Here is a 70,961-nt window from a genome sequence, read left to right on the forward strand (position 1 = left end):
TGAGTCGCTGCTGCACAACATTAAAGAGCACCTACAGCAGCCGCACGTACCTACAATTAACCCTTAAAGAATCCCCGAAATATAATCAAATGAATTTAGGTCCAGAAAGCCTTGACCACACAATTTAAATAGCATTTGTCTCTGTTATCAGAGGAAAAGTGGCTGCAGCAAATCAATAATTATACTAAATGCCCCAAAAGTCTTGACACCTCCCACTTGGCCGACTGATCAAAGATCCAAGGAGGCCACAATTAACACTTGAGTCTCTCAGTAGGTATCACAAACTTAAAAGTCCTGCATTTATAAGTATTCAAAAATGGAAACTAAAGCGCCTTTCGAAATTAAAGTGTCCTTCAAGGTTAAACTAGGCATTCAGAGTTCACTCAGAGTCTCTTGGGTCCCCCTAGCGAGGACTTATCTTACTCCAGTTGGTCCTCAACTGGAATCAAGACCACCAGCCTCCGCACATCCCTGCGAAGGACGATGGTCGCGGGCAAGTCAGAGTCTTTTCTCTGGGCCCTGGACACAAGGGGGGCGGGAATACCCACACAGGTTGTAACGTCCGCATCCCGCACCACCCCTTTCTTGTCGGGATATGTAGCGATGACCCGGCCGAGCCGGAACTGCCCTCTCAGAGCATTTTGGTCTGCGATCCAGACCACATCTCCAACCTCGACACTTCTCCCCGCTCGGTGCCACTTGTGCCGTATGAACAAGTTTGGGCCGGCCAGCTCACTCCACTTTGACCAGAACCTGTCCACTCCAGCCTGGACAGCCCTCAGCCTGTGCCACGAGTGGGTTTCCACGTCGATTCCGTGCATGTCTCCTCCCGGTCCGGTGCGCCCCAGGATAAGGGAGTTTGGAGTCAAGTACTCCACTGCGTCCTCTTGCTCCTGTGCCTTGGCGTCGATGGGTCGCTCGTTGGTCAAGTTAGCTGCTGAGTAAAGAAGGGTCTGGAACTCCCCCCAGGTGTAGCAGCCGGTTGTTCCGCCGAGGCTGTTAAGAGCTCTCTTAATGAGCTTAACCGCTGCCTCGGCTGCTCCGTTCCTGTGGGGCGCGTCCGCAGGATGGAAGTCCCACTGCCACTCGGTGCCATTCCTGGCAGCCACGTTCTCAACAGATGCCTTCTGCAAACAGGCCAGGTGTCTGTGTAGCTCTCTCAGTGCAGGCCTAGCACCCACGAAGTTTGAGCCTCTGTCAGACCATAGCTTCTTCGGATGCCCCCTCAGAGCAGTGAATCGAGAGTAGGCCTGAAGAAAGCTTTCAGAAGACTGGTCATCGACGAGGTCGGCGTGGACGGCTCTGGAAGCCATGCAGCAATACACTACTCCCCAGACCTTTTGCTTGACTCTCTTCTTAACAGCGTCCCTCACCTCGAAGGGGCCACAGAGGTCCAGTGTGGTGTATTCGAATGGGTTTGCTCTGCTAGTCCGTTCCTGAGGGAGATCGCTCATCACTTGTTGGCACAGTCTGGCTCTTTGCTTCTTGCAAGTGATGCACTCGTTGATCACTTTCTTGGCTATCCTCCGACCTTGCACCACCCAGGCCTTTTTCCTTGTGCGCAGCAATGTGGCAGCAACGCCTTCATGATTTGACTCATGAGCTTCCCTTGCCAGCAACGTCCCCAGCCACGACTGGAAAGGGATCAACGGTACAGCCGTACCGTCTTCGTTCCAAGATTGGACTCTACCGCCACACAGCAATAGTCCTGTTTTGTCATCCTTGGTCACGACCAGGCGGTCCAAAGTCGTGTTGTGAAATTCTGCGCCGTCTTGGGCCGCAAGGGCCAGGTCTTGGAAGGCTGTTGTTCTTTCTTCTGCCGACAGCTTAGAGCCCTTTGCCTCCCACTTTGCTGGACCCGCGCCTTGCTGTTGTCTATTCAGCCAGGATTCCGCAGCTCGTCGAGTCCAGGCGACAGCCCCACACAGTTTTGACAAGGTACTGAACCGCTTGGTCTCGACAAGCCGCACGAGATCTCCACCCCAGGGTTTCCTGGTTGGCCTCTCTGCTGCTGGAGTTGGACCCTGACCTTTTGGCGGTGGCTGCGGCGCGGGACGACCCTCTTCATCCGTGGAGTCTCCCAAGCCCAGGCCAACGTCAGTTTTGCTGGGGCCAGATGTTTTCTGCGACTGAGCCCTGGTGACCGCAGCTGAGAAAGCTTTTCTCTTGAGCCTCTTCACGTCATCAGCAACGGTGGTCACGATGTCGCTAGCCATCTTCACCGGCCACTCACCTTCCGGCAATCTTAGGAACCCAGGGCCTCTTTGCCACTCCGACTCTTCATCGAGCTCCTCAGGCGATGCTCCCCTTGTAATGATGTCTGATATGTTGAGGTTGCCCTCAACCCACCTCCAGTCTTCTATTGGACCAGCCTTCTGGATTTCTCCGATACGGTTTGCAAAGAAAGTCTGATAGCCATAGCTATCCTTCTGGATTGCTCCCAGGATCGTTTGGCTGTCTACGAAGTGGATCCAGTGCGCAACCTCGATGCGGCAGTGCTTCTCAAAGTAGCTTCTCAGTCGGCTTGCGAAGACTGCGCCGCACAACTCTGCCTTAATCACGTCCCCTTTTTGGTCAAGGGGAGTAAGTTTGGCCTTTGACTCAACCAACCTCACAACGACCCCGTTCTGCGTCTCCCACCGGAGGTAGAGCACGGCGCCGTAGGAAGCCTCACTCCCATCTGAAAACGAGACTCCCACTGGGCGGCCTATGGCTCCTGGTGGCGTGAGGCTTCTCTCGAACCTGATCTGGCCAAGTCTCACATACTCCTCGAAGAGTCTTATGGATGCCTCTCGGAGTTTTGGCGAGAGAGGGTCATCCCAAGTATCTTTGGTCGGGTTGTCTTTCCCCGCTTCTTGGTAGGATTCCCTCACAAGCATCACCCCTTTTTGCTTAGCAGGCGTGGCTAGACCACTGGGGTCGTAGAATGCAGCAACCTGGCTTAGCAGTACTCGACGCGTCAAGGGGTTTGGAGTGTTGCTTCTCACTTCCTCTTCGCGCAAGTCCAGTCCTGTCCTCATTTTTCCTCGCTTCTTCGAGAAGTTGATGGACGTCAACACACGAAGTTTGTCGGTCTCTGGTTCATAGCCGACTCCCAGTGCCTTGCTCTCTTCGTCCCGCATTTGGTTGGGTAACACCAGAGTTTTGGGCGCAGGCGTAACAGTCTCACTAGTACTGGAGCTGGCTGTGGCTCTTGACCTCCCACTGTGGCCAGACAAGACCCATGGTTTCAGGAAGAAGCCCCCAGCTTCTAAGATCTTTTCCACCCCTTTGGTGATGCTTTCCAGTGTCTCGAGGTCATCGTGAGATGTCAAGATGTCGTCGACATAGCTGTCTTCTATCAGAACCCGGCGCTCTTCAACCATGGCAGTGAACTGGGGCAGGTTTGCCGTTTCCCTCATGGCGACCTGAGCAATGCAGCCCGCAGGCTTATCGCCGATGTTGACCCTGACGACCACGAAGACTTCAATCTCATCCTCTGGGTTGTCCCTCCAGAGGAAGCGGTGAAGCTGGACTTCTTCGTCTTTCAGCCAAACGGAGTTGTACATTTTTTTCACATCACCTAAAGCAGCGTACAACCCACTCCTGAACCTCAAAAGGACTCCTCTGATCTGATTGAGTACGTCGGGACCCTTGTGCAGGAGGTCGTTCAGACTTACTCCCCGGAACTCTTGGCTACTATTCCAAACAATTCTTACAGGGGTAGTAGTTGAGTGAGGATTTGGTGCAACTAGATGACTGATGTACCACTTCGGTCCCTTCCAACTGTCGATCTCCTCTTTAGTGAGTTTAGCAGCAGCTCCCCTTGAGACCATTTCGTGGATTTGTTCTCTGTACGCAGCCTTCCACTCTGGCTCCCTCGCGAGACGTTTCTCCGTGTTTAGGAAGGTTGCCTCCACTGCACGACGATTGTCTGGCAGCGTCGCAGGGTCTCCTTTCCATGGGTAAGCTGCGTCCCAGTGAGGGGTTTCGCTGTGCTTGTCTGATTGCACGTAGGTGAGGCATTCTTTGATTTTTTCTAGGTCCCTTTCTTCTCCTAGGGTCATTTCTTTGCCTCCAGGAGGGCACCTACCGCACTTGCAGCCACCACATTGAGGATCACAGGCCGCGCCGACACTGTCCCACTTGAACCACTCGAAGACTTCTTTGTTAGTAGTCGCAGTACTCCGGGTGATTGTTTCTCCATTTCTCACCTGGGCTTCGCTAGGTCCTGCTGGGTCCACAAGGATCTCTCTGTACGCTTTTGAAGTTGTTCTCATTGACCTCGCAAAGTGAGTTTCGGACCTATGCACTGCGAGGTCTACCACTTCGAAAAGGTCAGGATGAGTTCCGCCGACAGTCTTACCCAGGGGACCGTCCCAGAGGACGAGGTCTCCCACAACTTTGGTTGGCTGTGGGACCAGGCGACCTTCCCTGTGACTAATTAACAGGTCAATCTTCTCGGGGCGGACCAAATCCTTGGCTGCAACATCAGGGAAGAACTTCAGTAGTTGCTGTGGTGTGACTGCTTGGTTCACCTTAGCGATGCTTTCCAAGCCGTAACAGAGGAGTTTGTGCTCCGTTACTGTACCCTTGGGGGTCTTTACCCTCAGCCTCAGGGTATACCTTCTAGTAGCAACTGTCTTCTCCATCCCTCCGACTCCTTGAACAATCATCTTGATGTTCTCACCATTCAGCTTGAGACGCTCGGCGGCTTCATTCGAGATGTAATTTGTATCTGACGCAAGGTCAATCAAAGCGCCGATTAGCTGGCCTGAGTTTGTCGTCACTTCCAGTAGCATCATTACGACCGGGTACTCTTGCACTCTTGCAAGCACTTGAAGCATGCTCCTGCTTTCTTCAGCTGAGCCTTCTTACTCGACAGGTTGAGCTTCTTGAAGACTTTGCAGGCAAACAGTCTGCCCGCGTGCATCTCGTCTCCACACGCGATGCATGAATTCGGTTGAGAGTTCTTTTGAGTGTTCCCCGATGTGGCTCTGGTGAACGCCTTCTTTTCCTTCCACCTCTCTGGTTTGTCCGCTGGGCTGGGCTGCAGCTGCAGCTGATCTAACTCCTCAAGAATGTCTTCTTGCTTTTTTAGGTACTGCAATAGACAATCAAAGTGGTTGCGCGATGAAAAGCCGCTTGCAGGTTCATTCTTGTACGTGAGCCACTTTTCTTTTAGGGAGTCAGGAAGCTTACTCTCAATTGACTGTGCAACCACCCGATTTTTCACAGCATCTTCCTCACCCAGGACTTGGAGATCACGAAGTGCTCTCTCCACAGCCTGAATCAGTTTGATTGTCTTTCTAGGGTGGTTTCCCTTCACAGGGGGAAGTCCTTGCACTTCCTTCGAGATTAGAAGCACTATCCTTGGCTTGTTTCCATACTTATTGTCCAGGAGTCTGAATACGTCGTCTGCAGATCCACAGCTGGATAGCACGAAGTCCCTCTTGACTTTGTCGTCTAGGCTGCCTAGAAGGTGGAATTTCTTCACATTCTCCAATCCGTGTGGGTTTCCCAGGCGCTGCAGGTCTTCCCACTCAGCTTTCCAACGGTAGTACTCCCTCATGTCACCGGAAAATATGGGCAGGCGTGCCCGCTCCAGACTGATCAGGGGCCTGACATTGTAGGTCCCGGAGTTCATGCCGGAACCACCTTGCAGTGCGTTGAAGGTCCCACGTGGCGTGCTTGCGGCATTTGGAAGTACACCATAGCTGAGATTGGGGGGCACGCTGGGCAAACTAGGCTGGATGCCGCCTAAGGGGGGTTGTATGCTCCCAGGGTCGAACAGGTCAGAGTCAGGTTGAACAGGCTCTGCCTCCTCACCGGTCTTGCTCTGCTGTTCGTCTTGGTTTTGCTCTACTGGTTCATCAGCCTCCTCCTCTTTGCCACCATCCCAGCCTTGAGCACTGCCTTGCCACGACCACTCATCCCACAGTTTCTCTCGTTGTTTCCTCAGCTTCCTAATCCGGTCTCTCGACTCCGTTATCTTGGGTCTAGGAATCAAGTTTAACCACGCAGTTAACCCTCTGTCAAGCTCGAAGACCTCCCGTTCCAGGCTCCTATTCATCAGCTCGCGCTGCTTCCCGGTCATCTGCCGGTAGTCAGTTTTCTCAGCCTGGTCCATGGCTGATTCAGCCTCATCTCCGAGGGTGCGAATTGCCTCCTCAGCGAACCTGGTCCAGAAGCTCTTTTGGATGATTTGTTCAGTCTCATCAAACTTGCAGTCGCAATCCGCTGTTTTCTGATCGATATGCTCCGCATTCTCTTCTGCCTGTTCATCATCTGCTTCTCTCAGGGCCGTGGCATACTCAAAGCCAGCATCTCTGACTCTGGTGTGCTCCATTTTAAAGTTCATCCAATCGTCTCTCATTTCACTTTCTCCCAGTGCGTTAGCCCTGGAGGCGAGATGGTTGGCTTTTCTGGTGAACGATGTCTGGACTGCTGAACGCTTCTGCTTAAGCTTCTCCAGCTCATCCTTTGTTGTTGCCATCTTGCTACTTTGTCTTGCGTTTACCGATGGTTTCAGCTTTCAATGCCACCTGGGCTCAATAGTCGTTTTCCTCTATTGGGTTTGTAGACTGTCCCTTCTTCTTGGCTTTAGCTTCTTTATTCCTCGGCTAGCAGGTTAGCAGATGAGCAGACAGCGTTTATGGATGGGCTGTTAGCTCACAGTCAGATTGGTTAAACAGTCCTTTAATTATTATTCTTTATTTGTCCTTGCTTCAAGGTTGTCCGGCCTAGTTTTCTCCAGAACCGGGGCCTTGGTTTATGACTGTTCGGATCTTTCAAAGTTTAGCCCTCCGAATAAGCTTGGCAGGCAGCACACTAGAAGATATGACTCGTGTTTGTCTTTTGGTTTGTTTATTTTTTAGTTCCAAATGACCACAGGTCATAAACCTGAAATAATCAGATACAAAGAAGCAAATGTTACATGTATGTATGTTCAATAAACTGCAACTCCTAAGAGCTGTCTTCATTTTTCAATACACAGAACATAGATTTCCTTAAGCTTGTCAATTATTTCTTCCATTATTAATTATCATTCTACATCTCTTTAAACCCACATAAATGTAAGTAATATATTCTCTAAATATACACAAGCAACATTGTACATATACCAGTAATGTAGTCCAACACATAAAGCTTCTGGCATACTCTTCGCGCCCAGCCAAGCGCATAGGGCGCACGGCGATTATGACGACATCGCACGGGGCGTGTCGGGGGTTGAGGCCTGAGCGCAGCGCGGCGCGTCCATGGAGATTTTTCTATCAGCGCGTCGGTTTTGCTGCCTGTGCCTGAGATCTCCGTGGTAGGCTATCAGCGGATATCTGCTGTGATTGAGTCCTCACCGTCGTAAAGTCGCCTTCAAAGCATGCTGTTCGATTATAACGAACTAGTTGTGTGGCTTAGCCTTCCCAAATGTGGAGGGGTCGTTTTTTATAATTTAATACATAGAATTGGGAACGTTACATTCAATTTCATTCAGACTGCCTGGAGCCTGGAGCTGCGCACTGAGTATGTTCTGTTTTGGCCTGCGCAGAGTGCGCGCGCCCTCCTCTGAGCCCCGCCTCCAGCGCGTGCGCGAAGAGTATGCCAGAAGCTTAACACAGCCATAGATTGTACACAGCAGACCCCAAACAACTACAGTGACTCCACTTCCCAGAAAGCTTAGCGCCATAGGCGCATGCGCAAAGCAGTACCTAAACCGGCATGCGATGTTACCAAAATAGTCCGGGGTCTAGCCACTCACACATGTTGCCGGCAAGACACAAACACCATGACATTCAACATGACACGTTAATGCAACGGAGCAAACAGCAACGGATTATGGAGTTACAGTCAACGTTTACCACGCTATCATTTCCGTCAGCCGACGAAGCATTTTAATTGACGCTAATGTCTCGGCTAATATTGGACTGAGAATGCTACTCAGCTAGCCGAGAACTATCTGAGGGCGCTACGTTAATCTCACATTAGACTGAACGTTTATAATCCCCAAATTATAAATTTAACTAAAACACATCGGGATAACGTGGTAAACGTGACACACGTTATTTATTTATGATTGAACCATTGACAGCAGGCTATTTTACAACTAGCAGCTTATACATACCAACGGTCTGTGTGCTCCTGTCAACGGTCTGATCACAAATGAGTCGCTGCTGCACAACATTAAAGAGCACCTACAGCAGCCGCACGTACCTACAATTAACCCTTAAAGAATCCCCGAAATATAATCAAATGAATTTAGGTCCAGAAAGCCTTGACCACACAATTTAAATAGCATTTGTCTCTGTTATCAGAGGAAAAGTGGCTGCAGCAAATCAATAATTATACTAAATGCCCCAAAAGTCTTGACACCCATATCTACCTGCAACGCTGGCACAGATGTTGTCTTAAAGGCCCCACTACATATCCTTAACACTTGTGCTTGTATAACATCCAAGTTTTCTTAACACAGATTTACACGCTGACCCATATGCTACACACCCATAATCCAGAGCTGATCTTATTAAACCTACATAGTTTGCAAAGCAGTCCTATCAGATCCCCACTCTGATCCCACTAAACACATTTAATACCTTTTTAGACTGAATCCACTTTGATGACTTGATCTAAGATCCCTCACTTCCAGATAATCAGTAATAATCAGTGTAATCATACGCTCCATCATTTTACACATGTGGGATGTTAAAGCAATTGGTCTATAGTTGGATGCATTAGTGGGATCTTTTCCTGATTTCCTAATGGGAACAATAACTGCTTGTTTCCAACTATGTGGTAACTTTCCTTACTGACAAACCTTGTTATACAAGTGTAATATGAGCTCTAATGCAGCATCTGACAAATGCTTCAACATGATATAGCATATTTGATCTTTCCCCGGTGAAGTTATTCCTGATTTCCATATAGCCCTTTTCATTTCCTCTAATGTGAAGGGAGCATTAATAGCATCATCCCTCTCTTCCTCTCTTTCCAACAATTTGTTTATTTTCTTCACTTGTTTTTTGTCTTCCTCTTACCCCCTCTCGGAGCGCCACGCAGTGGACCAATATGTTACTGCAACCCAAAAATGTTCCCAAAACAGAGGATGTATTGTAGGCATTTGTGACTGTTACCTGGGTTTGACTCGGGTCTGACTAGGAGTCGGGATGGGGGGGTTGGGGTTGAGTTAGGACGCGGAATTCGCCAGGGTTCTGGAGCCTAACTGGAAAAATCCAGGCAAAGGTAAACATACTTGGCCAATAAAGCTGATTTTGATTCCATCAATAGTGTCCAGATGGGCTCTGTCATGAAAGGGGCCTTTCTGTTTGGAATGTGTTCTCCCCGTGCTTACCTAGGGTTTCTTCCATGTAGAACCCCCATTAAAGACAAATCAAGTTGATTTGTATAGCCCTAATTCACAAACATGTCTCACAGTCTCAGAGGGCTTGACAGAGAATATGTCTAGCTAAGTCTAGCTAAGCACTATCAATAAACAGGATTGAACAAGCTTAAGAAGATCATTGCCTGACCAGCAATGACTACAGGAAGTAGGTCCCCCGGGCGCTGCAGGCTGCCCACCACTCCTGGCCTGACCCATGGAGGAAGGACGAGCCAGGACGGGTCAAAAGTGGAGGACACATTTCAGGGAGCCTCTGAAGTGTGCATGCATTTACATGTCTGTGACAAGAAGATGGTGTCCGTCTGTCCTGCTTAATGAAGCCACACTCATTTAACATGAAAGCCATTGTAAAGCAGAAAAAAGCTCAAAGTCACTTCTTCTGATTCATAATTAATAGTTAAAGCAACATTTTGTATTGGCCTCTATTGTGTATTATAGCCCATTAAAACAGGCATAACATACACAGTTGTAGGTTGTTTCCAAGGGTCACTTCAACTGCATTTCTCAGAATAAGTATGAGGCATATTGAAAACAAGACTTAGTGACACTGAGTAAACATTATGTGGAGACTTTATTATCAATAGCAGACACTACATTAACACATAACACAGTGGTAAAAAAAGAATCGTTAAATCCAATTGAGCTGAATGGTAATATTAAGGAATACTGATTATGTGAAACATCAGAGAACATTAATTTGGCATACACAATCATAGTCCAATAAGAAGCACACATTCCAAATTAAAATGTTTTTCCGGTGATTCCCACAGTGCTCTACCCGCAAAACACACAGTGGAGGGCAGTTGTAGTACAGCAGCAGAGCGAACCAGTTCCAAACATGAGATTTTACATTCACAAAGTGCTTCTTGGGAGATAATACAGTATGTATGCCGAGTTGGAGAGTGGCATCTAACGATTAATTTAAGGTTTGTAAATTATGTTCTGGCGGTATTCAATTTACCCATAGGCAGGGCCACATTTAGTTGCCACATGAATGGAGTTTGGTGTGGCTGCCTGTCCACATAAGAAAACGAGACATGCTAACGTTTAACTGATCTTTTGGTCATTTTCCAAAGGTTTTCATGTAAACAAGGCAGACAGTGTGTACATAATCACAGTCATTTCACTCTTAAAGTTCCAAAACAGCCGGTAATGATGCATGGTGTTCCAGGCTGAATCAGTACGCTATAGGTTGCAACATAGACATACTTTTCACATTTCATATCGGACTCCAATTGACTGAAATCCGTCTAGCGACTGAGAACTTTAATCCATGTGCGTTGATGTGTGTTTGTCGTCGCGGTGTTCACAAAACTACTAGCCTAGCCGTCATGTCAATACTGGACCACAATGCATTGCACTGGCAAGCGCAGCTCATCCACGCTTATGTCACGCGCCCCAGCCCTATTAACAGAGTTCCCACACATTTTCATGGATACAATTTCAAAACTTTTCCATGACTTTCAGGAATCGATAATATAATTTCCATGTAATGTGAGGCGGTGCCTCTGAATCAATACCAGAACTTATTACCTAGGACAATTAGGACACAGCTGCTATGGTGTTTTAGTGTCACTGCATCATATAAGCTATTGAACTAAAACAGGAAAATCATATTAAAAATTACTATAAGCACTAAAGTTGACAGATATTAGAGCTACCTCATGTCAACAGCTACAGAGAATACATTAGCTGTTGTTACATTATATGAAAGATTTCTCCAACAATTGCATTACACACAACATTTCATGACTGTTCCTAAACTTTCATGGATTTTACTCATTCCATGACTTTTCCAGGTTTTCCATGGTCGTGGGAACCCTTAATTAAATGTTTACTCTCCTGTGTGGATTTCCATGTGTAACTTCAAGTTTGATTTATGACCAAAACCTTTACCACAGACTGAGCAATTAAATTGTTCATCGACTCCTGTGTGGACTGTCATGTGTGTCTTCAAGGCTCCTTTATGACCAAAACCTTTACCACAGACTGAGCAAATAAATTGTTTATCTCCTGTGTGTACTATCATGTGTGTCTTCAAGGTTGATTTATAACCAAAACCTGTACCACAGACTGAGCAATTAAATTGTTTATCTCCCGTGTGTACTCATGTGTGTCTTCAAGTGTTCTTTACGACCAAAACCTTTACCACAGACTGAGCAAATAAATTGTTTATCTCCTGTGTGGACTATCATGTGTTCCTTCAAGCTGTCATTACGAGTAAAACCTTTACCACAGACTGAGCAAATAAATTGTTTATCTCCTGTGTGTACTATCATGTGTGTCTTCAAGGTTGATTTATAACCAAAACCTGTACCACAGACTGAGCAATTAAATTGTTTATCTCCCGTGTGGACTATCATGTGTTCCTTCAAGCTGTCATTACGACCAAAACCTTTACCACAGACTGAGCAAATAAATTGTTTATCTCCTGTGTGTACTATCATGTGTGTCTTCAAGGTTGATTTATAACCAAAACCTGTACCACAGACTGAGCAATTAAATTGTTTATCTCCTGTGTGGACTATCATGTGTTCCTTCAAGCTGTCATTACGACCAAAACCTTTACCACAGACTGAGCAAATAAATTGTTTATCTCCTGTGTGTACTATCATGTGTGTCTTCAAGGTTGATTTATAACCAAAACCTGTACCACAGACTGAGCAATTAAATTGTTTATCTCCCGTGTGTACTCATGTGTGTCTCCAAGTTTCCTTTACGACCAAAACCTTTACCACAGACTGAGCAAATAAATTGTTTATCTCCTGTGTGGACTATCATGTGTTCCTTCAAGGTTGATTTATAACGAAAACCTTTACCACAGACTGAGCAATTCAATTGTTTATCGACTCCTGTGTGGACTGTCATGTGTTTCTTCAAGGCTCCTTTATTACCAAAACCTTTACCACAGACTGAGCAAATAAATTGTTTATCTCCTGTGTGGACTATCATGTGTGTCTTCAAGGTTGATTTATAACGAAAACCTTTACCACAGACTGAGCAATTCAATTGTTTATCGACTCCTGTGTGGACTGTCATGTGTTTCTTCAAGGCTCCTTTATGACCAAAACCTTTACCACAGACTGAGCAAATAAATTGTTTATCTCCTGTGTGGACTATCATGTGTTTCTTCAAGCTGTCATTACGAGTAAAACCTTTACCACAGACTGAGCAAATAAATTGTTTATCTCCCATGTGGCCTATCATGTGTTCCTTCAAGTGTCCTTTCCGACCAAAACCTTTACCACAGACTGAGCAAAAAAATTGTTTATCTCCTGTGTGGACTATCATGTGTTCCTTCAAGCGTCCTTTACGACCAAAACCTTTACCACAGACTGAGCAAATAAATTGTTTATCTCCTGTGTGGACTATCATGTGTTCCTTCAAGGTTGATTTACAACCAAAACCTTTACCACAGACTGAGCAAATAAATTGTTTATCTCCTGTGTGGACTATCATGTGTGTCTTCAAGTTTGATTTATAACGAAAACCTTTACCACAGACTGAGCAATTCAATTGTTCATCGACTCCTGTGTGGACTGTCATGTGTTTCTTCAAGGCTCCTTTATGACCAAAACCTTTACCACAGACTGAGCAAATAAATTGTTTATCTCCTGTGTGGACTATCATGTGTTCCTTCAAGTTTCCTTTCTGACCAAAACCTTTACCACAGACTGAGCAAATAAATTGTTTATCTCCTGTGTGGACTATCATGTGTGTCTTCAAGTTTACTTTACGACCAAAACCTTTACCACAGACTGAGCAAATAAATTGTTTATCTCCTGTGTGGACTATTATGTGTGTCTTCAAGTTTACTTTACGACCAAAACCTTTACCACAGACTGAGCAATTAAATTGTTTATCTCCTGTGTGGATTATCATGTGTTTCTTCAAGCTGTCATTATGAGTAAAACCTTTACCACAGACTGAGCAAATAAATTGTTTATCTCCCATGTGTACTATCATGTGTGTCTTCAAGTGTCCTTTATGACCAAAACCTTTACCACAGACTGAGCAAATAAATTGTTCATTGACTCCTGTGTGGACTGTCATGTGTTTCTTCAAGGCTCCTTTATGACCAAAACCTTTACCACAGACTGAGCAAATAAATTGTTTATCTCCTGTGTGTACTATCATGTGTGTCTTCAAGGTTGATTTACAACCAAAACCTTTACCACAGACTGAGCAAATAAATTGTTTATCTCCTGTGTGGACTATCATGTGTAACTTCAAGTGTCCTTTACGACCAAAACCTTTACCACAGACTGAGCAAATAAATTGTTTATCTCCTGTGTGTACTATCATGTGTGTCTTCAAGGTTGATTTATAACCAAAACCTTTACCACAGACTGAGCAAATAAATTGTTTATTTCCTGTGTGTACTATCATGTGTGTCTTCAAGGTTGATTTACAACCAAAACCTTTACCACAGACTGAGCAAATAAATTGTTTATCTCCTGTGTGGACTATCATGTGTAACTTCAAGTTTGATTTATAACGAAAACCTTTACCACAGACTGAGCAATTCAATTGTTCATCGACTCCTGTGTGGACTGTCATGTGTTTCTTCAAGGCTCCTTTGTGACCAAAACCTTTACCACAGACTGAGCAAATAAATTGTTTATCTCCTGTGTGTGGTTGTGAATTACTCGCTTTATACAAGTTCCTGGCTGGTTCTGATACTCCACAGTCCTCTCCATCAGCTTCTATTTGTATTTCTATTTCAGCTGAGCTGCTGGCTAGAGGCTCTGCCACTCTGTTCTCCTCAGTTTGGCTTTGATGAAGCTGTGAGGACTGAGGTTTCTCTTCCTCATCTTCACTCTTCAAACAAACAGCAGTGAATGAGAACTTGGTGATATCAGCATCATCCAGCCCTTGAAGCTCTTCTCCTCCCTCCTGACTGATCCAGAGTTCCTCCTGTTCCTCTTTAATGTGTGGGGGCTCTGGGTCCTCCTGCTCCTCTTTAATGTGTGTGGGCTCTGGGTCCTCCTGGTCCTCTTTAATGTGTGGGGGCTCTGGTTCCTCCTGGTGCAGACTGGGGCTCCACTCCTGCCGCTCAGCAGGAACCCCCTCCACAAAGACCAACAGCTGCTGGGGGTCTGGAGGCAAGGCTTCTCTGTGTAACTGCACAGCGTCCAGCAGTTTTCGTTGTTGGTCGATCTCCTCTTGTGAACGAGTAACTTCCTCTTCAACATCAGCAGTTAGGCGCTGCTTCACCACGGCTCTCAGCTTCTGGACTTTAGATATTTTCATTTTCACACAGTGACTTTAATACTGACCAACTGTATCCTTCAAAGCTCCAATAGCTTCACAGCTAACGTTAGCTTCACAGCTAAACTATTCATCCGAGTCCACGAGGAGCTTCTTCTTCATCCAAGTTAACGGAGCCCCTGCTCCACTTTATATTCGTGATAATATCACTCGCACATATGAGTCTTGTTTGTAAATTAAACTTCTGAAAGTGTATAACCAGGAAAATAATATGCTAATGCTAACTATATATGAGCGAGAAGCGCCCAGCTAGCGGGGTTAACACAATACCCAGCGTGCCTTGCGGCACTGAAGAAAGCCGAGCAGTCGAGAAGGGTCCGCCTCCTGCTAAAAGTCAATAGTTGTCAGCCTCTGCAGACAATAACCAAATCAAATGCATTTCCTTTTACAGTAAGACTGCACTTTTTCACAATGTAACTTGTGTTGTCCTGCCTCAACATCATATTAGCAAGACAAAATCCTCATACATGTACTTATGACAATTAGATTCTGGGTTAAGGTGGTTAGAGGTTCTGAATACAGAGCAGTGCACAGTCAAACTTGCCTGGGTCCAGATCTGCCCACTCCACCAAGTTGGCTGCTTCTAAATAAGGAAATGAGAGTCTAACAAGTTGGTTCATTCTGATATCAGGCTACAATCAAACACTATCATACTTACGATATTTATTTTTCACAAGTTTATTTTTTACTTAAACATGGATTGTCAGTAGTAGTACTTGAAGTAGTGAGGCATCATATGAAACATGTTCCAGTATATAAAAAATGTAAACTGTAAAGGCTGCACTAAAATGTGCTCTTCTTGTGCCGCTGCAATCCAACAACGCTGTCAAGTGGAGCGTGTTTATTATTGAAGTCACAGGAAAATGTTACTCTGATGGGGTCTTGCTTCTTAAAAAACATCTTTGAGGCTATTGGTTTGAATTTGTATGCTTGTCTCCTGGCACACCATGAAGTAGGCTAACCACTAAAATACACACCTTTCCAGAAAGTAAAACTAACAGGATTTTGATGATAAAACTCTGAGAAAAACAATGCAATTTTGGGGGCTTTATTCTCAAATATGTGTATGTTACGATGTTGAGATTTAGCTGACCAGGTGAAGAAGTAATTTGTAATGCTCTTTGTCCAGTCTTCACAGCTCCTGTAAAAATATTCTATTCTATACTGGAGTTTGGTATATTATACCAAGGCGCTGCGCCAGGCCTCTTCCCTATGGACTCTCAGCTCGACTCCCCTCCACAGACTTGCTGGTGGTATCTCCTCAGCATCTGCAGCTGAGCGGAGCGTACCAATATGTGCGGCCGAACAGACGCCAACATCTGACAGGCTTCTTCTGGAGTCCAGCAGTGGAGCTGTCAATGGAAAAACACAAGGTCAAAATCACACTGACTGACAGGCAGACTTAACAGACAGACAAACGCACAGCCAAACCCCCCCCATCCCTGAATATCTATCCGCGTCATGTTGACTCCTAACCCGAACACTCAGGTAGCGAGAGAAAGCGCCTATCAGAGCTATTTCATTAAATAATGCACTGTATTTATTCACCGAGTACCAATGAAACGGTCCGTTATGTTGCGTCATCGGTTGTAATATTGGTGTCAGGAGGATGGAGGGGGGGATTTCTGCTTTTGCCCGCTCATAAAGAGAGATGACACAATAGTCTATAAACGTAACGTCATCTCTTTGGCTCAGTAATCAGGAACACCTTTTTCTTATGAAGATGAGGGATTTTTGGATAGTTTCACCCACCCTGAAGTGAAATACTCAAATGCATCTGCACTTTTGTACGCCTTAAAGTAACAATCCACAACCTTTGCATGGATACATATTGGTAAATGGTAAAGATTTTAAGACTTTGAAGCTACTTTTGTCACATCAGTGATAGGGATGTAAATCACAAGTTTGATCGCGATACGACATTATATTAGATTCTTTCGACAATTATACGATAATTTGCTGCTGATAACACAAAGTCTGCCATGATACAACATCGATTCAATTTAGGGGTCTGCGATGGATATGAGACGATATAATATGCTCCCCAATAGCTACAACATTGAATATCTCTCAAATGGTGATCAAGACTTTTTGATACTTTTTAAGGGCCTTAATTTTCCCTAAATAGATTGATCAACTTTTAATACTTTTCAAGACCCCGCAGATACCCTGTGTTTGTATGTTGGAGTCGCCTACTTCCTGCTACAGCACTGTACCAGAGATTTTCACCCGCCATTTATTTTCCCATAGACATTTCGTAAAATGCTTATAAAAATAGTTTTACTTGTTCAAACCAAACGGTCCAGCTATATTTATTAAGATCAATATAAGATATATTAAGACCAAAACTTAAAAAAACAACATCGAAAAATGTTCTTTCAATCCGCAGTTTTTTATGTTTTGATCCGACTTATGCCGTCTCTCCTGTTTCTAAATATATCTGAACCATTTGGTTTGACCAAGTAAAACTATTTTTTATAAGCATTTTACGAAATGTCTATGGGAAAATAAATGGCGGATGAAAATCTCTGGTACAGTGCTGAAGCAGGAAGTGACGTTTCACGTTGCCTCTCTATATGGTGGCGTCAACACAGTGAAGGCTGATGTCGACTGACCCGGATGAGGTAGGCAGCAGCCAGCGTGGCGCTGCGGGAGCGCCCGGCTTTACAGTGCACGTACACACTGGAGCCCTCCTCCCTGAGGCGCAGGGCGAACTCCACCCCTCTGTGGAGGTTCTCCAGGCTGGGAACCCCGGTCAGGTCCACCGTGCTCAGCCTCAGCTGCTCCACCCCTGCAGCCTGCCACTCCTGCAGCACAGCACATCGAATCAAACACACTTCACTCAACATCACTCGACCCTCTCAGCTGGAAATATCTGGACATGATGCAGTGTTTTCTCTATTCATGCAGCAATGGTGCTCCACAGCAAGGAAGTTACCACCAACAGTCAATGCCACCAACAGTAGAGAAGATGTTACATTTAAATTGACAGCTGTAATTTAGTCTTACATCTAAAACTAAGATAAGTATAGTTAAACTGTTTTACATGTAATGATTTTTTTCAGATTAAAAGCACTATAACCTCAACAAACAGTGAATGACAGACAGGGGGACAAAACTAGAATTACTAATAGACCCTTCTCACGGGGGCCATTTTGTGTCGAAAAGGCAGGGTAAACACAGGTGTAAGCAAAACACTAATGAGGGTTTCCAACTTCCATGATTGGAATTTGGAAACCCTCATTAGTGCTGTGACACCCGGGAGAACCACTCGGATCCGGCATTCCACTGGGGGTTCGGGCATACCCCCTCTTTTGTAATATCAAATGATAGATTTTCAAGCACCAAAGACAAATTATTACCCTTTTTTTCTTTTTAATTCAAGCACTTTTCCAGACCTGTGGCAACCCTGAGATAGCATGCAGTTTAGTTAAATAGCATTAGTCAGCATCACAGCAGGTGTTAAAATTCCAAACACACCTTGACTGAACAGATGCAGTGCTGATCAACTCCTAATACATGAATTTATATCATTAGCACTTTGTATAGTGAAATCAAAAACCTCTACAGTATACTTCAACTGTGTGCTGATGGGCAACCGTACATTAGCTATATGGACACCATTAATCTGCAACTGATCGATCCAGAATTGATGTAGCACACTCTAGCTGTAATATGTATACCCAACTACTACTCTCAACGCAAAGTCACTCACATTATGTAATTTGTATTGTTTTCTTGTTTGACTCTGTATTGCAGGGCTTCCAGCCATATGGTTGGAAACAACTATTATATTGACCGTGAACTGTGGTGAGGGAGGGGTGGGGGGAGGGATTGGGGAATGCCTGTTGAATGTAATGTATTGTTATTTTCTTGTCTAAGTTTGAAAATAAAAAAACACTTTAATCCCAACTGTGTGCTGATGTGCATGAATCAGAAAATGCAAATAAAAAATATAAAGTTAAAAAAAAATTACAACAAACTATGAATATGTGCTGGCAACAGAGGTTATGCTGGAGGGACGCTGTGGACTACCAAGGGTCAGCAACGCACCGGTCAGAGGGGAAGCCTTGGTGGGGTGGTTCTCCTTGTTGCAGCCCTGCAGAAGTACTGCGTGTGGGGGTTTACTGCGTGCCGGCGTCCGTGCTGCTGGAGCCTGAAAACACACAGCAGAGGAGACACAGGCGGAAATGAGACATTGATGACAACTGCAACTGACTCATCCTCTTCAGAACATTTGAAGTTTGCACACTGTGATCTTTGATGCTCTGGTGATAATCCGGTCCGTTTATACCAGACAGTAATTGATAACAGGATATTTTAAGATACTGGCCGTGTAGAAAGGATTTTGAGTTTTCTAAGGAAGTAGAATCTCTGTTGGGCTTTTTTTCATTTGATGGTTAGCGTTGAAGTCCCATTTCAGCTTATTGCTGATGTATGTTCCAAAGAATTTGTTTATGCTAATCGGTTGGCTGTTGATGAGGATCGGTGCTTTAAAGTAACAGCTCACCCTAAAATCCAAAATACATACTTTCCCTCTCACCTGTAGTGCTATTTATCCATCTATATCGTTTTGTGTTAGTTGCCTGAGTTTTGGCGATATCGGCCACAGAGTTTCTGCCTTTTCTCCAATACAATGGAACTGGATGGCACTCGGCTTGTGGTGCACAAAGTGCCAAAGAAATATTTGAAAAACTCAACAGCAATGTCTCTTTCCAGTAATCATGACCCCGTTACTCAAGATAATCCACCAACCTCGTTATGAGCAGTTTCATGGAGGAACCATTTTCTTTTGACCGAACTACACTCGCTAGCTGCTAGCTAGTTCCTACATGAGACTGCAAAAGAAAATAATTCCTACATGAAACTGCTCACAACAAAGTCTGTGCATTATCTTGAGTAACCGGGTCATGATTTCTGGAAAGAGACAATGCTGTAGAGTTTTTCCAAGTGTATTTTTTTGGTGCTTCGAGCACGACAAGCCGAGTGCCATCCAGTTCCATTGTATTCAAGAGAAGGCAGACATCTCTGAGGCTGATATCTCCAAAACTCAGGCAACTATCCCAAAACGATATAGATGGATAAATAGCACTACAGGTGAGAGGAAAATTTTGTATTTTGTATTTCAGGGTGAGCTGTCCCTTTAACCGATTGTTTGGTTCTGAAGTCAATTATCATTTCAAAAGTCTTTTCCGTTCTGGACAAGGTGGTCTTGAACTAATGGTGCATCTCATTAAGATGCATCTAATTAGGATGCATATTGGCTGAAGGCGTGCCTGGCCTGCATCATTTTTGGGGAGGACAACGTTGTTACTCGTTTACATTCAGTAGATGCAGAATGTGGCTGAAGGACAGAAAATAAAACAAACCTTATTTGCTGAGAGTGGGGGGCGGGACACAGGCGAGCGAAAGATGGCTCCACCGTAGCCTGAGCGCACGGTGCTGTTAGAGTTGGCACTAGAGATGGTGGAGGTGGCGTTAAGCTGGTCAAAGATGGATAGAGGATAGAGGGAGGATTTAGTGCTTGCGTACTCTGGCATTTTTAGGCAGACAAAAAAAAAAGATTATTAGCAGAAACGTAAGCCATGCTTTGGGTTTATGTTAAGAAGAGAGGAAGTGTGATTGCAAACCTTTCTTGATTTATTGGCCGTGGGAGTGCCGAGGAATCTGTGTTTGGTGGGTGTCCGTGCCGTTGTCCCATACAGCATGTCCTCCTCCATCTGTCTGCTCTTCTTGAGGTGCTGTTGGGATGTGTAGAAAAAAAGAGAGGCTGCATCACGTCTCAGAAAACATACATACCCAGTTTGAAGATGCTTTTTTTTCTAAATCCGCTTTTTTTTCAAAATCCAATTTCCAGTGTGCTACTATGCCTCAAATTACTACACTGCAAAACAAGATGATAGAGGTGGTGTCATCTTCTAAGTACCTAGGTTTCCTTCTTGATGAACAGTTGTCTTGAAAAACAGATGGAAATCTCAATGTGATTACCCTGGTTAAATAAAGGATCAATTAAATCAAACAGAACAACATGCTGCTTACCCTATCTAGTTTAATAATACAGAACAACATGCTGCTTACCCTATCTAGTTTCTCCTGTTCTTTCTCCATGCGATGCAGCCCCCACTGCTCCTCCACGTACTGCAGAAACATTTGACCGTGCACCAGAAACTCCCGTCCCTGCTCACTCTCCCAGGCATCGATCTGCGCTTTCAGTTTCTTCTCAAGCTAAAACAAAACATACATACAATTAATGTGTTATTATTAGATATATTTTTAACTAATTAATGAAAATAAATAAAATAGATAGATGGCCATCGCATCTAACCTTGGCCAAGCTTTTCTGCAGGTCAGACCTCTGTTTCTCCTCTTTGAGAAGATTCCTTCCTCTGTTGGTGAATCTTGTGGGATCTGTGGATTTTTTCTGGGAATGAGAAAGGCAACCAGACCTTAGTTAAACACTTTTTCCTAACATGCAGTCATTAAAGCAATGATGGTGACTCAATGAGCACACTGACACATGCCCTGTCTCCTGTTTTTCAACTTCACTCCATTTGCATATTATGTTAATACTAGAGGCAATTAAATTAGATAGAAGATGGCAGTATAACAGTTATACTATACCATGTACTGTACCATATCCTGTCTAATTGAATTGGCTCTATTACCACTGCAACTTCATGTGGATTGGGTAAGCTCAGGACAGGTCTTGCCTTGGTGTTGGGGAAAAGCTTCCTTTTCTGCTGGAAAGAGTGCTCAACTCCAGCTCCTGGAAGAGTCTCCAGCTGTCCTCCCACTGGTGAACCCCTTCAAAAAGCTCCTTGTGCTCTTCATAATGCTGCTTCAGATGCTGGATCTCAACATCATGCCGCTCCAACAGCTCCTCAGTAAAATTCTCTGAAATAGTCAAATAACGGTTTTAGCCTCTTTTTTTTTTTTTTAATACATGCATTTAATACATTAAGATCATGGCCAAAATATCAAAACTATTGAACCCACCGCTAAAATATGGCAGGAAAGCCTGGGCAGGGCTGAAGAAGCACTTTTCCCAAAGCACAGCTATCTCGGAGCGGATGGCGTCGATAACGTTGCGAATGTTCAGCAGTTTGAGCTCCTCCAGGCGCTGGACCTCTGTTTCTATCTGATGGAGGGAGTAGAATGAGTACATGGAGCTACAAATAGCAACCACAGCAATGGCAGCCAGGAATAATACATAGAATTCAATTGAAGTTATACAGGACACTTGGGGTGGGGGGGGGGGGGGGGGGGGGGGTGGGGGGTCAGGTTTCACTTACCACTTCCAGGTTCTTCTTCTTGGATGCGACCATGTCTTCAAAAAAGGCCTCTCTCTCCTCCTGCAGTCTGTCCCACAGCTGCTGTATCCTCTCTCGCCGACTCTCACACACCGGCTCATTCTCTGCCTTGCGTTCCTCCAGCTGTAGCACCAACACAGCAGAGGGTGGCACCAGTTAGTGAGCACATTACACTCGTCATACGCCGTGATCAATTACACGTCTGTCCATGGCTTCTAATTTGATTAGTTTAGCCTTTGACCAGAGCGACATGTAGTGGTTAACAGCACTGTAATGTTCGAATATTTCACTAGGCTATATATCGAACATTGTACCGAACCCAGGGCCTCTAATGCTAGCCTATGGGATTGCCGTGGCTGGGACCAACAGCGTAGGGTCGGGCTGGGCTTGTCTTTTGGGGTCTCTGCCAAGCTCTGGTTGTGGGCCTCCAAATGCAGCCTAATGGCTGGGCTTACCACGGCCCGACGGGCTCGGGGCAGACGGGGGATGTCTTTTTGCAGCCTAAGGGATGGGCGTGCCCTGGTGCTCTTCTTAAACCTATCCTGCCTCTTGAGAGGGACTCCCTCTGCAGCTGCTGTTGGGGCTGTTTTAGGGTTGTGGGTAGCCCTGGTGGTTGTGGTACACTTTTTAGAGATGACTGTTTTCTATTTGACCTCTGCCTCTTTGACCTCTGCAAGGATGGTTGTTCTACAACCGGCTCCCACCTTCTCTGCAGTCTTGCTGTCGATGTGCTGGCGGAAGTTTTCCAGCTGTTCCAGCGAAGGGACAGAGTCCGGAGAGATGACATACGACGTGGAGCACAAGATGTCACAAAGGTCCTGGTCCTGCTCCAACAGCGCCTTCAGGTGCTGCATCCGTTGGGTCTTCTCTTTCATCAGAAGCTCCACTCGTGTGCGGATATCCTTCTCTCGCTGCAGCATGCTGATACTGTGCTCCTCCTGGATTTACAGAAGAGAAACAACAAAACAGGAAACTGTCAATTTTCAAGATGTGGCGTTTCTCATGCCAGTTCCGAGGCAGTTGGTCTACAGTCAATAACTTTAGTGACTGGGATAGTTTGTTAACAAACTTCAGTTATACCCAAGTTGTTCAAAACATTGAGTGAACTCTAAATTGTGGATAATCAGAAAAAGTATCTAAGACATAAGCTAATAAGTTGAGCTATTAGCCGTTCATCAACAGTTTCTAGCAGTAAGTATGTTAATAGAAACAGGTTATTTGTCAATGTACATTACATTAGCACTGAAACCGTTCCAGTTACCTCAAACATGGGGAGCTGAAGTTCCAGGCAGAGTTTCTCCATTTCTTTGCGGCATGCCTGAATGCTACTTATAAGCCTCTTCTTCAGAGATTCCTCTTCTGCAATCATCATATCCAGTAAGCTCTGGTAGAAATCAGATCAGTACATTCAGAAGGATGACGCAACAGACAAAACAAAGAGGAATTGAACAAGTTTGAAAAACTGTTTTTTTAGGGCAATCTGAACTTGTCGTGCAAAACAACTTGAATGTGGCTTCTGAGTTTCCTCATAGGGCTTTGAATCGCCTTAGTTCGCCTAAGTTTCACTCAAGGGTTGTGTTCTTGTAGAAAGTCCCTCCCCCATTCATCTTTCTTGCTCACACACACCTGTGTAAAACTCACTCCATTGGTAACATATTCATTCTAGGCTGAAACTTGTTCAATGGCAGAACAGTTACATTAAGAATTAACCATCGAACCTAAATAGAAGCGATGCAAACCTAGTCTGGTATCCAATCCAGCCGCTATGAATCGCAGTTTTCAGCACTCTGGTTCCAATAGTGATGAAAACTGCGATTCATAGAGGCATGGATACCAGGCTAACGTTAATGCATTGCAAACCCCTGTCCCTGACGCAAACGAGAAAAAAAGCAGCATAAGATGCAGACCGCAGACGTACAGGTGTAACGTTATAGAGGCGAAGCAGTAGGAGGATCTGTTCTAACATTGAGATGTTTCACCTTAATGTGGTTCTTCACAGTATTGGTCCTCTGTAGCCTCTGGTCCTCTGGGATTCCGATTTCCTCCCATATGGCTTTCAGGTGGTACAGAGCTTTATTCAAGCATGCCACAGACTCGGTTGCGATCACCTCACTGCATGGACGGACAGGGGGACAAACAATTCGTTCAAAACGACGGGTTTTGCCTGCACTATAACGTACGTTAGCTAACAAAACAACGAAAGAAAATATAATGTCCATGTCGTGTTAATTAACGTTACGCTCCCATAAAGTTATGTAGCATAACATCAACTGCACCAACAACTTAGCTGTTAGCGAGAAACATAGCTAGCGTTACGTTAAGTGGCAAGGGAGTTTCATTAGCTCCTGGCTAAGCTAACAGCTAACGTTAATTTTACACGGTTTAAATAGTTCAACGTGACAGAAATGTATTATTGGTAAAAGCGTTACCTCTTTCTCATGGTTGAATTCCAGCTTCTTTATTTCCTGTCCTACACTATTGGATGAACTGATGAACCAGGTGTGCCTGATCATTGTTGTGACTGCAGCACACCTGACATTAATCAGTTCATCCAATAGTGATGACAGGAAATAAAGAAGCTGTACTAATTTCAGGAAGTAGTGGAGTTGTGCATGTAGCCCATTCCACACATTGTCCATTCTGTAATCCATTTTCTATTCCGCTGCAAACGCCTCCTTCATGATCAGATGGAGAGTTTGTGTTGATAACGTAGCAACTAGCAAACACTAATGTAATGTAAAGCGTCCAGCAGTTTTCGTTGTCGATCGATCTCCTCTTGTGAACGAGTAACTTCCTCTTCAACAGCAGCAGTTAGGCGCTGCTTCACCACCTCGCAGCTTCTGGACTTTAGACATTTTCATTTTCACACAGTGACTTAATAACTTTATCCTTCAAAGCTCCAATAGCTTCACAGCTAACGTTAGCTTCACAGCTAAACTATTCATCCGAGTCCATGAGGAGCTTCTTCTTCATCTAAGTTAACGGAGCCCCGGCTCCACTTTATATTCGTGATAATATCACTCGCACATATGAGTCTTCTGTTTGTAAATTAAACTTCTGAAAGTGTGTAACCGGAAAATAATAAGCTACTGCTAACGAACGGAGCTTCAACCAACAACACACGTCCCACTGACCAGACCACTGACGACACTTCTTCTTCTTCTTCCTTTGCGTTTAATGGCGGTTGGCAAACAACTTTCTGGTGCATTACCGCCACCCACTGATCTGGAGTGTGGACTAAAATCTATCTTTGTGATTCTATGCACACCAACAATTAATTCCTAATCATAATTAAATAATAAGGAACCAATTAACTACAATACATTCTTCCAATTCTATTTATTAATCTTGTTGATATTAAATACTCCAGAAGGAGCATCCAACACTTATCCCCTGAAGATTTCCTTAGACTATTACATTATGCTCCTGTCCAATCTCTCTGAGTGCGTTTTTTAACACATCTCTTTCTGACACATACTTCTGACAATATAATAACACGTGATCTACTGTCTCTTCCTCTCCACAATACTCACATCTCCCATTATTTTTTTCCCAATCAAAAATAGGGACCTGTTTAAAGCAGTAAGACCATTCCTTACTCTTGTCCTAACTATTTCCTCTTTCCTATTTCGACCTCCAGACTCTCCACTCCCAACTAATGGTTTATTTTTTTAAAGATACCTTCATTTACTTTTTGCTGCTTTATCCGCCCTCTCATTCCCATCAATTCCAATATGGACAGGGACCCACACAAAACATAGTTAGACACATTTGGTGAATTCTAAATAATGACTGCAACACTTCATAAATCTTCTCTACACCTAGAGTGACAACACTGTAAGCTCATTAATGCAGCACAAGTCTCTCTGGCCTCACCTCCTCCACCCATTGCAAAGCAAGAACCATTGCCATCATTTCACATACAAACACAGTTACATCATCAGTCAGTCTCTTCCCACACTCAATATCAAACTCAGGAATTACTATAGCTGCAACTGACCTACCTGTCTCTGGGTCTTTAGAACCATCTGTATACATTTGCAAATAGCTATAGTACTTTGTTCTGATGTATGAACTGACGAACTGACACTCTAGTAGTCTAACTTACCATCATCTCTTACTGCTTCAAGAAGGCTAAGGTCTATTTCTGACTGTGGCAACAACCAAGGAGGAATAGCTGGCAGAACAACAGTTGGAGAGTAGCTCCTATCCAGTATGGCCATTTATCTAGCCTTCTCTTCTGCAACCCAAGCAAAGCTTTTTGTGATCTCTTCCCCATGTTGCCAGCACGGCTCAATAACACACTTTGCACGATGAATATTATGCCCTTGTAAATTAACCCAATATGTCATCATAAGTTGCTGTCTTCTTAACTCCAACGGCATTTCCCCCATATCTACCTGCAACGCTGGCACAGATGTTGTCTTAAAGGCCCCACTACATATCCTTAACGCTTGTGCTTGTATAACATCCAAGTTTTCTTAACACAGATTTACACGCTGACCCATATGCTACACACCCATAATCCAGAGCTGATCTTATTAAACCTATAGTTTGCAAAGCAGTCCTATCAGCTCCCCACTCTGTTCCCACTAAACACATTTAATACCTTTTTAGACTGAATCCACTTTGATGACTTGATCTAAGATCCCTCACTTCCAGATAATCAGTAATAATCAGTGTAATCATACGCTCCATCATTTTACACATGTGGGATGTTAAAGCAATTGGTCTATAGTTGGATGGATTAGTGGGATCTTTTCCTGGTTTCCTAATGGGAACAATAACTGCTTGTTTCCAACTATGTGGTAACTTTCCTTACTGACAAACCTTGTTATACAAGTGTAATATGAGCTCTAATGCAGCATCTGACAAATGCTTCAACATGATATAGCATATTTGATCTTTCCCCGGTGAAGTTATTCCTGATTTCCATATAGCCCTTTTCATTTCCTCTAATGTGAAGGGAGCATTAATAGCATCATCCCTCTCTTCCTCTCTTTCCAACAATTTGTTTATTTTCTTCACTTGTTTTTTGTCTTCCTCTTACCCCCTCTCGGAGCGCCACGCAGTGGACCAATATGTTACTGCAACCCAAAAATGTTCCCAAAACAGAGGATGTATTGTAGGCATTTGTGACTGTTACCTGGGTTTGACTCGGGTCTGACTAGGAGTCGGGATGGGGGGGTTGGGGTTGAGTTAGGACGCGGAATTCGCCAGGGTTCTGGAGCCTAACTGGAAAAATCCAGGCAAAGGTAAACATACTTGGCCAATAAAGCTGATTTTGATTCCATCAATAGTGTCCAGATGGGCTCTGTCATGAAAGGGGCCTTTCTGTTTGGAATGTGTTCTCCCCGTGCTTACCTAGGGTTTCTTCCATGTAGAACCCCCATTAAAGACAAATCAAGTTGATTTGTATAGCCCTAATTCACAAACGTGTCTCACAGTCTCAGAGGGCTTGACAGAGAATATGTCTAGCTAAGTCTAGCTAAGCACTATCAATAAACAGGATTGAACAAGCTTAAGAAGATCATTGCCTGACCAGCAATGACTACAGGAAGTAGGTCCCCCGGGCGCTGCAGGCTGCCCACCACTCCTGGCCTGACCCATGGAGGAAGGACGAGCCAGGACGGGTCAAAAGTGGAGGACACATTTCAGGGAGCCTCTGAAGTGTGCATGCATTTACATGTCTGTGACAAGAAGATGGTGTCCGTCTGTCCTGCTTAATGAAGCCACACTCATTTAACATGAAAGCCATTGTAAAGCAGAAAGAATCTCAAAGTCACTTCTTCTGATTCATAATTAATAGTTAAAGCAACATTTTGTATTGGCCTCTATTGTGTATTATAGCCCATTAAAACAGGCATAACATACACAGTTGTAGGTTGTTTCCAAGGGTCACTTCAACTGCATTTCTCAGAATAAGTATGAGGCATATTGAAAACAAGACTTAGTGACACTGAGTAAACATTATGTGGAGACTTTATTATCAATAGCAGACACTACATTAACACATAACACAGTGGTAAAAAACAAAATCGTTAAATCCAATTGAGCTGAATGGTAATATTAAGGAATACTGATTATGTGAAACATCAGAGAACATTAATTTGGCATACACAATCATAGTCCAATAAGAAGCACACATTCCACATTAAAATGTTTTCCTGGTGATTCCCACAGTGCTCTACCCGCAAAACACACAGTGGAGGGCAGTTGTAGTACAGCAGCAGAGCGAACCAGTTCCAAACATGAGATTTTACATTCACAAAGTGCTTCTTGGGAGATAATACAGTATGTATGCCGAGTTGGAGAGTGGCATCTAACGATTCGTTTAAGGTTTGTAAATTATGTTCTGGCGGTATTCAATTTACCCATAGGCAGGGCCACATTTAGTTGCCACATGAATGGAGTTTGGTGTGGCTGCCTGTCCACATAAGAAAACGAGACATGCTAACGTTTAACTGATCTTTTGGTCATTTTCCAAAGGTTTTCATGTAAAAAAGGCAGACAGTGTGTACATAATCACACTCATTTCACTCTAAAGTTCCAAAACAGCCAGTAATGATGCATGGTGTTCCAGGCTGAATCAGTACGCTATAGGTTGCAACATAGACATACTTTTCACATTTCATATCGGACTCCAATTGACTGAAATCCGTCTAGCGACTGAGAACTTTAATCCATGTGCGTTGATGTGTGTTTGTCGTCGCGGTGTTCACAAAACTACTAGCCTAGCCGTCATGTCAATACTGGACCACAATGCATTGCACTGGCAAGCGCAGCTCACCCACGCTTATGTCACGCGCCCCAGCCCTATTAACAGAGTTCCCACACATTTTCATGGATACAATTTCAAAACTTTTCCATGACTTTCAGGAATCGATAATATAATTTCCATGTAATGTGAGGCGGTGCCTCTGAATCAATACCAGAACTTATTACCTAGGACAATTAGGACACAGCTGCTATGGTGTTTTAGTGTCACTGCATCATATAAGCTATTGAACTAAAACAGGAAAATCATATTAAAAATGACAATAAGCACTAAAGTTGACAGATATTAGAGCTACCTCATGTCAACAGCTACAGAGAATACATTAGCTGTTGTTACATTATATGAAAGATTTCTCCAACAATTGCATTACACACAACATTTCATGACTGTTCCTAAACTTTCATGGATTTTACTCATTCCATGACTTTTCCAGGTTTTCCATGGTCGTGGGAACCGTGAATTAAATGTTTACTCTCCTGTGTGGATTTCCATGTGTAACTTCAAGTTTGATTTATGACCAAAACCTTTACCACAGACTGAGCAATTAAATTGTTCATCGACTCCTGTGTGGACTGTCATGTGTGTCTTCAAGGCTCCTTTATGACCAAAACCTTTACCACAGACTGAGCAAATAAATTGTTTATCTCCTGTGTGTACTATCATGTGTGTCTTCAAGGTTGATTTATAACCAAAACCTGTACCACAGACTGAGCAATTAAATTGTTTATCTCCTGTGTGTACTATCATGTGTGCCTTCAACTTTGATTTATAACGAAAACCTTTACCACAGACTGAGCAATTCAATTGTTCATCGACTCCTGTGTGGACTGTCATGTGTTTCTTCAAGGCTCCTTTATGACCAAAACCTTTACCACAGACTGAGCAAATAAATTGTTTATCTCCCGTGTGGACTATCATGTGTAACTTCAAGTGTCCTTTACGACCAAAACCTTTACCACAGACTGAGCAAATAAATTGTTTATCTCCTGTGTGGACTATCATGTGTTTCTTCAAGCTGTCATTACGAGTAAAACCTTTACCACAGACTGAGCAAATAAAGTGTTTATCTCCTGTGTGGATTATCATGTGTAACTTCAAGTGTGATTTATAACCAAAACCTTTACCACAGACTGAGCAATTAAATTGTTCATCGACTCCTGTGTGGACTGTCATGTGTTTCTTCAAGGCTCCTTTATGACCAAAACCTTTACCACAGACTGAGCAAATAAATTGTTTATCTCCTGTGTGGACTATCATGTGTTTCTTCAAGCTGTCATTACGAGTAAAACCTTTACCACAGACTGAGCAAATAAAGTGTTTATCTCCTGTGTGGACTATCATGTGTTCCTTCAAGTTTGCTTTACGACCAAAACCTTTACCACAGACTGAGCAAATAAATTGTTTCTCACCTGTGTGGACAATCATGTGTCTCTTCAAGTTTGATTCATTACGAAATATTTTATCACAAACTGAGCAGCTGTGTTTCTTCCTAAGAACTTCACTGTTTTTCTGTGAGTCTAAACCTGACTGAGGTTCACTAGTTTCCATCCATTCATCCTCATTGTCTTCAGTCTTGTCATCACTAGTTGGTTGTGAATTACTCGCTTGATACAAGTTCCTGGCTGGTTCTGATACTCCACAGTCCTCTCCATCAGCCTCTATTTGTATTTCTATTTCAGCTGAGCTGCTGGCTAGAGGCTCTGCCACTCTGTTCTCCTCAGTTTGGCTTCGATGAAGCTGTGAGGACTGAGGTTTCTCTTCCTCATCTTCGCTCTTCAAACAAACAGCAGTGAATGAGAACTTGGTGATATCAGCATCATCCAGCCCTTGAAGCTCTTCTCCCTCCTGACTGATCCAGAGTTCCTCCTGTTCCTCTTTAATGTGTGGGGGCTCTGGTTCCTCCTGGTGCAGACTGGGGCTCCACTCCTGCCGCTCAGCAGGAACCCCCTCCACAAAGACCAACAGCTGCTGGGGGTCTGGAGGCAAGGCTTCTCTGTGTAACTGCACAGCGTCCAGCAGTTTTCGTTGTTGGTCGATCTCCTCTTGTGAACGAGTAACTTCCTCTTCAACATCAGCAGTTAGGCGCTGCTTCACCACGGCTCTCAGCTTCTGGACTTTAGATATTTTCATTTTCACACAGTGACTTTAATACTGACAAACTGTATCCTTCAAAGCTCCAATAGCTTCACAGCTAACGTTAGCTTCACAGCTAAACCATCCATCCGAGTCCACGAGGAGTTTCTTCTTCATCCAAGTTAACGGAGCCCTGGTTCCACTTTATATTCGTGATAATATCACTCGCACATATGAGTCTTGTTTGTAAATTAAACTTCTGAAAGTGTATAACAGGAAAATAATATGCTAATGCTAACGAACGTAGCGAGCGAGAAGCGCCCAGCTAGCGGGGTTAACACAATACCCAGCGTGCCTTGCGGCACTGAAGAAAGCTAACCTCGCGTCACCAGGCTCTTCTCGGCGAGAAAGAGCCTGGCTCCCGCCCACAATTGATTTTGTCACCCTACTGGTTCCCGCCTAGAGCCCGCCCTAGACCGGATGGCAGCCTTTCTAGCTCGTCAACTTTCACGTTAACTTGACAATTTGACCCAAGTATCAGAATCCTCTTTCACCGTTTTGACCGGTGTGTCAGGCGGTGGTGGCGGAGATGCCATATTGCATAAACGTTTTGTTTTATGTAACGCTAGCTTTGTTTTGATCAGACTCTAGTTTAGGTAACATCACCGCGTCAAGCTAACGGCAACAAAGACGTTGTTAGGCGCATTGTCATCCGGTGTTAATTCTGGGTCCGGGGTTTACGCCCCCATGACAAAAAGCGGGGTGGAAGGTGCCCAGACTAGAAGAAAGCCGAGCAGTCGAGAAGGGTCCGCCCCCTGCTAAAAAATTCAATAGTTGTCAGCCTCTGCAGACAATAACCAAATCAAATACATTTCCTTTTACAGTAAGACTGCACTTTTTCACAATGTAACTTGTGTTTTCCTGCCTCAACATCATATTAGCAAGACAAAACCCTCATACATGTACTTATGACAATTAGATTCTTGGTTAGGGTGGTTAGAGGTTCTGAATACAGAGCAGTGCAGTCAAACTTGCCTGGGTCCAGATCTGCCCACTCCACCAAGTTGGCTGCTTCTAAAGAAGGAAATGAGTCTAACAAGTTGGTTCATTCTGATATCAGGCTGCAATCAAACACTATCATACTTACGATATTTATTTTTCACAAGTTTATTTTTTACTTAAACATGGATTGTCAGTAGTACTTGAAGTAGTGAGGCATCATATGAAACATGTTACAGTATATAAAAAATGTAAACTGTAAAGGCTGCACTAAAATGTGCTCTTCTTGTGCCGCTGCAATCCAACAACGCTGTCAAGTGGAGTGTGTTTATTATTGAAGTCACAGGAAAATGTTACTCTGATGGGGTCTTGCTTCTTAAAAAACATCTTTGAGGCTATTGGTTTGAATTTGTATGCTTGTCTCCTGGCACACCATGAAGTAGGCTAACCACTAAAATACACACCTTTCCAGAAAGTAAAACTAACAGGATTTTGATGATAAAACTCTGAGAAAAACAATGCAATTTTGGGGGCTTTATTCTCAAATATGTGTATGTTACGATGTTGAGATTTAGCTGACCAGGTGAAGAAGTCATTTGTAATGCTCTTTGTCCAGTCTTCACAGCTCCTGTAGGAATATTCTATTCTATACTGGAGTTTGGTATATTATACCAAGGCGCTGCGCCAGGCCTCTTCCCTATGGACTCTCAGCTCGACTCCCCTCCACAGACTTGCTGGTGGTATCTCCTCAGCATCTGCAGCTGAGCGGAGCGTACCAATATGTGCGGCCGAACAGACGCCAACATCTGACAGGCTTCTTCTGGAGTCCAGCAGTGGAGCTGTCAATGGAAAAACACAAGGTCAAAATCACACTGACTGACAGGCAGACTTAACAGACAAACGCACAGCCACCCCCCCCCCCCCCCTCCCCTCCCCTCCCCCCTGAATATCTATCCGCGTCATGTTGACTCCTAACCCGAACACTCAGCTAGCCAGAGAAAGCGCCTATCAGAGCTATTTCATTAAATAATGCACTGTATTTATTCACCGAGTACCAATGAAACGGTCCGTTATGTTACGTCATCGGTTGTAATATTGGTGTCAGGAGGATGGAGGGGGGGATTTCTGCTTTTGCCCGCTCATAAAGAGAGATGACACAATAGTCTATAAACGTAACGTCATCTCTTTGGCTCAGTAATCAGGAACACCTTTTTCTTATGAAGATAAGGGATTTTTGGATAGTTTCACCCACCCTGAAGTGAAATACTCAAATGCATCTGCACTTTTGTACGCCTTAAAGGAGGACTTACCCCCTAGATATGTATTAGAACAGTGATTTGAAAATACCTATGGAAAAAAACAAGAAATGACATATGCTCTTGTCTATACTGGACTCTTTGGCTGTGTTCGAGTCGAGATTCTTTTTCGGAAATCGACGCCATTACAGTTTGCCTACTGCCTCAAAAATAATTTATTTGAGAGGGGCAATATCTCTATAAATATCAACAACTAACCAACGCTGTTGGTCTGTATGGAAACAGAAAATCTGAAAATGGTTTTAAGTTATATCAATTTGGTAATTCAGTGGCGAACTAGAAATTTAATTATTTTTCTGCATGTATCTCTATGGAAACTACTCAAACTACGTTACGGGAGCAAAGTGACATGGGCTCGTTAACAGCAGCACACCCACAATAGGACAAACCTCTCGCTCTGGGGTAACACAATGCGAGATTTCTCCACGTAATTCCCTCGTCTAACTAGAGATAAACCGCGCAATGAAATCCGTTTTTAATTTGCGTTTTGGGGCTTTTCGTGATTTACAGCATGACAGCAGCATTTTTCCTCTCAGGGTGCAGGAGAGGCAGCGCAGAGCTCTTCTCCTCTTCAAAGCCCCCGCCTCTCACTGCCCGCGCGTCCCCGCTGCCTGAGCACACAGCAGATCGTGCTCGCACACAGCGAGTCAACCCCCCCCCCCCCCAGTCCCCAGTCGCTCTACTCTGCTGACATTTCCTCTCCCGTTTGACTGGCCGAGAGACAGTGCTTCCAAGTCGGACTGATAGCCGCGGAAATGTCAGACTGTGCTCTCTCTGCTCTGGCCGAGTCCGAGAGAGCCCAGCTCTGCTGCGCGCGCCCGCGGAGCTTGGAGCTAGTGCATGAGGTTTACAGTACGACTCTCTCCCGCTCGCTCCCGCCTGCCTCTGGGCTGGAGACAGTGCTTGCAACTCGGACTGATAATATAAACATCATCATTCGAGCTTATCCAGGTAAGATATCAATAAAGTAATGACACATTCAGCAGGAAACTAACTATAATTAAGACATGTGCCAACTTTGACGACGTTTGGTTCAGTATTTTAAGAGCAAACTTCAATAAGAATAGGCTTGGAGTTCTGAGGAGCTGAAAGGGTACAGGGGGGGGTAGGGGAGTAATTATCTTGAAATCCCATAGTCTTTGGGGGCACTGTGACGTCAGTGTGCCCCTAATCTCCCATTCATTTGAGAAAAAAAAAAAAAGCAGTCTTTGACCCTAAGAGGGCGCTTATGCCAGATATGCTGCTGAAAAATGATACAAATGGTAAAATGGCAACAGTTTGGTGTCAAATGTGGAAATTCTGACCAGAATTCTTCACACATCACCCCCAAAGTCATATATATTGGTTAAAAGCTGAAAAAAAGTGTTTTGGAGGTAAGTTCTCCTTTAAAGTAACAATCCACAACCTTTGCATAGATACATATTGGTAAATGTCCATTGTGTTACTCTCCATCACTGACCGATAGCATGCAAAACATCTGCTGTTTCCAGTTTCCTGGGACAAGTCCTCTGCTGCACAAGAAGCAAAAAACCCAAAGTAATGTCTGCTGCCATGTTGGAGGCAGAGAGGCCTTCAAATACATCATCATGCTGTCTGTGGTTCTAACTGCAAGCTGTTTGCAGGGTATAATGCAGGAATCCTGAAGTTCAATTCAATACCTGTTAAAGACCGTTTTTAAGACTTTTTCAATAGATTTTAAGACTTCGACGCCACTTGCGTCACATCAGCGATAGGGATGTAAATCACAAGTTTCATTGCGATACGACATTATATTAGATTCTTTGGACAATTATACAATAATTTGCTGCTGATAACACAAAGTCTGCCATGATACAATATCGATTCAATTTAGGGGTCTGCGATGGATATGAAACAATATAATATGCTCATTTAACACCAATAGCTACAAAATTGAATATCTCTCAAATGGTGATCAAGACTTTTTAATACGTTTTAAGGGCCTTAATTTTCCCTAAATTGATTCATCAACTTTTAATACTTTTCAAGACCCCGCGGATACCCTGTGTTTGTCTGTTGGAGTCTATAGAGAGGCAAAGTGACCGCCTACTTCCTGCTACAGCACTGTACCAGAGATTTTCACCCGCCATTTATTTTCTCATAGACATTTCGTAAAATGCTTATAAAAATAGTTTTACTTGTTCAAACCAAACAGTTCAGCTATATTTAGAATCAGGAGAGACCATAGAACATTTCACTCGGACCAAAACTTAAAAAAACAACATTGAAAAAATATTTTCTTTCAATCCAGTTTTTCATGTTTTGGTCCAAGTGAAATGTTATGCGGTCTCTCCTGTTTCTAAATATATCTGAACCATTTGGTTTGACCAAGTAAAACTATTTTTACAAGCATTTTACGAAATGTCTATGGGAAAATAAATGGTGGATGAAAATCTCTGGTACAGTGCTGAAGCAGGAAGTGACGTTTCACGTTGCCTCTCTATATGGTGGCGTCAACACAGTGAAGGCTGATGTCGACTGACCCGGATGAGGTACGCAGCAGCCAGCGTGGCGCTGCGGGAGCGCCCGGCTTTACAGTGCACGTACACACTGGAGCCCTCCTCCCTGAGGCGCAGGGCGAACTCCACCCCTCTGTGGAGGTTCTCCAGGCTGGGAACCCCGGTCAGGTCCACCGTGCTCAGCCTCAGCTGCTCCACCCCTGCAGCCTGCCACTCCTGCAGCACAGCACATCGAATCAAACACACTTCACTCTACCTCACTCTCAACATCACTCTACCCTCTCAGCTGGAAATATCCGGACATGATGCAGTGTTTTCTCTATTCATGCAGCAATGGTGCTCCACAGCAAGGAAGTTACCACCAACAGTCAATGCCACCAACAGTAGAGAAGATGTTACATTTAAATTGACAGCTGTAATTTAGTCTTACATCTACAACTAAGATAAGTATAGCCAACTGCTTTACATGTAATGATGTTATTCAGATTAAAAGCACTACAACCTCAACAAACAGTGAATGACAGACAGGGGGACAAAACTAGAATTACTAATAGACCCTTCTCACAGGGGCCATTATGTGTCGCAAAACACTAATGAGCGTTTCCAACTTCCATGATTGGAATTTGGAAACCCTCATTAGTGTTTTGCTTGCACCTGTGTTTATTCTGCCTTTTTGACACAAAATGGCCCCCGTGAAAAGGGTCTATTGCAATGTTGCTGGATCATGTCTCTACACATAGCAGAAGTTGCCTGTCAGGAACAAACTGCAACAAATGTCATGAACTCACCTCAGAAGAGTTGCAGAAATATGTAGTTTCATAATCTTCATTCATGGTTATAACCCCTCGCACATTTTCTGTGTCCACCAGCTAGACGGAAAACAAAGAATGACAATGGCAGCTTAGTTCACAGTGCTGTTAAGTCTCAGGATTCAAGACAACCACGATACGATGTAACAAAAAGTTCAGTCACAACAAAGTCTGACTGTGCAGACTTTGGCTATGTTTATTTGTGAGACACAAATCTTTCAGGGGGATGGCGTTGGCTGCTAGAATGTAAACCATTTTAAAATGCCAAGCTAAGTGACAAAAATATAAGTTGGATGGAGAATTTGTGAAATTGTGATGGCCGAGCGTGGAGCGTCTCATTTGTGATGATTACTATAGCAGAATAACATGGAACTGATACCACATTCATTTTTCTGCTCCATGATATGTATTTTCACATTTCTCTATTCTATGGAAGTACCCAAAGATTTAAAACACGCGGACACTTCATCCAAATCCTATTGCCACAAGGTCATCAAAACTGAAATGTTTGATTCGTTATAGCCCATACTGTCTTTTGACTTGTATTTTGATGACTTGAAAACATTTCTGAAGTCTTAACTTGTGTGTTTGTGTAAATGACTTAGATTGAAAAAAAACGTGATGTGATTTGTTCCAGCAGTCAGATGACGTTTGTGGAATTTGCATGGGATGATTGATTTAATTCAAGTTGAAACAAAGTTTTGATCCTATTAAAACCATATTGCATTGAAAAGTCTTAGATATTTCGTTTTCTTCTAGATTTTAAATTGTGTGCTCTTGATTTGTTCTGATGTGACTTGACAGTCTACATTTGTGATTTGACTTGAGCCTCAAGGCCTGGGAGACTGACTTGGGACCTGACCAAAGATGATTCATGCATTCGTTTTGACAACACAAGAATGCTACTTGTCATGCCAGTAAAGCAAGTTGAGAGTGAGTGTGTGAGAGAGAGAGAGAGAGAGAGAGAGAGAGAGAGAGGGGCAGGCAGATAGATAGATAGATACTGTAGATAGACAGATAGATAGATAGATAGATAGATAGATAGATAGATAGATAGATAGATAGATAGATAGTATTAGGTACTGTAGTTGAGAGTGAGAGAGAGATGCAGGCAGACAGACAGAGACAGGCAGACAGACAGAGACAGGCAGGCAGACAGATAGATAGATAGATAGATATAGATAGATAGATAGATAGATAGATAGATAGATAGATAGATAGATAGATAGATAGATAGATAGATAGATAGATAGATAGATAGATAGATAGATAGATAGAATTAGGTACTGTAGTTGAGACTTGACCATAGGATGTTACCTCATGTGTCATGGACCTGAAGGGCAGGGCTCCCAGGATCACAGTCTGGTCCACTCGGTTGAACCACTGTCTGGAGGACACCTTCTCCATGACAACATTGTAAGCTAAAGTCGGGTAGAACAGCAGCCTTGCTATTGCCCCCGACATGACTGCGCTGTAAACGAGCCTAGCACCAAAACAGCTCCTCTATCCAGGTTAGTACATGTTCCTTACTGCACACTTGGCTGTAAAGCGGACTGTCTGACCTCCTCATTTCAGCATGACATGCCTCCAGCCATATATGTCTATGCCTCCAGCAACACAGCAAGGAGGGAGGGACGAGAATACAACTTCCGGGCTGTTCGTTCTTTGTATCCAGTCAAGTTAGCACCAATACAGAAATATTTCCGGTATGCATTTTCAAAATAAAATCTATCCCGACAACGTTACGAGGTTTTCGCCGTTTATTCTCGAGCATGTCATTGCCTTAAGTCTAAATGCCACTTTCTCAGCCAGGAAGTAAGTCTCACTTTTCTGTATTTTTTCCAAGTCCTCAAATGAATGGTGTTGATAAGTTTTGATGGGCTTTTATTTAGAACTGATTGTATCAACCACAGACTGTAAAAAAAAAAAAAGAGAGGTATGCTATGTTTGCTGCGTTTGTATCTATTGCCCCCTAAACCAAATGGTATCTCCTCTATTGTTCTTACATGAGTAATCATGGGGGTGTGATTCACCAAGGACACTATTGAGCAATTACAAGACAGATAAAGGGGTGATTGATTCTTTTCACTCTGGCCATTATATCTGACCATAGTCTGCGGACAGCTGGCTCTCCATAAACATAGAATATGCTTATATATATATATATATGCTCATATTTAATAAGAAATCAGCAGAAAAAAGTGTTTTGGTACGAGTCAGTGATATATGCTGTTGCTTAAGATTCTGAATATAGCTGAGTTGTTTTTTGTCCAAGTAAAACTCTTTTTTATAAGGATTTTACAGAACATTATGGGAAAATAAATGAGTAACTAAATCTCTTCAGCCCCATGCCGAACACAGAAGAGGGTGTGACTTAGACACTATGAAGTACGACACATACAAAATATTTACTTTACCGTTTAATGAGTCCAACAGACCAAAAGAAAAAATAATTAAAATGAAATAATTTTTGGACACCAAGCTTGGCTGAATCTGACAACAGAGTCCATAATGATTCAATGACTTAAGTGTTCAAACTGTACACCGAACAAACTGTCATATCAGCCCATTTAAACAAATATAATAATAGCTTGGCCAAACAACGGTATAAAGTTAACAGATCATAACAATATATACAAATATGTAAAATATAAATGTGTAAAATTAGACTAGATATAATTCCTAGAAAGTGCAAAATATACATTTGGCCTGTGACCCTACATTGCATAAGTTCAGAAAGCTAACCTGACTTTTGCTGTTCTTAGTGTGCAGCACAAGATGCAGAACAATACTTGCATCTTTCACATAGCTACTAATTTGCACAAAACAGTGTTAGTTAACATATGATACAAACATAACCCTAAGGAAAGTGATACAACAGGCCATTTTAAACTTCTTCTTTTTCAGATGAATATGCCTAGCAACTGGCCAAGAGGAGCGATGACACGTTTCCCGTGTGATTGGACTGTTGCCGAAAGTAGCAACACACACTTTTATAATATATTATCACCTTCATTTACATATAAAAAAGCAGAAAGCCGTACAAGGTAGTGATCCATTTCACAAGTGTTCAGAACTGATTGGAAGGACTGTGATGTCGAAGACAATCTTGGTCAGAGAGGAAGGGTCAAAGGCTGGTGGTGGTAGTGGAGTTCAGGATGTCTGGCTGGACGTTGGTGTTAGAGGCCTTGGAAAGGTCTCGCTGTGGAAAAGGAACAAGAAGACGAGTGTAAGAAAGATTCCTCCAAAACAAGGAGACAGGAGCTGATATTTATAAGCAATCTGTAATGCGCCATAAACCCATAGGCACTGGTTTTGTTTTCTAATAAAAAGAGACAGGTTGAAGTTGTTAGTGATCATCAGTGGAACAAGTGGAAAGAAAACAAACCGCATCATCACACAGTGTGGCTCCTGAGGCTTTGAACCCTGACTGCTCTGTGAAATATTACATTTTACACAGATAAAAAAAAAAGGACGAATCCACCCTCAGATTCTCTCATCAACACACACACAGCATCATCAAACCCATGTTCGCAGCATCCAGAAGATATTTTGTGATCGAGTGTTGTTGTCATTTAGTTTTGGTGAACCCACTATTTCCTCGACCTGCCTCCCATATTGCCTTTCAACGACCCGCATAGAACAGGAGTGAACTTGTTGCTTTCATTACGCCTACTAGGTGGAGAGAGTGATGGCAACAATGAAAACACATGATTTATATTTCTGCAGTCGTCTCTTGGTGCAAAATGGCGGCTTTAGAAAGAAGCCCTCGCTCTATGATTCTGAAGGGACTGACCCCAAAACCTGATGTTTACCACTGATGCTTTACATCCTGAAACATTGTCTCATTATCAAACTTCCACTTATCCACTGTAGCTGCTGGAAATATCTGGTGGTGATGTCACCTCATCTATAATTGGCACAGAAATGCAACAACCAATAGCTGTTTGTTGTTTTTTACACCGTTTTTAGGTGTTTTAGGGTGTCATTTCCTGTAATTAATACAGGGTTTCCTAGAGGTCTTCAGGGGTCCAAAATTAAGGACCCGGAACCTAATGGACCCAGGAAATGTGTGTGCCCAGACCCGATTGAATATAAAAAGGTGTGAGTGACAGCTGTGACAACCGGGTGAACCACTCGGATCCGGCATTCCACTGGGGGTTCGGGCATATTACCCCCGCTTTTGTAATATCAAATGATAGATTTTCAAGCAGCAAAGACAAATTATTTCAAAATTACGAGCCAATAATTCACAGTTGTTCACATAGACAGGTCATGTAAGTCCTCTAGACGGAGCGCACAAGGTTCAAACAGATTCTGGTAGGCCAAATTCAAGCACTTTCAATGATTTTTTTTTTTTTTTTTTCAAGCACTTTCCAGACCTGTGGCAACCCTGAGATAGCATGCAGTTTAGTTAAATAGCATTAGCCAGCATCACAGCAGGTGTTAAAATTCCAAACACACCTTGACTGAACAGATTCAGTGCTGATCAACTCCTAAAACATGAATTTATATCATTAGCACTTTGTATAGTGAAATCAAAAACCTCTACAGTTTACTTCAACTGTGTGCTGATGTGCATGAATCAGAAAATGCAAATAAAATAAAAAATATATATAAAGTTAATAAAAATTACCACAAACTCTGAATATGTGCTGGCAACAGAGGTTATGCTGGAGGGACGCTGTGGACTACCATGGGTCAGCAACGCACCGGTGAGAGGGGAAGCCTTGGTGGGGTGGTTCTCCTTGTTGCAGCCCTGCAGAAGTACTGCGTGTGGGGGTTTACTGCGTGCCGGCGTCCGTGCTGCTGGAGCCTGAAGACACAGCAGAGGAGACACATGCGGAAATGAGACATCGATGACAACTGCAACTAACTCATCCTCTTCAGAACTTTCAAATGTTTTGTGGTCGTTGGTCTGATATAATGGAACTCGGCGGAATGGTTCAAGTTTATTTATTTTTTTATTATGGGGAGTTTGCACACTGTGATCTTTGATGCTCTGGTGATAATCCTGTCCATTTATACCAGACAGTAATTGATAACAGGATATTTTAGATACTGGCCGTGTAGAATAGATTGAGTTTTCTAAGGAAGTAGAATCTCTGCTGGGCTTTTTTTTCATGTGATGGTTAGCGTTGAAGTCCCAATTCAGGTTATTGCTGATGTATGTTCCAAATAATTTGTTTATGCTAATCAGTTGGCTGTTGAGGATCGGTGCTCTAAAGGAACAGCTCACCCTAAAATCCAAAATACATACTTTCCCTCTCACCTGTATTGCCATTTATCCATCTACGGTATATCGTTTTGTGCTAGTTGCCTGAGTTTTGGAGATATCGGCCACAGAGTTTCTGCCTTTTCTCCAATACAATGGAACTGGATGGCACTCGGCTTGTGGTGCACAAAGTGCCAAAGAAATATATTTGAAAAACTCAACAGCAATGTCTCTTTCCAGAAATCATGACTCCGTTACTCAAGATAATCCACAAACCTCGTTATGAGCAGTTTCATGGAGGAACTATTTTCTTTTGACCGAACTACACTTGTTAGCTGCTAGCTAATTCCTACATAAGACTGCAAAAGAAAATAGTTCCTACATGAAACTGCTGACAACAAAGTCTGTGCATTATTTTGAGTAACCGGGTCATGATTTCTGGAAAGAGACAATGAATGCTGTCAAGTTTTTCCAAGTGTATTTTTTTGGTGCTTCAAGCACGACAAGCCGAGTGCCATCCAGTTCCATTGTATTCAAGAGAAGGCAAACATCTCTGCGGGCGATATCTCCAAAACTCAGGCAACTATCCCAAAACGATATAGATGGATAAATAGCACTACAGGTGAGAGGGAAAATATGTATTTTGGATTTCAGGGAGAGCTGTCCCTTTAACTGATTGTTTGGTTCTGAAATCAATGATCATTTCAAAAGTCTTTTTCGTTCTGGACGAGGTGGTCTTGAACTAATGGTGCATCTAATTAAGATGCATATTGGCTGAAGGCACGCCTGGCCTGCATCATTTTTGGGGAGGACAACATTGTTACTCGTTTACATTCAGTAGATGCAGAATGTGGCTGAAGGACAGAAAAGAAAACAAACCTTATTTGCTGAGAGTGGGGGGCGGGACACAGGCGAGCGAAAGACGGCTCCACCGTAGCCTGAGCGCACGGTGCTGTTAGAGTTGGCACTAGAGATGGTGGAGGTGGCGTTAAGCTGGTAAAAGATGGATAGAGGATAGAGGGAGGATTTAGTGCTTGCGTACTCTGGCATTTTTAGGCAGACAAAAAAAAAAGATTATTAGCAGAAACGTAAGCCATGCTTTGGGTTTATGTTAAGAAGAGAGGAAGTGTGATTGCAAACCTTTCTTGATTTATTGGCCGTGGGAGTGCCGAGGAATCTGCGTTTGGTGGGTGTCCGTACCGTTGTCCCATACAGCATGTCCTCCTCGATCTGTCTGCTCTTCTTGAGGTGCTGTTGGGATGTGTAGAAAAAAAGAGAGGCTGCATCACGTCTCAGAAAACATACATGCACATTTGAAGATGGTTTTTTTTCTAAATCCGCTTTTTTTTCTTCAAAATCCAATTTCCAGTGTGCTACTATGCCTCAAATTACTACACTGCAAAACAAGATGATAGACGTGGTGGCATCTTCTAAGTACCTAGGTTTCCTTCTTGATGAACAGTTGTCTTGAAAAACAGATGGAAATCTCAATGTGATTACCCTGGTTAAATAAAGGATCAATTAAATCAAACAGAACAACATGCTGCTTACCCTATCTAGTTTCTCCTGTTCTTTCTCCATGCGATGCAGCCCCCACTGCTCCTCCACGTACTGCAGAAACATCTGACCATGCACCAGAAACTCCCGTCCCTGCTCACTCTCCCAGGCATCGATCTGCGCCTTCAGTTTCTTCTCAAGCTAAAACAAAACAAAACATACATACAATTAAAGTGATATTATTAGATATATTTTTAATGAATGAAAATAAATACATAAATCACAGATGGCCATCACATCTTACCTTGGGCAAGCTTTTCTGCAGGTCAGATCTCTGTTTCTCCTCTTTGAGAAGATTCCCTCCTCTGTTGGTGAATCTTGTGGGATCTGTGGCTTTTTTCTGGGAATGAGAAAGACAGCCAGACCTTAGTTAAACACTTTTTCCTAACATGCAGTCATTTAAGCAATGATGGTGACTCAATGAGCACACTGACGCATGCCCTGTCTCATGTTTTTCAAGTCCACTCCATTTGCAATTTCCAGTATTTTGATTAAGCAAATTGAAAAGAGCTATATTATGTTAATACTAGAGGCAATCAAATTAGATAGAAGATGGCAGTATAACAGTTATACTGTACCATATCCTGTCTAATGTAATACTGCAACTTCATGTGGATTGGGTAAGCTCAGGACAGGTCTCGCCTTGACTTGGTGTTGGGGAAAAGCTTCCTTTTCTGCTGGAAAGAGTGCTCACCTCCAGCTCCTGGAAGAGTCTCCAGCTGTCCTCCCACTGGTGAACCCCTTCAAAAAGCTCCTTGTGCTCTTCATAATGCTGCTTCAGATGCTGGATCTCAGCATCATGCCGCTCCAACAGCTCCTCAGTAAAATCCTCTGAAATAGTCAAATAACGGTTTTAGCCTCTTTTTTTTTTTTTTAATACATGCATTTAATACATTAAGATCATGGCCAAAATATCAAAACTATTGAACCCACCGCTAAAATATGGCAGGAAAGCCTGCCGCTGGTCAGTGCTGAAGAAGCACTTTTCCCAAAGCACAGCTATCTCGGAGCGGATGGCGTCGATAACGTTGCGAATGTTCAGCAGTTTGAGCTCCTCCAGGCGCTGGACCTCTGTTTGTAACTGATGGAGGGAGTAGAATGAGTACACAGAGCTAGAATTAAATTGAAGTTATACAGGACACTGGGGGGGGGGGGGGTCAGGTTTCACTTACCGCCTCCAGGTTCTTCTTCTTGGACGCGACCATGTGTTCAGAAAAGGCCTCTCTCTCCTCCTGGGGAACCTGCAGTCTGTCCCACAGCTGCTGGATCCTCTCTCGCTGACTCTCACACACCGCCTCATTCTCTGCCTTGCGTTCCTCCAGCTGTAGCACCAACACAGCAGAGGGTGGCACCAGTTAGTGAGCACATTACACTCGTCATACGCCGTGATCAATTACACATGTCTGTCCACGGCTTCTAATTTGATTAGTTCAGCCTTTGACCAGAGATACATGTAGTGGTTAACAGCATTGTAATGGTCTAATATTTCACTACGCTATATATCGAACATTGTACCGATATACAGTCCTGACTGAGAAGAACATATCAAGGTTTCCACACTCACAAGTTGGACACATTTAACTTGAAAGATTTGAGTCCTGTCTGTTTGTGTTTAGTAAGATTCAAGGATTGGCATCTTTTGGGTAAGACACGACATGATGAGAATACATCATAGAGAGGCTGGTTTATTTACTCACTCTATATCTTGTCTTTCAAGGTCTCATTTTATTTTTTTCACAAATTCTCAAACGTTTCCCAATTTCCTCACGGAGATCATTAAAGTTTAATTTCACCAAATGGTGTAAATCCACTTTACCTGGCAGAGGAGCAGTTTGAGTGCTGTAATGTTGTCTCTGGAAAGGCAGAAAGACTCCTCATCATCATCATAGATGTCCTTCTCAAAGCTGGTCTCAGGGATCTGGTCCAGGTCATCCATGCACACGATGATCTGCCTTTTTAGGTCCACGAACTCAGTGTGCCGCCTCCCCTGCACAGATGGAGTTGCATTCAGTATGGCAAGCTACCTTTTCAGCATTTACCATAAATAGACGTAACACCTGACCCAAATATCACCAAACATCTCACAGCTCTACCACAAAATCGACTCCCTGAAATGATTTAATCTGTGTCACCATTGAAAACCTTCAACATGTAAATCTTTCAGAAATTAAGGGAATCAGCCTTGCTTCTCGACTGCCACCCATGCATTTTACTTTAAGTACGGTAGTTGGCTTTAAAATGTTTCATTAACACAAGGCAAGGGCTGCATAAAGAAGTGGATCCATCAATACGAATATTCAACTATTCTTTTTTTTTGGTCAGATATTTATATAATTGGGGTAATATTTGGTGTGATAATCAGAATGTTATAACATTGTCAGCATAAAACCTCAGGTATTCATAAGACTGAACAGACAACATGGATATAATAGAAAGCTTAGCATACGGGTTCGGGGAGGGCTTGCTGTGGCCCGGACCAACAGCGTCGGGTTGGGCTGGGCTTGTCTTTTGGGGTCTGTTCCAAGCTCTGGTTGTGGGCCCCCAGGGCCTCTAAATGCAGCCTAAGGGATTGGGGTGGCAGGGACCAACAGCCTCGGGACGGGCTGGGCTTATCTTTTGGGGTCTCTTCCAAGCTCTGGTTGTGGGACCCCAGGGCCTCTAAATGCAGCCTAAACGATTGGGGTGGCAGGGACCAGCAGCGCCGCCGTCGGGTCGGGCTGGGCTTATCTTTTGGGGTCTCTGCCAAGCTTTGGTTGTGGGACCCCAGGGCCTCTAAATGCAGCCTAAGGGATTGCTGTGGCCGGGACCAGCAGCGTCGCCGTTGGGTCGGGCTGGGCTTATTTTTTGGGGTCTCTTCCAAGCTCTGGTTGTGGGACCCCAGGGCCTCTAAATGCAGCCTAAGGGATTGCCGTGGCCGGGACCAGCAGCGGCGCCGTTGGGTCGGGCTGGGCTTATTTTTTGGGGTCTCTTCCAAGCTCTGGTTGTGAGACCCCAGGGCCTCTAAATGCAGCCTAAGGGATTGCCGTGGCCGGGACCAGCAGCGTCGCCGTTGGGTCGGGCTGGGCTTATTTTTTGGGGTCTCTTCCAAGCTCTGGTTGTGAGACCCCAGGGCCTCTAAATGCAGCCTAAGGGATTGCCGTGGCCGGGACCAGCAGCGTCGCCGTTGGGTCGGGCTGGGCTTATTTTTTGGGGTCTCTTCCAAGCTCTGGTTGTGGACCCCCAGGGCCTCTAATGCCAGCTTAAGGGATTCCTGTGGCCAGGAGCAACAGGGTAGGGTCGGGCTGGGCTTATCTTTTGGGGTGTCTGCCAAATTCTGGTTGTGGGCCCCCAGGGCCTCTAAATGCAGCCTAATGGCTGGACTTATCATGGCCCAACAGGCTTGGGGCAGGCTGGGCTTGTCTTTTTGCAGCCTAAGGGGTGGGGGTGCCCTGGTGCTCTTCTTAAACCTATCCTGCCTCTTGGGAGGGACTCTCTCTGCAGCTGCTTCTGTGGCTGTTTTACGGTTGTGGACATCTCTGATGGATGTGGTACGCTTTTTAGAGACATCTGTCTGGGCCGAGACAGAACAGGCCAAACAGCATCGTGTCCGGCTGGGCTTGTATTTTGGGGCCCGTTCCAAGCTCTGGCTGTGGGCCCCCAGGGCCTCTAAATGTAGCCTAAGGGATGAGCGTAGCTGGGCCCTACGGTGTTGGGGCGGGCTGGGTGGGGGTGCCCTGGTGCTCTTCTTAAACCTATCCTGCCTCTTGAGAGGGACTCCCTCTGCAGCTGCTGTTGGGGCTGTTTTATGGTTGTGGGTAGCCCTGGTGGTTGTGGTACACTTTTTAGAGATGACTGTTTTCTCTTTGACCTCTGCCTCTTTGACCTCTGCAAGGATGGTTGTTTTACAACCGTCTCCCACCTTCTCTGCAGTCTTGCTGTCGATGTGCTGGCGGAAGTTTTCCAGCTGTTCCAGCGAAGGGACAGAGTCCGGAGAGATGACATACGGCGTGGAGCACAAGATGTCACAAAGGTCCTGGTCCTGCTCCAACAGCGCCTTCAGGTGCTGCATCCGTTGGGTCTTCTCTTTCATCAGAAGCTCCACTCGTGTGCGGATATCCTTCTCTCGCTGCAGCATGCTGATACTGTGCTCCTCCTGGATTTACAGAAGAGAAACAACAAAACAGGAAACTGTCAATTTTCAAGATGTGGTGTTTCTCATGCCAGTTCCGAGGCAGTTGGTCTACAGCCAATAACTTTAGTGACTGGGATAGTTTGTTAACAAACTTCAGTTATACACAAGTTGTTCAAAACATTTAGTGAACTCTAAATTGTGGATAATCAGAAAAAGTATCTAAGACATAATCTAATAAGTTGAGCTATGAGCCGTTCATCAACAGTTTCTAGCAGTTAAGTATGTTAATAGAAACAGGTTATTTGTCAATGAACATTACATTAGCACTGAAACTGTTCCAGTTGCAGTTACCTCAAACGTGGGCAGCTGAAGTTCCAGGCAGAGTTTCTCCATTTCTTTGCAGCATGCCTGAATGCTGCTTATAAGCCTCTTCTTCAGAGATTCCTCTTCTGCAATCATCATATCCAGTAAGCTCTGGTAGAAATCAGATCAGTACATTCAGAAGGATGACACAACAGACAAAACAAAGACAGGAATGGGGGAGAGGGGGACAGATAGCCTGTAAAACTGCTTTTTTAGGGCAATCTGAACTTGTCATGCAAAACAACTTCCATGTGGCTTCTGAGTTTCCTCATAGGGGTTTGAATGAGTTCTAATCGCCTTAGTTTCACTCAAGGGTTGTGTTCTTGTAGAAAGTCCCTCCCCCATTCATCTTTCTTGCTCACACACACCTCTGTAAAACTCACTCCATTGGTAACATATTCATTCTAGGCTGAAACTTGTTCAATGGCAGAACAGTTACATTAAGAAATAACCATCGAACCTAAATAGAAGCGATGCAAACCTAGTCTGGTATCCAATCCAGCCGCTATGAATCACAGTTTTCAGCACTCTGGTTCCAATAGTGATGAAAACTGCGATTCATAGAGGCATGGATACCAGGCTAACGTTAATGCATTGCAAACCCCTGTCCCTGACGCAAACGAGAAAAAAAGCAGCAGAAGATGCAGACCGCAGACGTACAGGTGTAACGTTATAGAGGCGAAGCAGTAGGAGGATCTGTTCTAACATTGAGATGTTTCACCTTAATGTGGTTCTTCACAGTATTGGTCCTCTGTAGCCTCTGGTCCTCTGGGATTCCGATTTCCTCCCATATGGCTTTCAGGTGGTACAGAGCTTTATTCAAGCATGCCACAGACTCGGTTGCGATCACCTCACTGCATGGACGGACAGGGGGACAAACAATTCGTTCAAAACGACGGTTTTTGCCTGCACTATAACGTACGTTAGCTAACAAAACAACGAAAGAAAATATAATGTCCATGTCGTGTTAATTAACGTTACGCTCCCATAAAGTTATGTAGCATAACATCAACTGCACCAACAACTTAGCTGTTAGCGAGAAACATAGCTAGCGTTACGTTGGCTGGCAAGGGAGTTTCATTAGCTCCTGGCTAAGCTAACAGCTAACGTTAATTTTACACGGTTTAAATAGTTCAACGTGACAGAAATGTATTATTGGTAAAAGCGTTACCTCTTTCTCATGGTTGAATTCCAGCTTCTTTATTTCCTGTCCTACACTATTGGATGAACTGATGAACCAGGTGTGCCTGATCATTGTTGTGACTGCAGCACACCTGACATTAATCAGTTCATCCAATAGTGATGACAGGAAATAAAGAAGCTGTACTAATTTCAGGAAGTAGTGGAGTTGTGCATGTAGCCCATTCCACACATTGTCCATTCTGTAATCCATTTTCTATTCCGCTGCAAACGCCTCCATGATCAGATGGAGAGTTTGTGTTGATAACGTAGCAACTAGCAAACACTAATGTAATGTAAAGCGTCCAGCAGTTTTCGTTGTCGATCGATCTCCTCTTGTGAACGAGTAACTTCCTCTTCAACAGCAGCAGTTAGGCGCTGCTTCACCACCGCTCTCAGCTGCTGGACTTTAGACATTTTCATTTTCACACAGTGACTTAATAACTTTATCCTTCAAAGCTCCAATAGCTTCACAGCTAACGTTAGCTTCACAGCTAAACTATTCATCAGAGTCCATGAGGAGCTTCTTCTTCATCTAAGTTAACGGAGCCCCGGCTCCACTTTAGATTCGTGGTAATATCACTCGCACATATGAGTCTTCTGTTTGTAAATTAAACTTCTGAAAGTGTGTAACCGGAAAATAATATGCTACTGCTAACGAACGGAGCTTCAACCAACACACGTCCCACTGACCAGACCACACTTCTTCTTCTTCTTCCTTTGCGTTTAATGGCGGTTGGCAAACAACTTTCTGGTGCATTACCGCCACCCACTGATCTGGAGTGTGGACTAAAATCTATCTTTGTGATTCTATGCACACCAACAATTAAGTCCTTTCAAACAATAAACACACTAACCATAATTAAATAATAAGGAACCAATTAACAACGCTGGCACAGATGTTGTCTTAAAGGCCCCACTACATATCCTTAACGCTTGTGCTTGTATAACATCCAAGTTTTCTTAACACAGATTTACATGCTGACCCATATGCTACACACCCATAATCCAGAGCTGATCTTATTAAACCTATAGTTTGCAAAGCAGTCCTATCAGCTCCCCACTCTGTTCCCACTAAACACATTTAATACCTTTTTAGACTGAATCCACTTTGATGACTTGATCTAAGATCCCTCACTTCCAGATAATCAGTAATAATCAGTGTAATCATACGCTCCATCATTTTACACATGTTAAAGCAATTGGTCTATAGTTGGATGGATTAGTGGGATCTTTTCCTGATTTCCTAATGGGAACAATAACTGCTTGTTTCCAACTATGTGGTAACTTTCCTTACTGACAAACCTTGTTATACAAGTGTAATATGAGCTCTAATGCAGCATCTGACAAATGCTTCAACATGATATAGCATATTTGATCTTTCCCCGGTGAAGTTATTCCTGATTTCCATATAGCCCTTTTCATTTCCTCTAATGTGAAGGGAGCATTAATAGCATCATCCCTCTCTTCCTCTCTTTCCAACAATTTGTTTATTTTCTTCACTTGTTTTTTGTCTTCCTCTTACCCCCTCTCGGAGCGCCACGCAGTGGACCAATATGTTACTGCAACCCAAAAATGTTCCCAAAACAGAGGATGTATTGTAGGCATTTGTGACTGTTACCTGGGTTTGACTCGGGTCTGACTAGGAGTCGGGATGGGGGGGTTGGGGTTGAGTTAGGACGCGGAATTCGCCAGGGTTCTGGAGCCTAACTGGAAAAATCCATGCAAAGGTAAACATACTTGGCCAATAAAGCTGATTTTGATTGCATCAAAGCCTAGTGTCCAGATGGGCTGTGTCATGAAAGGGGCCTTTCTGTTTGGAATGTGTTCTCCCCGTGCTTACCTAGGGTTTCTTCCATGTAGAACCCCCATTAAAGACTTGCAAGAAATCAAGTCAAATCAAGTTGATTTGTATAGCCCTAATTCACAAACATGTCTCACAGTCTCAGAGGGCTTGACAGAGAATATGTCTAGCTAAGTCTAGCTAAGCACTATCAATAAACAGGATTGAACAAGCTTAAGAAGATCATTGCCTGACCAGCAATGACTACAGGAAGTAGGTCCCCGGGCGCTGCAGGCTGCCCGCGACTCCTGGCCTGACCCATGGAGGAAGGACGAGCCAGGACGGGTCAAAAGTGGAGGACACATTTCAGGGAGCCTCTGAAGTGTGCATGCATTTACATGTCTGTGACAAGAAGATGGTGTCCGTCTGTCCTGCTGAATGAAGCCACACTCATTTAACATGAAAGCCATTGTAAAGCAGAAAAAAGCTCAAAGTCACTTCTTCTGATTCATAATTAATAGTTAAAGCAACATTTTGTATTGGCCTCTATTGTGTATTATAGCCCATTAAAACAGGCATAACATACACAGTTGTAGGTTGTTTCCAAGGGTCACTTCAACTGCATTTCTCAGAATAAGTATGAGGCATATTGAAAACAAGACTTAGTGACACTGAGTAAACATTATGTGGAGACTTTATTATCAATAGCAGACACTACATTAACACATAACACAGTGGTAAAAAAAAATCGTTAAATCCAATTGAGCTGAATGGTAATATTAAGGAATACTGATTATGTGAAACATCAGAGAACATTAATTTGGCATACACAATCATAGTCCAATAAGAAGCACACATTCCAAATTAAAATGTTTTTCCGGTGATTCCCACAGTGCTCTACCCGCAAAACACACAGTGGAGGGCAGTTGTAGTACAGCAGCAGAGCGAACCAGTTCCAAACATGAGATTTTACATTCACAAAGTGCTTCTTGGGAGATAATACAGTATGTATGCCGAGTTGGAGAGTGGCATCTAACGATTCGTTTAAGGTTTGTAAATTATGTTCTGGCGGTATTCAATTTACCCATAGGCAGGGCCACATTTAGTTGCCACATGAATGGAGTTTGGTGTGGCTGCCTGTCCACATAAGAAAACGAGACAAGCTAACGTTTAACTGATCTTTTGGTCATTTTCCAAAGGTTTTCATGTAAAAAAGGCAGACAGTGTGTACATAATCACACTCATTTCACTCTAAAGTTCCAAAACAGCCAGTAATGATGCATGGTGTTCCAGGCTGAATCAGTACGCTATAGGTTGCAACATAGACATACTTTTCACATTTCATATCGGACTCCAATTGACTGAAATCCGTCTAGCGACTGAGAACTTTAATCCATGTGCGTTGATGTGTGTTTGTCGTCGCGGTGTTTACAAAACTACTAGCCTAGCCGTCATGTCAATACTGGACCACAATGCATTGCACTGGCAAGCGCAGCTCATCCACGCTTATGGCACGCGCCCCAGCCCTATTAACAGAGTTCCCACACATTTTCATGGATACAATTTCAAAACTTTTCCATGACTTTCAGGAATCAATAATATAATTTCCATGTAATGTGAGGCGGTGCCTCTGAATCAATACCAGAACTTATTACCTAGGACAATTAGGACACAGCTGCTTAGTGTCACTGCATCATATAAGCTATTGAACTAAAACAGGAAAATCATATTAAAAATTACAATATGCACTAAAGTTGACAGATATTAGAGCTACCTTATGTCAACAGCTACAGAGAATACATTAGCTGTTGTTACATTATATGAAAGATTTCTCCAACAATTGCATTACACACAACATTTCATGACTGTTCCTAAACTTTCATGGATTTTACTCATTCCATGACTTTTCCAGGTTTTCCATGGTCGTGGGAACCCTGAATTAAATGTTTACTCTCCTGTGTGGATTTCCATGTGTAACTTCAAGTTTGATTTATGACCAAAACCTTTACCACAAACTGAGCAATTAAATTGTTCATCGACTCCTGTGTGGATTATCATGTGTGTCTTCAAGGCTCCTTTATGACCAAAACCTTTACCACAGACTGAGCAAATAAATTGTTTATCTCCTGTGTGTACTATCATGTGTCTCTTCAAGGTTGATTTATGACCAAAACCTTTACCACAGACTGAGCAAATAAATTGTTTATCTCCTGTGTGTACTATCATGTGTGTCTTCAAGGTTGATTTACAACCAAAACCTTTACCACAGACTGAGCAAATAAATTGTTTATCTCCTGTGTGGACTATCATGTGTTCCTTCAAGTATCCTTTACGACCAAAACCTTTACCACAGACTGAGCAAATACATTGTTTATCTCCTGTGTGTACTATCATGTGTCTCTTCAAGGTTGATTTACAACCAAAACCTTTACCACAGACTGAGCAAATAAATTGTTTATCTCCTGTGTGGATTATCATGTGTATCTTCAAGTTTGCTTTACGACCAAAACCTTTACCACAGACTGAGCAAATAAATTGTTTATCTCCTGTGTGGATTATCATGTGTTTCTTCAAGTGTTCTTTCTGACCAAAACCTTTACCACAGACTGAGCAAATAAATTGTTTATCTCCTGTGTGGATTATCATGTGTATCTTCAAGTTTGCTTTACGACCAAAACATTTACCACAGACTGAGCAAATAAATTGTTTCTCACCTGTGTGGACTATCATGTGTCTCTTCAAGTTTGATTCATTACGAAATATTTTATCACAAACTGAGCAGCTGTGTTTCTTCCTAAGAACTTCACTGTTTTTCCGTGAGTCTAAACCTGACTGAGGTTCACTAGTTTCCATCCATTCATCCTCACTGTCTTCAGTCTCAGAAGAGTCTGAAGTCTTGTCATCACTAGTTGGTTGTGAATTACTCGCTTTATACAAGTTCCTGGCTGGTTCTGATACTCCACAGTCCTCTCCATCAGCTTCTATTTGTATTTCTATTTCAGCTGAGCTGCTGGCTAGAGGCTCTGCCACTCTGTTCTCCTCAGTTTGGCTTCGATGAAGCTGTGAGGACTGAGGTTTCTCTTCCTCATCTTCACTCTTCAAACGAACAGCAGTGAATGAGAACTTGGTGATATCAGCATCATCCAGCCCTTGAAGCTCTTCTCCCTCCTGACTGATCCAGAGTTCCTCCTGTTCCTCTTTAATGTGTGGGGGCTCTGGGTCCTCCTGCTCCTCTTTAATGTGTGTGGGTTCTGGGTCCTCCTGGTCCTCTTTAATGTGTGGGGGCTCTGGTTCCTCCTGGTGCAGACTGGGGCTCCACTCCTGCCGCTCAGCAGGAACCCCCTCCACAAAGACCAACAGCTGCTGGGGGTCTGGAGGCAAGGCTTCTCTGTGTAACTGCACAGCGTCCAGCAGTTTTCGTTGTTGGTCGATCTCCTCTTGTGAACGAGTAACTTCCTCTTCAACATCAGCAGTTAGGCGCTGCTTCACCACGGCTCTCAGCTTCTGGACTTTAGATATTTTCATTTTCACACAGTGACTTTAATACTGACAAACTGTATCCTTCAAAGCTCCAATAGCTTCACAGCTAACGTTAGCTTCACAGCTAAACCATTCATCCGAGTCCACGAGGAGCTTCTTCTTCATCTAAGTTAACGGAGCCCCTGCTCCACTTTATATTCGTGATAATATCACTCGCACATATGAGTCTTGTTTGTAAATTAAACTTCTGAAAGTGTATAACCAGGAAAATAATATGCTAATGCTAACTATATATGAGCGAGAAGCGCCCAGCTAGCGGGGTTAACACAATACCCAGCGTGCCTTGCGGCACTGAAGAAAGCCGAGCAGTCGAGAAGGGTCCGCCTCCTGCTAAAAGTCAATAGTTCTTCTTCTTCTTCTTCTTCTTCTTTTGGGTTTCCGGCAGACTAGGCACGGGTTGGTGCATTGCTGCCTCACACTGTTAGACTACGTCACTGCCCATTGACCTATATCCTCCGATACAGGTCTGTAGCTACAAGGAAGCGAACTACTTCCCTAACACTATTTATTTGTGCCACCCCATCACCCAACAGTGTTTTAAGGGAAAAGCTTTTAACTCCCAATTTGCCCAGCTCAATAAATAATTCCCTCCTTTCCTCTGCATAGTGTGAACATTGCATCAGTACATGCTGCACAGTTTCTAGTACTCCACAATGCTCACACTTGCCATCTTTATGTTTCCCCATGATCATCAGCCCACTTGCCAGCCCACAATGCCCTAATCTAAGCCTGGTCAGTTTGATGTCATCTGACCTAGGCATGCTCAGCCTGCTACCAGCTCTCACAGAATGTTGGATACTGAATAGTTTCCTCCCTTTATGGTCACCCTCCCACTCCTGCTGCCACTGCCGACTAATCCTCTCGCTAATAATGCTCCGACACTCCATCTTGCCAAGTGCCACCTGCACATCTACACTACCTCTACCCAAACTGGCCTTAGCCAGCTTATCCGCCTCCTCATTTCCCTCAACTCCTGCATGCGCTGGCACCCACAGAAAACCCACTCTACACCCCTGCCTCTCTAGTTCAGTCAGTTTCATCAATACCTCCCCAACTATATCTACTCTAGCTCTACCCCCCTCCCCTCCCCCCAAAGCCATCAAGGCAGAAAGACAATCGGAGCATACAACAGCCTGCCTGAATCCCCCCTCTTCCACCCACCACAATGCCCACAGTAAAGCAATCAATTCTGCTGAGAATATTGAGATATCATCAGGCAGTCTCCTACTCTGACTGATCTTGACATGAGGGACATACATACCAAAACCCACTCTTCTACTCTCAGGGTCTCTTGAGCCATCTGTATAAATGCTGATATAATTATTCCAGTTGTTACTGAGATGCTCCTCCACGCCCACCGCAACACTTCCTAATCGCTTTTCCTGTATGGCCTCTCTTATTGTTAAGTCCACCTCTGCCTCTGACCACAGCCAACGAGGCACAGGTGGCCAGAACACAGGGGGCCCTACCTTTATTTTATTAAAACCCAGTTCCTCTGAGTACCCCTTTACTGTAGTTATATAGCTGCACCTATTAATCCTACTAGAACCATTTCCAAACTCCCAACATTCAGACAGCAAAGAAATTGAAGGAAGTGCTGTTACAGATCCTTTTAGCTTGATCCAATAATTTAGAGCTAGCTTTGCACGTCGCAGCTTCAGTGGAGCCTCCCCCGCTTCCACCAGCAGCGCCGAGACCGGCGTTGTCGGAAATGCCCCAGTGCACAGTCTCAAAGCCCTAGCCTGAACAACATCGAGCTTAGCCAGTGTGGATTTGGCCGCTGACCCATAAGCCAAACACCCATAATCAAAAATAGCTCTTATCATGGCCTTATAAATCATCAACATTACACCCCTGTCTGCCCCCCAAGAACAACCAGCCAGGCACCTCATAATGTTAATTATCTTCACACACCTACCTACCATTTTTCCCACATGCACTCCATATGTCAATCTTTCATCCATCCACACACCCAAAAACTTAAACACTCTAACCTTCTCAAGGGGCTCTCCATACAACATAAGCTCATGCCCAGCCATAGGCTTCTTCCTGCCAAAAACCACATACTTCGACTTTGCTACTGATAACCTAAAACCCCACTTATCAGCCCAAACCTTCACCCTATCCAGGGCTCCCTGCAACTGCTTCATCAAATATCCCACATTGCGGCCTCTTTTCCAGATTGCTCCATCATCTGCAAAAAGAGTTCTACCAAAGCCACCCCCCACTTCATCAAACATACTATTAACCATTACATTAAAGAAGACAGGACTAATAACACTTCCCTGTGGGGTCCCATTATCTATATTTACAGTGTCAGACAGACTCCCCCCCACTTTCACCTGTATGGTACGAGATCTCAGAAAATCTCTAATCCAGTTCAGCATCCTGCCCCGAACCCCTGCATCATACAACTTTATCACCAGCCCCTCTTTCCACATCATATCATAGGCCTTCTCTATGTCTAAGAATACACTTACCACTGCCTCCTTGTTCACTAGAGCTCTCTTTATGTCTCTGTCTAACACAAGAACAGCATCCATAGTTCCTCGGCCTAACCTAAACCCACTTTGGCATGGAGAAAAATACCCTCTTCGCTCTAAACTATGCACTAACCGATCCGTAACCATTCTCTCCATGACCTTACACATAACTGCTGTAAGCGCAATAGGTCTGTATGATCCAGGACTACTGGCTTCCTTCCCAGGTTTCACAATCGGCACAACTACTGCATGCTTCCACTCAGCCGGAATAATCCCTTCCTCCCACACTGTATTTATCAACGCTAACATCTCATCCAATGCCAAATCATCCATATGCTTAAACATCTCATATCCCAGGCCATCTCTCCCAGGCGAGGTATTATTCCCTCGTCCTATTGCCCTCTTCAGCTCTTGCATAGAAAAAAATAGATTTATTACATCACTATTATCAAAGTTTACTTCCAAGTTTATATCCTTCTTGCTCAAGCATTAATTGTCTCCTCAGCTGCCCTTCTCTACCCACATTACTTACACTGTGTACTTTCTGAAAGGACCTGACTAATAAATCAGCCTTCTCCCTGTTACCTACCACTTCTTTACTCCCTTCCACCAACACAGGAATGGACACTCCCCTTTTGATCCCAGCCATTCTGTGAATCATGCCCCAAACTTGCCCTACAGTTGTCTCTGTACCTATAGTGCCACAAAACCTGCGCCAGCTCTCTCTCTTAGCACCTTTAATAACCTTCCTAGCCTTTGCTCGCAACCTCTTATACTCAATAACATAACTCTCCATTGGACTCCTCCTAAGCTGACGATATGCAATGTTGCGAGCCCTCACTGCCTCATTACACTCCTTATTCCACCATGGTACTATTTTCCTCGGTTTCCTACTCTCCTTAACTTGAATTGCCTTTCCAGCCGCTTCTGACACCACAAAACAAAATGACCTATTCCATTCATCCACACCACCCTCACTCATCACATTTCCCAAATCTGCCGAGAGCTCTTCTGTAAACTTATCCCAGTCTGCTTTTCTATAATTAAACCTTCTCTCAGTGTTTTCCTCTTCCACCTGCAACACTCTACCAAACCGGCTTAATATGGGAAAATGATCACTCCCCATGGTGTAACGATCCATAAGATCCCATTCCCCACATCTAGCTAACTCAGCTGAAGCAAAAGTTAAATCTAAACATGACAAACTCCCATTGCCAACCTGAAACCTTGTTGGCCTCCCATCATTCAACACCACAAGCATATGTTTATCGAAAAAATCTTCTAATATCCCCCCATTCTTATCTTTATTTTTACTGCCCCACAAAGGATTGTGAGCATTAAAATCCCCTGTCCACACCACTGGGGGGCGAACTTGACCCATTATATGATCTAACTTCTCCAATTCCAACTGGAGACAAGGGTTATAAAAGTTAACCAGAGAGAATCTTCCTGCCCCACTCCATACCTCTATGGCCACACACTCCAGATCAGAATTTACATTCACTTCCCTATACTGTATTCCTTCTCTAATAAACACTGCACACCCTCCCCCAGCATTATTTCGATCTTTCCTTATGCAAGCATACCCCGGTATTACAAAACTCAAAATAGGCTTTAACCACGTCTCCTGAACACATATTATCTCTGGCCTTTCTTTAAACGCATCCACAAACCTCTTTAACTCTTGTCCATTCGCTATCAAACTCCTAGCATTCCACTGGAGGATATAAAACATTATTAATAATCTAAACATCATCCACATCCTCCCTATGACTCTTTCTCTTCTGTCTTTTGAGAACACCTGGTTATGGAGAGCAACTGGATCCACCTCTCCAATTCCTAGAACCCTCTCAGCAGCCTGCACCACACATCTCACCACATCAGAGTTATTTTTGACCTTCTTCATCTCACACATCACTTCCACCATAAACGCCAGGAAATTAACCCTGCTCACCACCACAGAATCCTCTGCTACACTTGCAACCTGAGGAGGCGCTATTACTGCCCTTTCTCTCATTTCACCTGCCTCACCACTTGTTTCCGTTTTTTTAAGAGCCTCAGCATAAGACACCCCTTTATTTACCTCCCTATACTGCTGCACTCTCATAGCCTGCTTATACTGCCCACACTCTCGATTCCCAGCAATGTGCCCTCCACCACAGCTTCCACACTTCAATTCCACTTCCTTACAGTCAAAAATCTCATGTTCACCCCCACACTTCCCACACCTTCTAACTCCTCGACAAGCAGCTGCAATATGTCCATACCTCTGACATTTAAAACACCTCAATGGTGGCCTCCTATACAGATTAACTTTAAAGGACAGACATCCTAGAAACACTCGCTCCGGCAGATGCTCTTCCTGAAAAGTTAAGACCACAGTGGTTGAATCACGTTTAGCTCCTTCCCTAAACACTCTAATGCGAGACGCCTCAGCGACCCTCGCACCCCCAACATCCCTTACTAGCTCCTCCATGGTGGTTTCAAGTGAGACCCCATATATAACCCCTTTCAAACCGACAGCCCTTCTCCCTGGGATAAAGCCTTCCACTGGCTTTTTCCCTATCGCCGACAGTGAAACAGCTTTGGCCAACTGAGCTGCAGACTTGCAAAACACCAGCAGTTTCCCATCTGCCAAGATCCTCGCATTTAGGATGTCTCCCAGCACTCCCTTCAATGCCTTAGAAAGCTTGATAGGGTTGAAGGAACAAAACCCTGACTGCCCTTCCTTTAATTTAAATATAACTTTAAACTCTTCTGCCTGGCTATTTTCCGTTCTCATCATCTTACTAGATTTCCCTCCTTCTGTCCCTCCTTCTGAATCGCTCGAAAGCTTCCTTCCTTTCCCCTTAGTTTTCCTATTTTCCCAACTCCCCCCACCTTCATCAGCTTCTTCCATTTACAAAACAGCAGTTCGCTTCCTTTGTTCAATAGCTATCGCTTAAATTAAACTGAAACAGTGACAGTCCGATTTCCCTCCAAAATTGCCGCTGCGACCGATCCGGACGTGACGTCGACTCTCCGAGCGTCAAAGTCAATAGTTGTCAGCCTCTGCAGACAATAACCAAATCAAATGCATTTCCTTTTACAATAAGACTGCACTTTTTCACAATGTAACTTGTGTTGTCCTGCCTCAACATCATATTAGCAAGACAAAATCCTCATACATGTACTTATGACAATTAGATTCTGGGTTAAGGTGGTTAGAGGTTCTGAATACAGAGCAGTGCAATCAAACTTGCCTGGTATGGGTCCAGATCTGCCCACTCCACCAAGTTGGCTGCTTCTAAAGAAGGAAATGAGTCTAACAAGTTGGTTCATTCTGATATCAGGCTACAATCAAACACTATCATACTTACGTTATTTATTTTTCACAAGTTTATTTTTTACTTAAACATGGATTGTCAGTAGTACTTGAAGTAGTGAGGCATCATATGAAACATGTTACAGTAGGCCTATATAAAAAATGTAAACTGTAAAGGCTGCACTAAAATGTGCTCTTCTTGTGCCGCTGCAATCCAACAACGCTGTCAAGTGGAGCGTGTTTATTATTGAAGTCACAGGAAAATGTTACTCTGATGGGGTCTTGCTTCTTAAAAAACATCTTTGAGGCTATTGGTTTGAATTTGTATGCTTGTCTCCTGGCACACCATGAAGTAGGCTAACCACTAAAATACACACCTTTCCAGAAAGTAAAACTAACAGGATTTTGATGATAAAACTCTGAGAAAAACAATGCAATTTTGGGGGCTTTATTCTCAAATATGTGTATGTTACGATGTTGAGATTTAGCTGACCAGGTGAAGAAGTCATTTGTAATGCTCTTTGTCCAGTCTTCACAGCTCCTGTAGGAATATTCCATTCTATACTGGAGTTTGGTATATTATACCAAGGCGCTGCGCCAGGCCTCTTCCCTATGGACTCTCAGCTCGACTCCCCTCCACAGACTTGCTGGTGGTATCTCCTCAGCATCTGCAGCTGAGCGGAGCGTACCAATATGTGCGGCCGAACAGACGCCAACATCTGACAGGCTTCTTCTGGAGTCCAGCAGTGGAGCTGTCAATGGAAAAACACAAGGTCAAAATCACACTGACTGACAGGCAGACTTAACAGACAAACGCACAGCCGCCACCCCCCCCCCCCCCTCCCCCCTCCCCCCTCCCCTGAATATCTATCCGCGTCATGTTGACTCCTAACCCGAACACTCAGCTAGCCAGAGAAAGCGCCTATCAGAGCTATTTCATTAAATAATGCACTGTATTTATTCACCGAGTACCAATGAAACGGTCCGTTATGTTGCGTCATCGGTTGTAATATTGGTGTCAGGAGGATGGAGGGGGGGATTTCTGCTTTTGCCCGCTCATAAAGAGAGATGACACAATAGTCTATAAACGTAACGTCATCTCTTTGGCTCAGTAATCAGGAACACCTTTTTCTTATGAAGATAAGGGATTGTTGGATAGTTTCACCCACCCTGAAGTGAAATACTCAAATGCATCTGCACTTTTGTATGCCTTAAAGTAACAATCCACAACCTTTGCATAGATACATATTGGTAAATGTCCGTTGTGTTACTCTCCATCACTGACCGATAGCATGCAAAACATGCTGTTCCTGTTTCCTGGGACAAGTCCACTGCTGCACAAGAAGCAAAAAACCCAAAGTAATGTCTGCTGCCATGTTGGAGGCAGAGAGGCCTTCAAAGACATCATCATGCTGTCTGTGGTTCTAACTGCAAGCTGTTTGCAGGGTATAATGCAGGAATCCTGAAGTTCAATTCAATACCTGTTAAAGACCTTTTTTAAGACTTTTTCAATATATTTTAAGACTTCGACGCCACTTTCGTCACATCAGCGATAGGGATGTAAATCACAAGTTTCATCGCGATACGACATTATATTAGATTCTTTGGACAATTATACAATAATTTGCTGCTGATAACACAAAGTCTGCCGTGATACAACATCGATTCAATTTAGGGGTTTGCGATGGATATGAGACAATATAATATGCTCATTTAACACCAATAGCTACAAAATTGAATATCTCTCAAATGGTGATCAAGACTTTTTAATACGTTTTAAGGGCCTTAATTTTCCCTAAATTGATTCATCAACTTTTAATACTTTTCAAGACCCCGCGGATACCCTGTGTTTGTCTGTTGGAGTCGCAACATGTTGTTGGAGAGGCAAAGTGACCGCCTACTTCCTGCTACAGCACTGTACCAGAGATTTTCACCCGCCATTTATTTTCTCATAGACATTTCGTAAAATGCTTATAAAAATAGTTTTACTTGTTCAAACCAAACAGTTCAGCTATATTTAGAATCAGGAGAGACCATAGAACATTTCACTCGGACCAAAACTTAAAAAAACAACATTGAAAAAATATTTTCTTTCAATCCAGTTTTTCATGTTTTGGTCCAAGTGAAATGTTATGCGGTCTCTCCTGTTTCTATATATATCTGAACCATTTGGTTTGACCAAGTAAAACTATTTTTACAAGCATTTTACGAAATGTCTATGGGAAAATAAATGGTGGATGAAAATCTCTGGTACAGTGCTGAAGCAGGAAGTGACGTTTCACGTTGCCTCTCTATATGGTGGCGTCAACACAGTGAAGGCTGATGTCGACTGACCCGGATGAGGTACGCAGCAGCCAGCGTGGCGCTGCGGGAGCGCCCGGCTTTACAGTGCACGTACACACTGGAGCCCTCCTCCCTGAGGCGCAGGGCGAACTCCACCCCTCTGTGGAGGTTCTCCAGGCTGGGAACCCCAGTCAGGTCCACCGTGCTCAGCCTCAGCTGCTCCACCCCTGCAGCCTGCCACTCCTGCAGCACAGCACATCGAATCAAACACACTTCACTCTACCTCACTCTACCTCACTCTCAACATCACTCTACCCTCTCAGCTGGAAATATCCGGACATGATGCAGTGTTTTCTCTATTCATAATTTAGTCTTACATCTACAACTAAGATAAGTATAGCCAACTGCTTTACATGTAATGATGTTATTCAGATTAAAAGCACTACAACCTCAACAAACAGTGAATGACAGACAGGGGGACAAAACTAGAATTACTAATAGACCCTTCTCACAGGGGCCATTATGTGTCGCAAAACACTAATGAGCGTTTCCAACTTCCATGATTGGAATTTGGAAACCCTCATTAGTGTTTTGCTTGCACCTGTGTTTATTCTGCCTTTTTGACACAAAATGGCCCCCGTGAAAAGGGTCTATTGCAATGTTGCTGGATCATGTCCAGGGCCGTAGCTAGCTATGAGATGGGGGAGGTCCGGACCTCCCCTAATATTTCAGAGATTTTTTTAATATTTCAGAGATTTTTATTTTTTTTAGCCTTTATTTAACCAGGTTTGTCCCATTGAGATCAAAGATCTCTTTTACAAGAGAGACCTGGCCAAGAAACAGCAGCAACACAAAGTTACAACAAACAAACACATAAACACATACAATTGAAAAACATTAAAATGATCAAATAAAACATTTGCATACAGACAGCCTGTTCTCAAGAGATTTGACCATAGCCTTAAAACCATTTAAGGTTACTAAGCTATTAAGTTTAAGATCAGACTGCAGACTGTTCCATGCGGTGGGTGCAGAGAACCTAAAAGCTTTCTTCCCCAATTCAGTTCGGACTTTGGGAACAGAAAATTGTAGAGTGTCCTGAGAACGAAGATTGTAAAAAAATAAAACAATCTGCATGGAAAACAGGAAAAGCATGAAAAACACGGGATCGCTTTTATTTTGAAACGAAAGGCAGGTCAGGCAGGAAGTCATCTGACGCCGCGTCCGCGGTAACTTGATTCTGAGAGAGCAGCAGCATGGTGGTGAGTGATGACTGTCTGTCTGCCTGGCGAGATAATTGAAGGTGAGCGAGCTGCGAGACAGTGAGCGAGTGAACGACAGACAGTGAGTGACACACACTGACAGATTTTTTAGCAACAACCAAGAAAGTAAGTGTCTAGTCTGTCTAAGTAATGTTACCTGTGTGACACGTTGGGATGCTACTGGCTAATCATGCATGATGCCAATTGCCAAGCTCCCGAAGTCAGGTATGCAGGTGGCTATATGCATGGTTTCAGTTTCATGACCCAATAAGTAACAAAAAGAGGTGGTGTAAAGTTAAAAACAACATAATATATTTTATTTTATTTTTCAATCGTTCCTATCAGGAATAAATAAATGTCCCTCTGTATGTTTTTTTTTATTATCAATGATGACTTTGTGTGTTGTGTACGGCTTGGGTTGTGTACCTGTGTTTGTAGGTGTCATTTTGATATGAATTTGGCTAAAACAGTTTGTGTTTGTTAGTTACAATTATGTTGACAGGAGAGCTGAGCAGGTGGTGACATGAAAGAGAATATACTGAATAATGACATCACAACAGTATAATCCTAATGTTGATTTAAAATGATATATTACTCTAAATATGGCTTAAAAAGGGGGGAAAAAAAACTAAAAAAAAATTCGGCGGCGCCTCCCCTTGCTGGGCCTCCCCTTGCTGGACCTCCCCTATTTCGGAACCCTGGCTACGGCCCTGATCATGTCTCTACACATAGCAGAAGTTGCCTGTCAGGAACAAACTGCAACAAATGTCATGAACTCACCTCAGAAGAGTTGCAGAAATATGTAGTTTCATAATCTTCATTCATGGTTATAACCCCTCGCACATTTTCTGTGTCCACCAGCTAGACGGAAAACAAAGAATGACAATGGCAGCTTAGTTCACAGTGCTGTTAAGTCTCAGGATTCAAGACAACCATGATACGATGTAACAAAAAGTTCAGTCACAACAAAGTCTGACTGTGCAGACTTTGGCTATGTTTATTTGTGAGACACAAATCTTTCAGGGGGATGGCGTTGGCTGCTAGAATGTAAACCATTTTAAAATGCCAAGCTAAGTGACAAAAATATAAGTTGGATGGAGAATTTGTGAAATTGTGATGGCCGAGCGTGGAGCGTCTCATTTGTGATGATTACTATAGCAGAATAACATGGAACTGATACCACATTCATTTTTCTGCTCCGTGATATGTATTTTCACATTTCTCTATTCTATGGAAGTACCCAAAGATTTAAAACACGCGGACACTTCATCCAAATCCTATTGCCACAAGGTCATCAAAACTGAAATGTTTGATTCGTTATAGCCCATACTGTCTTTTGACTTGTATTTTGATGACTTGAAAACATTTCTGAAGTCTTAACTTGTGTGTTTGTGTAAATGACTTAGATTGAAAAAAAAACGTGATGTGATTTGTTCCAGCAGATGACGTTTGTGGAATTTGCATGGGATGATTGATTTAATTCAAGTTGAAACAAAGTTTTGATCCTATTAAAACCATATTGCATTGAAAAGTCTTAGATATTTCGTTTTCTTCTAGATTTTAAATTGTGTACTCTTGATTTGTTCTGATGTGACAGTCTACATTTGTGATTTGACTTGAGCCTCAAGGCGGCCTGGGAGACTGACTTGGGACCTGACCAAAGATGATTCATGCATTCGTTTTGACAACACAAGAATGCTACTTGTCATGCCAGTAAAGCAAGTTGAGAGTGAGTGTGTGAGAGAGAGAGAGAGAGAGAGAGAGAGAGGCAGGCAGATAGATACTGTAGTAGATAGACAGATAGATAGATAGATAGATAGTATTAGGTACTGTAGTTGAGAGTGAGAGAGAGATGCAGGCAGACAGACAGAGACAGGCAGGCAGGCAGACAGACAGAGGCAGGCAGACAGATAGATAGATAGATAGATAGATAGATAGATAGATAGATAGATAGATAGATAGATAGATAGATAGATAGATAGATAGATACTGTAGTTGAGACTTGACCATAGGATGTTACCTCATGTGTCATGGACCTGAAGGGCAGGGCTCCCAGGATCACAGTCTGGTCCACTCGGTTGAACCACTGTCTGGAGGACACCTTCTCCATGACAACATTGTAAGCTAAAGTCGGGTAGAACAGCAGCCTTGCTATTGCCCCCGACATGACTGCGCTGTAAACGAGCCTAGCACCAAAACAGCTCCTCTATCCAGGTTAGTACCGTACATGTTCCTTACTGCACACTTTGCTGTAAAGCGGACTGTCTGACCTCCTCATTTCAGCATGACATGCCTCCAGCAACACAGCAAGGAGGGAGGGACGAGAATACAACTTCCGGGCTGTTCGTGCTTTGTATCCAGTCAAGTTAGCACCAATACAGAAATATTTCCGGTATGCATTTTCAAAATAAAATCTATCCCGACAACGTTACGAGGTTTTCGCCGTTTATTCTCGAGTATGTCATTGCCTTAAAGGCCGGGTTTACCGTGGGGAACATGAATATATATTAATTCTTAAAAAATCTTAAATTTCGAATCCGTTGAAATTTTTGAAATTGCTTGTTCACAGCCAGAGAAGAAAAAAAAATGAAAAAAAAAAAAAAAAAAAAAAAAAAAAAAAAATGGGCCAGGTGACGCGTTTCGACGCGAAACGCGTCACCTGGCCCAATTTTTTTTTTTTTTTTCATTTATTTTTTTCTCTGGCTGTGAACAAGCAATTTCAAAAATTTCAACGGATTCGAAATTTAAGATTTTTTAAGAATTAATATATATTCATGTTCCCCACGGTAAACCCGGCCTTTAAGTCTAAATGCCACTTTCTCAGCCAGGAAGTAAGTCTCACTTTTCTGTATTTTTTCCAAGTCCTCAAATGAATGGTGTTGATAAGTTTTGATGTGCTTTTATTTAGAACTGATTGTATCAACCACAGACTGTAAAAAAAATAAGAGAGGTATGCTATGTTTGCTGCGTTTGTATCTATTGCCCCCTAAACCAAATGGTATCTCCTCTATTGTTCTTACATGAGTAATCATGGGGGTGTGATTCACCAAGGACACTATTGAGCAATTACAAGACAGATAAAGGGGTGATTGATTCTTTTCACTCTGGCCATTATATTATTATATTATATTATATTAAGATTCTTAACCTGGACAAGCTTTCAACGGAGGCGGTCGCATTTCTTCTCTCTCCAGTCCTCCCTCCCTTTCCCTCTCCCCCTCATCCCTCTGCTTCTGCTACCTGGAGCCAATCTTGCATTTGTCTCTTCGAAACTACAAATATGGATTATATGGCTGGTCTCTCAACGAATTCGACAAAACTATTTTGGGGTCCGGAGAACCCCCCCTCTGCCCAGACGGGACTGCCGCGGGATACGGGAAGACAGCAGTCATTGACCCTAGGCTGCACGTCACGATAAACGAGATGAGCGGGGCAGTGAGTACTTGGACTATTGCGATTTCTGATCTGAATCGTAAAAATTGATTACTTCTTGGAGATATCACTGCCGCTGCGCCGAAATGTTTAACCGAGGATCAGGACTGACTCGTGTGAGGAATGTTGTTGATCCTACACCCACCGGGGAAAACCAAAACAAACGGATTTAATCTGGCCACCTGCTAAGCTGTCAAGGACACTAGCAGCAAAACTCTCCTGAAGCCCTGAGTGCAATCTGCGTCTCCAACGTCACCCCCCCGCCCCGACATCTGACGCCTGAACTCTGGTCTGAATTGACGAGGCCATCTCCACAGCCGAAGGAGGCTCAGACTACACACACACACAAACACCCATGGACTCTAAGGACTCACAGGCCTACACACGGTCACGCACGCACTCCCCCAAACCCCCCCCCCCCTCCCCTAAACCCCACCCCCCGCCTCCAGCAACTTCCCCCCGCTTTGCAACCCCCCCCCCCCCGCCCCTACTCCCCCTTCCCTCCCACGATGAACCAAACCGGCGCTGTAATGGCAGCCTCCCTGGTGTCGTGGTGTGGGTTGTCTTTGCTGGTAACCCTGTACATTTACAACAAATGTATCTGTATTGTATAATATTGAAGTGTGCCTTTATTACTTTTTCTAACTAGTAATAATGTGAATTCTGAGTTATTTATATGCTTTGTCCAATCCAAATTGCTGGCGCTGTTCAATGGCGACCCGGTTTTGCTCTCCGACTCTGAGAGCGAACCAAGCAGAATTTCGCTCGTGATACTTGTACCATGAAGTGACAATAAAGTTAATCTCAAAATCTCAATCTCATATCTGACCATAGTCTGCGGACAGCTGGCTCTCCATAAACATAGAATATGCTTATATATATATATATATGCTCATATTTAATAAGAAATCAGCAGAAAAAAGTGTTTTGGTACGAGTCAGTGATATATGCTGTTGCTTAAGATTCTGAATATAGCTGAGTTGTTTTTTGTCCAAGTACAACTCTTTTTTATAAGGATTTTACAGAACATTATGGGAAAATAAATGAGGAATTAAATCTCTTCAGCCCCATGCCGAACACAGAAGAGGGTGTGACTTAGACACTATGAAGTACGACACATAAAAAATATTTACTTTACCGTTTAATGAGTCCAACAGACCAAAAGAAAAAATAATTAAAATGAAATAATTTTTGGACACCAAGCTTGGCTGAATCTGACAACAGAGTCCATAATGATTCAATGACTTAAGTGTTCAAACTGTACACCGAACAAACTGTCATATCAGCCCATTTAAACAAATATAATAATAGCTTGGCCAAACAACGGTATAAAGTGAACAGATCATAACAATATATACAAATATGTAAAATATAAATGTGTAAAATTAGACTAGATATAATTCCTAGAAAGTGCAAAATATACATTTGGCCTGTGACCCTACATTGCATAAGTTCAGAAAGCTAACCTGACTTTTGCTGTTCTTAGTGTGCAGCACAAGATGCAGAACAATACTTGCATCTTTCACATAGCTACTAATTTGCACAAAACAGTGTTAGTTAACATATGATACAAACATAACCCTAAGGAAAGTGATACAACAGGCCATTTTAAACTTCTTCTTTTTCAGATGAATATGCCTAGCAACTGGCCAAGAGGAGCGATGACACGTTTCCCGTGTGATTGGACTGTTGCTGAAAGTAGCAACACACACTTTCATAATATATTATCACCTTCATTTACATATAAAAAAGCAGAAAGCCGTACAAGGTAGTGATCCATTTCACAAGTGTTCAGAACTGATTGGAAGGACTGTGATGTCGAAGACAATCTTGGTCAGAGAGGAAGGGTCAAAGGCTGGTGCTGGTAGTGGAGTTCAGGATGTCTGGCTGGACGTTGGTGTTAGAGGCCTTGGAAAGGTCTCGCTGTGGAAAAGGAACAAGAAGACGAGTGTAAGAAAGATTCCTCCAAAACAAGGAGACAGGAGATGATATTTATAAGCAATCTGTAATGCGCCATAAACCCATAGGCACTGGTTTTGTTTTCTAATAAAAAGAGACAGGTTGAAGTTGTTAGTGATCATCAGTGGAACAAGTGGAAAGAAAACAAACCGCATCATCACACAGTGTGGCTCCTGAGGCTTTGAACCCTGACTGCTCTGTGAAATATTACATTTTACACAGATAAAAAAAAAAAGGACGAATCCACCCTCAGATTCTCTCATCAACACACACACAGCATCATCAAACCCATGTTCGCAGCATCCAGAAGATATTTTGTGATCGAGTGTTGTTGTCATTTAGTTTTGGTGAACCCACTATTTCCTCGACCTGCCTCCCATATTGCCTTTCAACGACCCGCATAGAACAGGAGTGAACTTGTTGCTTTCATTACGCCTACTAGGTGGAGAGAGTGATGGCAACAATGAAAACACATGATTTATATTTCTGCAGTCGTCTCTTGGTGCAAAATGGCAGCTTTAGAAAGAAGCCCTCGCTCTATGATTCTGAAGGGACTGACCCCAAAACCTGATGTTTACCACTGATGCTTTACATCCTGAAACATTGTCTCATTATCAAACTTCCACTTATCCACTGTAGCTGCTGGAAATATCTGGTGGTGATGTCACCTCATCTATAATTGGCACAGAAATGCAACAACCAATAGCTGTTTGTTGTTTTTTACACCGTTTTTAGGTGTTTTAGGGTGTCATTTCCTGTAATTAATACAGGGTTCTAGAGGTCTTCAGGGGTCCAAAATTAAGGACCCGGAACCTAATGGACCCAGGAAATGTGTGTGCCCAGACCCGATTGAATATAAAAAGGTGTGAGTGACAGCTGTGACAACCGGGTGAACCACTCGGATCCGGCATTCCACTGGGGGTTCGGGCATATTACCCCCGCTTTTGTAATATCAAATGATAGATTTTCAAGCAGCAAAGACAAATTATTTCAAAATTACGAGCCAATAATTCACAGTTGTTCACATAGACAGGTCATGTAAGTCCTCTAGACGGAGCGCACAAGGTTCAAACAGATTCTGGTAGGCCAAATTCAAGCACTTTCAATGATTTTTTTTTTTTTTTTTTCAAGCACTTTCCAGACCTGTGGCAACCCTGAGATAGCATGCAGTTTAGTTAAATAGCATTAGCCAGCATCACAGCAGGTGTTAAAATTCCAAACACACCTTGACTGAACAGATTCAGTGCTGATCAACTCCTAAAACATACATTTATATCATTAGCAACTTTGTATAGTGAAATCAAAAACCTCTACAGTATACTTCAACTGTGTGCTGATGTGCATGAATCAGAAAATGCAAATAAAATAAAATAAATATATAAAGTTAATAAAAATTACCACAAACTCTGAATATGTGCTGGCAACAGAGGTTATGCTGGAGGGACGCTGTGGACTACCATGGGTCAGCAACGCACCGGTGAGAGGGGAAGCCTTGGTGGGGTGGTTCTCCTTGTTGCAGCCCTGCAGAAGTACTGCGTGTGGGGGTTTACTGCGTGCCGGCGTCCGCGCTGCTGGAGCCTGAAGACACAGCAGAGGAGACACAGGCGGAAATGAGACATTGATGACAACTGCAACTAACTCATCCTCTTCAGAACTTTTAAATGTTTTGTGGTCGTTGGTCTGATATAATGGAACTCGGCGGAATGGTTCAAGTTTATTTATTTTTTTATTATGGGGAGTTTGCACACTGTGATCTTTGATGCTCTGGTGATAATCCTGTCCATTTATACCAGACAGTAATTGATAACAGGATATTTTAGATACTGGCCGTGTAGAATAGATTGAGTTTTCTAAGGAAGTAGAATCTCTGCTGGGCTTTTTTTTCATGTGATGGTTAGCGTTGATGTCCCATTTCAGGTTATTGCTGATGTATGTTCCAAATAATTTGTTTATGCTAATCAGTTGGCTGTTGAGGATCGGTGCTCTAAAGGAACAGCTCACCCTAAAATCCAAAATACATACTTTCCCTCTCACCTGTATTGCCATTTATCCATCTACGGTATATCGTTTTGTGCTAGTTGCCTGAG

General features: G+C 43.4%; 5 protein-coding genes and 1 pseudogene across 6 annotated transcripts in view; all 6 read right to left on the reverse strand.

The window, feature by feature from the left end:
* Positions 1 to 15,371: 15,371 nt before the first annotated feature.
* Positions 15,372 to 17,490, reverse strand: LOC310791436 (phosphatidylglycerophosphatase and protein-tyrosine phosphatase 1 pseudogene; annotated as a pseudogene). Its single transcript, XR_014553933.1, has 2 exons — positions 17,257 to 17,490; positions 15,372 to 15,993 (listed from the first exon to the last, which is right to left on the reverse strand). The product of XR_014553933.1 is annotated as a phosphatidylglycerophosphatase and protein-tyrosine phosphatase 1 pseudogene (transcript).
* Positions 17,491 to 18,623: 1,133 nt separating this feature from the next.
* LOC310791285 (protein regulator of cytokinesis 1-like) lies at positions 18,624 to 24,914 on the reverse strand (the record flags this gene model as incomplete). Its single annotated transcript, XM_083652970.1, has 12 exons — positions 24,381 to 24,914; positions 23,931 to 24,063; positions 23,213 to 23,335; positions 22,656 to 22,889; positions 21,934 to 22,074; positions 21,638 to 21,779; positions 21,399 to 21,535; positions 20,967 to 21,062; positions 20,720 to 20,866; positions 20,272 to 20,382; positions 20,011 to 20,124; positions 18,624 to 18,797 (listed from the first exon to the last, which is right to left on the reverse strand). Exons 1-12 carry the CDS (start codon positions 24,389 to 24,391, stop codon positions 18,624 to 18,626), a joined length of 1,563 nt encoding a protein of 520 aa, XP_083509096.1. The 5' UTR covers positions 24,392 to 24,914.
* Positions 24,915 to 32,070: 7,156 nt separating this feature from the next.
* LOC310791277 (phosphatidylglycerophosphatase and protein-tyrosine phosphatase 1-like) lies at positions 32,071 to 37,916 on the reverse strand. Its single transcript, XM_083652963.1, has 4 exons — positions 37,721 to 37,916; positions 36,383 to 36,463; positions 35,619 to 35,810; positions 32,071 to 32,640 (listed from the first exon to the last, which is right to left on the reverse strand). The coding sequence occupies exons 1-4, from the start codon at positions 37,865 to 37,867 to the stop codon at positions 32,509 to 32,511; spliced, it is 552 nt and encodes a 183-aa protein (XP_083509089.1). The 5' UTR covers positions 37,868 to 37,916; the 3' UTR covers positions 32,071 to 32,508.
* A 1,505-nt stretch (positions 37,917 to 39,421) lies between these two features.
* On the reverse strand, positions 39,422 to 49,118 carry LOC310791259 (protein regulator of cytokinesis 1-like). The gene is made up of 14 exons (XM_083652941.1): positions 48,821 to 49,118; positions 48,371 to 48,503; positions 47,638 to 47,760; positions 47,074 to 47,307; positions 44,992 to 45,162; positions 44,348 to 44,497; positions 44,109 to 44,256; positions 43,870 to 44,006; positions 43,420 to 43,515; positions 43,170 to 43,316; positions 42,759 to 42,869; positions 42,498 to 42,611; positions 41,040 to 41,219; positions 39,422 to 39,605 (listed from the first exon to the last, which is right to left on the reverse strand). The coding sequence occupies exons 1-14, from the start codon at positions 48,829 to 48,831 to the stop codon at positions 39,531 to 39,533; spliced, it is 1,830 nt and encodes a 609-aa protein (XP_083509067.1). The 5' UTR covers positions 48,832 to 49,118; the 3' UTR covers positions 39,422 to 39,530.
* An 11,016-nt stretch (positions 49,119 to 60,134) lies between these two features.
* On the reverse strand, positions 60,135 to 65,713 carry LOC310791279 (phosphatidylglycerophosphatase and protein-tyrosine phosphatase 1-like). Its single transcript, XM_083652965.1, has 4 exons — positions 65,504 to 65,713; positions 64,264 to 64,344; positions 62,273 to 62,464; positions 60,135 to 60,690 (listed from the first exon to the last, which is right to left on the reverse strand). Exons 1-4 carry the CDS (start codon positions 65,648 to 65,650, stop codon positions 60,559 to 60,561), a joined length of 552 nt encoding a protein of 183 aa, XP_083509091.1. The 5' UTR covers positions 65,651 to 65,713; the 3' UTR covers positions 60,135 to 60,558.
* Positions 65,714 to 68,198: 2,485 nt separating this feature from the next.
* LOC310791257 (protein regulator of cytokinesis 1-like) overlaps positions 68,199 to 70,961 on the reverse strand; it is a 14,647-nt gene continuing 11,884 nt past the window's right edge. The window contains exons 13-14 of the mRNA XM_083652939.1: positions 70,273 to 70,452; positions 68,199 to 68,838 (exon numbers count right to left, since the gene is read on the reverse strand). Of these exons, the coding sequence (XP_083509065.1) occupies positions 68,764 to 68,838; positions 70,273 to 70,452 (255 nt within the window). The 3' untranslated portion in view covers positions 68,199 to 68,763. The remainder of the gene's footprint in view (positions 68,839 to 70,272; positions 70,453 to 70,961) is intronic.

The sequence above is a fragment of the Poromitra crassiceps genome, assembly GCF_964638095.1.
Source record: "Poromitra crassiceps genome assembly, chromosome: 16".
Taxonomy (NCBI): Eukaryota; Metazoa; Chordata; class Actinopteri; order Beryciformes; family Melamphaidae; genus Poromitra; species Poromitra crassiceps.

What these genes read in the sequence shown, in the direction of transcription:
- LOC310791277 (XM_083652963.1), bottom strand. Translation starts at nt 37,867, where the DNA reads ATGTCGGGGGCAATAGCAAGGCTGCTGTTCTACCCGACTTTAGCTTAC. An exon ending in ATTTCTGCAACTCTTCTGAG is followed by an intron (nt 35,811 to 36,382) that starts GTGAGTTCATGA and finishes GCTGTGCTGCAG; the next exon opens with GAGTGGCAGGCTGCAGGGGT. An exon ending in CTGCTGCGTACCTCATCCGG is followed by an intron (nt 32,641 to 35,618) that starts GTCAGTCGACAT and finishes TTCCATTGACAG; the next exon opens with CTCCACTGCTGGACTCCAGA.
- LOC310791259 (XM_083652941.1), bottom strand. An exon ending in TCAAACTGCTCCTCTGCCAG is followed by an intron (nt 44,498 to 44,991) that starts GTAAAGTGGATT and finishes TTGGTGCTACAG; the next exon opens with CTGGAGGAACGCAAGGCAGA. An exon ending in TGCAGAAAAGCTTGCCCAAG is followed by an intron (nt 43,317 to 43,419) that starts GTAAGATGTGAT and finishes GTTTTGTTTTAG; the next exon opens with CTTGAGAAGAAACTGAAGGC.
- LOC310791279 (XM_083652965.1), bottom strand. Translation starts at nt 65,650, where the DNA reads ATGTCGGGGGCAATAGCAAGGCTGCTGTTCTACCCGACTTTAGCTTAC. An exon ending in ATTTCTGCAACTCTTCTGAG is followed by an intron (nt 62,465 to 64,263) that starts GTGAGTTCATGA and finishes GCTGTGCTGCAG; the next exon opens with GAGTGGCAGGCTGCAGGGGT. An exon ending in CTGCTGCGTACCTCATCCGG is followed by an intron (nt 60,691 to 62,272) that starts GTCAGTCGACAT and finishes TTCCATTGACAG; the next exon opens with CTCCACTGCTGGACTCCAGA.